Genomic DNA, 70,903 nt, shown 5'->3' with positions numbered 1-70,903 from the left:
AGGCTAGGTGTAATGGTATGATTGATTAAGGTGAAGAATAATGGTATGATTGATTAAGGTTAGGTGTAATGGTATGATTGATTAAGGTGAAGTGTAATGGTGTGATTGATTAAGGTTAAGTGTAATGGTGTGATTGATTAAGGCTAGGTGTAATGGTATGATTGATTAAGGTGAAGAATAATGGTATGATTGATTAAGGTTAGGTGTAATGGTATGATTGATTAAGGTGAAGAATAATGGTATGATTGATTAAGGTTAGGTCTGATGGTATGATTGATTAAGGTTAGGTGTAATGGTATGATTGATTAAGGTTAGGTCTGATGGTATGATTGATTAAGGTTAGGTGTAATGGTATGATTGATTAAGGTTAGGTCTGATGGTATGATTGATTAAGGTTAGGTGTAATGGTATGATTGATTAAGGTTAGGTGTAATGGTATGATTGATTAAGGTGAAGAATAATGGTATGATTGATTAAGGTTAGGTCTGATGGTATGATTGATTAAGGTTAGGTGTAATGGTATGATTGATTAAGGTTAGGTCTGATGGTATGATTGATTAAGGTTAGGTGTAATGGTATGATTGATTAAGGTTAGGTGTAATGGTATGATTGATTAAGGTTAGGTGTAATGGTATGATTGATTAAGGTTAGGTGTAATGGTATGATTGATTAAGGTTAGGTGTAATGGTATGATTGATTAAGGTTAGGTGTAATGGTATGATTGATTAAGGTTAGGTGTAATGGTATGATTGATTAAGGTTAGGTCTGATGGTATTGATCATCTCTAGGTTGCCGTAAAGAGAGGTGATGTTTCAGTGGACCAGGGAACTACAACAGCCTCCACCAACACAGCAGCTTCTTCATATCCTCAAGTCGTAACTGATTGCAATGAAGCGCGAGGAACCACATTGGAAGGGCATGAAAGACGGTCACACGTGATTCAGAATCCAACCGAAAATGAAAAAGGCTGAAGCATATTCTTTTGTTAAATGAATGTGGCTCTTCAAAACGCCAAGTCATTTCATTTGCAAGTTGTAATACAAAAGGGGACTGATAAGCGTGAGCGAGAGATGACGGATATGATCGGATACGTATTATGAGGTGATTGGAGACAATATTAAACGACACAAAGAAAAGCTTCTGTTGGAGAATTCCTGTTGCAGTTCAGCCAATATCGCCTCTCTGCTTTAATTACATTTTTTTATTTTTTATTTGTTACCCTCCCATTGTTGGGCTTTTTAAAAAATGTATTTTATTGAGGTTGTGCCTGGCTACGTTTAGTTATCAGGCCCATCTCTACTCCAAGTGAAGGTCACCAGAGACCAGGACGGGCAGAGTGCCTCAGTTTATTGGCTTTTCATTGAGTCCCTTTCATATGAAGCTGATTTGACTATCTGCCGTTAAGATACTGAGCTCTGTTCGTAGCGTTTGGCGGCGTCGCCATCCGGATATTGTTCGTCCCTGTTTTGAGATATTCCAGGGTGTATTTACACTTGTGGTTGAATTAAATATTCCTCATCACTTTTATAATATCCTCTTCTATATGTGTGGTCTCCTCTCTCTCTCTCTGTGTGTGTGTGTGTGTGTGTGTGTGTGTGTGTGTGTGTGTGTGTGTGTGTGTGTGTGTGTGTGTGTGTGTGTGTGTGTGTGTGTGTGTGTGTGTGTGTGTGTGTGTGTGTGTGTGTGTGTGTGTGTGTGTGTGCGTGCGTGTGTGTGTGTGTGTGTGTGTGTGTGTGTGTGTGTGTGTGTGCGTGTGTACATGGTGTGTATCAGTGTGTGTCAGGGGGTAGTTGGGTGTGTCTGTGTGTGTCAGTGTGTGTGTGTGTGTCGGTGTGTGTGTGTACATGGTGTGTATCAGTGTGTGTCAGGGGGTGGTTGGGTGTGTGTGTGTGTGTGTGTGTGTGTGTATGCGGTGTGTGTATCAGTGTGTATCAGTGTGTATCAGTGTGTGTATCAGTGTGTGTATCAGTGTGTGTCAGTGTGTATCAGTGTGTGTATCAGTGTGTGTCAGTGTGTGTGTCAGTGTGTATCAGTGTGTATCAGTGTGTGTATCAGTGTGTATCAGTGTGTATCAGTGTGTATCAGTGTATCAGTGTGTGTATCAGTGTGTATCAGTGTGTATCAGTGTGTGTATCAGTGTGTATCAGTGTGTATCAGTGTGTGTATCAGTGTGTGTATCAGTGTGTATCAGTGTGTGTATCAGTGTGTGTATCAGTGTGTGTGTCAGTGTGTATCAGTGTGTATCAGTGTGTGTATCAGTGTGTATATCAGTGTGTGTCAGTGTGTGTCAGTGTATCAGTGTGTATCAGTGTGTGTGTCAGTGTGTATCAGTGTGTGTATCAGTGTGTATCAGTGTGTGTCAGTGTGTATCAGTGTGTATCAGTGTGTGTATCAGTGTGTGTATCAGTGTGTGTATCAGTGTGTGTCAGTGTGTGTCAGTGTATCAGTGTGTATCAGTGTGTGTGTCAGTGTGTATCAGTGTGTGTATCAGTGTGTATCAGTGTGTGTCAGTGTGTATATCAGTGTGTGTCAGTGTGTATCAGTGTGTGTATCAGTGTGTATCAGTGTGTGTCAGTGTGTATCAGTGTGTGTATCAGTGTGTATCAGTGTGTATCAGTGTGTGTCAGTGTGTGTCAGTGTGTGTATCAGTGTGTATCAGTGTGTGTATCAGTGTGTATCAGTGTGTGTATCAGTGTGTATCAGTGTGTATCAGTGTGTGTCAGTGTGTATCAGTGTGTGTATCAGTGTGTATCAGTGTGTATCAGTGTGTATCAGTGTGTGTCAGTGTGTGTCAGTGTGTGTCAGTGTGTATCAGTGTGTATCAGTGTGTGTATCAGTGTGTATCAGTGTGTATCAGTGTGTGTCAGTGTGTGTCAGTGTGTGTATCAGTGTGTATCAGTGTGTATCAGTGTGTATCAGTGTGTATCAGTGTGTGTATCAGTGTGTATCAGTGTGTATCAGTGTGTATCAGTGTGTGTATCAGTGTGTATCAGTGTGTGTATCAGTGTGTATCAGTGTGTGTATCAGTGTGTGTATCAGTGTGTGTGTCAGTGTGTATCAGTGTGTATCAGTGTGTGTATCAGTGTGTGTATCAGTGTGTATCAGTGTGTGTGTCAGTGTGTATCAGTGTGTATCAGTGTGTATCAGTGTGTGTATCAGTGTGTATCAGTGTGTATCAGTGTGTGTATCAGTGTGTGTATCAGTGTGTGTATCAGTGTGTGTATCAGTGTGTATCAGTGTGTGTATCAGTGTGTGTGTCAGTGTGTGTGTCAGTGTGTATCAGTGTGTATCAGTGTGTGTATCAGTGTGTGTGTCAGTGTGTGTGTCAGTGTGTGTGTCAGTGTGTATCAGTGTGTATCAGTGTGTGTGTCAGTGTGTATCAGTGTGTATCAGTGTGTGTATCAGTGTGTGTATCAGTGTGTGTGTCAGTGTGTATCAGTGTGTATCAGTGTGTATCAGTGTGTGTGTCAGTGTGTATCAGTGTGTATCAGTGTGTGTATCAGTGTGTGTATCAGTGTGTGTGTCAGTGTGTATCAGTGTGTATCAGTGTGTATCAGTGTGTGTGTCCGTGTGTATCAGTGTGTATCAGTGTGTATCAGTGTGTGTATCAGTGTGTGTGTCAGTGTGTGTGTCAGTGTGTATCAGTGTGTATCAGTGTGTATCAGTGTGTGTGTCAGTGTGTATCAGTGTGTATCAGTGTGTGTATCAGTGTGTGTATCAGTGTGTATCAGTGTGTGTGTCAGTGTGTATCAGTGTGTATCAGTGTGTATCAGTGTGTGTGTCAGTGTGTATCAGTGTGTATCAGTGTGTATCAGTGTGTGTGTCAGTGTGTATCAGTGTGTATCAGTATGTATCAGTGTGTGTATCAGTGTGTGTGTCAGTGTGTGTGTCAGTGTGTGTATCAGTGTGTATCAGTGTGTATCAGTGTTTATCAGTGTGTGTATCAGTGTGTGTATCAGTGTGTGTATCAGTGTGTATCAGTGTGTATCAGTGTGTGTATCAGTGTGTATCAGTGTGTGTATCAGTGTGTATCAGTGTGTATCAGTGTGTGTATCAGTGTGTATCAGTGTGTGTATCAGTGTGTGTATCAGTGTGTATCAGGGTGTATCAGTGTGTGTATCAGTGTGTGTATCAGTGTGTATCAGTGTGTGTCAGTGTGTGTCAGTGTGTGTATCAGTGTGTATCAGTGTGTGTATCAGTGTGTATCAGTGTGTGTCAGTGTGTGTATCAGTGTGTATCAGTGTGTATCAGTGTGTATCAGTGTGTGTATCAGTGTGTATCAGTGTGTGTCAGTGTGTGTCAGTGTATCAGTGTGTATCAGTGTGTGTGTCAGTGTGTATCAGTGTGTGTATCAGTGTGTATCAGTGTGTATCAGTGTGTATCAGTGTGTGTATCAGTGTGTATCAGTGTGTATCAGTGTGTGTATCAGTGTGTATCAGTGTGTATCAGTGTGTATCAGTGTGTATCAGTGTGTGTATCAGTGTGTATCAGTGTGTGTATCAGTGTGTATCAGTGTGTATCAGTGTGTATCAGTGTGTATCAGTGTGTATCAGTGTGTGTATCAGTGTGTGTATCAGTGTGTATCAGTGTATATCAGTGTGTGTATCAGTGTGTATCAGTGTGTATATCCGTGTGTATCAGTGTGTATCAGTGTGTATCAGTGTGTATCAGTGTGTGTCAGTGTGTGTATCAGTGTGTATCAGTGTGTGTATCAGTGTGTATCAGTGTGTATCAGTGTGTATCAGTGTGTGTCAGTGTGTATCAGTGTGTGTATCAGTGTGTATCAGTGTGTGTGTCAGTGTGTATCAGTGTGTATCAGTGTGTGTGTCAGTGTGTATCAGTGTGTGTATCAGTGTGTATCAGTGTGTATCAGTGTGTATCAGTGTGTGTATCAGTGTGTATCAGTGTGTGTGTCAGTGTGTATCAGTGTGTGTATCAGTGTGTATCAGTGTGTATCAGTGTGTGTATCAGTGTGTGTCAGTGTGTATCAGTGTGTATCAGTGTGTATCAGTGTGTGTCAGTGTGTGTATCAGTGTGTATCAGTGTGTATCAGTATGTATCAGTGTGTATCAGTGTGTATCAGTGTGTATCAGTGTGTATCAGTGTGTATCAGTGTGTATCAGTGTGTATCAGTGTGTATCAGTGTGTGTCAGTGTGTGTATCAGTGTGTATCAGTGTGTGTATCAGTGTGTATCAGTGTGTATCAGTGTGTATTAGTGTGTATCAGTGTGTATTAGTGTGTGTCAGTGTGTATCAGTGTGTGTATCAGTGTGTATCAGTGTGTGTGTCAGTGTGTATCAGTGTGTATCAGTGTGTATCAGTGTGTGTGTCAGTGTGTATCACTGTGTATCAGTGTGTGTATCAGTGTGTGTATCAGTGTGTATCAGTGTGTATCAGTGTGTATCAGTGTGTATCAGTGTGTGTGTCAGTGTGTGTATCAGTGTGTATCAGTGTGTATCAGTGTGTATCAGTGTGTGTGTCAGTGTGTGTATCAGTGTGTATCAGTGTGTATCAGTGTGTGTATCAGTGTGTATCAGTGTGTGTGTCAGTGTGTGTCAGTGTGTATCAGTGTGTATCAGTGTGTATCAGTGTGTGTCAGTGTGTATCAGTGTGTATCAGTGTGTGTATCAGTGTGTATCAGTGTGTATCAGTGTGTATCAGTGTGTATCAGTGTGTATCAGTGTGTGTATCAGTGTGTGTGTCAGTGTGTATCAGTGTGTGTGTCAGTGTGTATCAGTGTGTATCAGTGTGTATCAGTGTGTATCAGTGTGTATCAGTGTGTATCAGTGTGTGTATCAGTGTGTGTATCAGTGTGTATCAGTGTGTATCAGTGTGTGTCAGTGTGTATCAGTGTGTGTCAGTGTGTATCAGTGTGTGTCAGTGTGTATCAGTGTGTATCAGTGTGTATCAGTGTGTGTGTCAGTGTGTATCAGTGTGTGTATCAGTGTGTGTATCAGTGTGTATCAGTGTGTATCAGTGTGTGTCAGTGTGTATCAGTGTGTATCAGTGTGTGTGTCAGTGTGTATCAGTGTGTATCAGTGTGTATCAGTGTGTGTGTCAGTGTGTATCAGTGTGTGTATCAGTGTGTATCAGTGTGTATCAGTGTGTATCAGTGTGTATCAGTGTGTATCAGTGTGTGTCAGTGTGTATCAGTGTGTGTCAGTGTGTATCAGTGTGTATCAGTGTGTATCAGTGTGTGTGTCAGTGTGTATCAGTGTGTGTATCAGTGTGTGTATCAGTGTGTATCAGTGTGTGTCAGTGTGTATCAGTGTGTATCAGTGTGTATCAGTGTGTATCAGTGTGTATCAGTGTGTGTATCAGTGTGTGTATCAGTGTGTATCAGTGTGTGTCAGTGTGTATCAGTGTGTATCAGTGTGTATCAGTGTGTATCAGTGTGTATCAGTGTGTGTATCAGTGTGTGTGTCAGTGTGTGTGTATCAGTGTGTATCAGTGTGTATCAGTGTGTATCAGTGTGTATCAGTGTGTGTGTCAGTGTGTGTGTCAGTATGTATCAGTGTGTATCAGTGTGTATCAGTGTGTATCAGTGTGTATCAGTGTGTATCAGTGTGTATCAGTGTATCAGTGTGTATCAGTGTGTGTATCAGTGTGTATCAGTGTGTATCAGTGTGTGTATCAGTGTGTGTCAGTGTGTGTATCAGTGTGTATCAGTGTGTGTATCAGTGTGTATCAGTGTGTGTATCAGTGTGTGTCAGTGTGTGTATCAGTGTGTGTCAGTGTGTGTATCAGTGTGTATCAGTGTGTATCAGTATGTATCAGTGTGTATCTGTGTGTGTATCAGTGTGTATCAGTGTGTGTATCAGTGTGTATCAGTGTGTATCAGTATGTATCAGTGTGTATCAGTGTGTGTGTATCAGTGTGTATCAGTGTGTATCTGTGTGTGTGTGTCAGTGTGTATCAGTGTGTATCAGTGTGTGTGTATCAGTGTGTATCAGTGTGTGTCAGTGTGTATCAATGTGTATCAGTGTGTGTGTATCAGTGTGTATCAGTGTGTGTCAGTGTGTATCAGTGTGTGTCAGTGTGTATCAGTATGTATCAGTGTGTATCAGTGTGTATCAGTGTGTATCAGTGTGTATCAGTGTGTGTCAGTGTGTATCAGTGTGTATCAGTGTGTGTCAGTGTGTATCAGTGTGTGTCAGTGTGTATCAGTATGTATCAGTGTGTATCAGTGTGTATCAGTGTGTATCAGTGTGTATCAGTGTGTGTCAGTGTGTATCAGTATGTATCAGTGTGTATCAGTGTGTATCAGTGTGTATCAGTGTGTGTCAGTGTGTATCAATGTGTATCAGTGTGTGTCAGTGTGTATCAGTGTGTGTCAGTGTGTATCAGTGTGTGTCAGTGTGTATCAGTGTGTATCAGTGTGTATCAGTGTGTATCAGTGTGTGTATCAGTGTGTATCAGTGTGTATCAGTGTGTATCAGTGTGTGTCAGTGTGTATCAGTATGTATCAGTGTGTATCAGTGTGTGTGTATCAGTGTGTATCAGTGTGTGTCAGTGTGTATCAATGTGTATCAGTGTGTGTGTATCAGTGTGTATCAGTGTGTGTCAGTGTGTATCAGTGTGTGTCAGTGTGTATCAGTGTGTATCAGTGTGTATCAGTGTGTATCAGTGTGTGTATCAGTGTGTATCAGTGTGTGTCAGTGTGTATCAGTGTGTGTCAGTGTGTATCAGTGTGTATCAGTGTGTATCAGTGTGTATCAGTGTGTGTATCAGTGTGTATCAGTGTGTGTCAGTGTGTATCCGTGTGTATCAGTGTGTGTGTATCAGTGTGTATCAGTGTGTGTCAGTGTGTATCAGTGTGTATCAGTGTGTATCAGTGTGTGTATCAGTGTGTATCAGTGTGTGTGTCAGTGTGTATCAGTGTGTATCAGTGTGTGTATCAGTGTGTGTCAGTGTGTATCAGTGTGTGTCAGTGTGTGTATCAGTGGGTGGGGTTTATCCACAGGGGGGTGGGGTTTATCCACAGGGGGGTGGGGTTTATCCACAGGTGTGTGGGGTTTATCCACAGAGGGGTGGGGTTTATCCACAGGGGGGTGGGGTTTATCCACTTGAAACTGGGCAGCTCATTAAACCACACAATGCTGAGCCATTTGTACAAAAGGCCCTTTTCCCTCACCTTCTCTCTACTTCAGGTGAAATTACCCTCGGCTATCCTTCCTCCTGCTCCCCTGAGGACTACTTCAGACATTCTGCCTCGCTGACAAAGGCAGAGGCTGAACATCCTAACAAACGTTTGTAGAGAAAATACAGGCTCTCTGATCTTCATTTCACTGTTGTGCTTCTGTACGACAGTCTTCCATATGACAGTCTTCTCTATGACAGTCTTCTCTATGACAGTCTTCTCTATGACAGTCTTCTCTATAACAGTCTTCTGTATGGCAGTCTTCTCTATGACAGTCTTCTCTATGACAGTCTTCTGTATGACAGTCTTCTCTATGACAGTCTTCTCTATGACAGTCTTCTCTATGACAGTCTTCTCTATGACAGTCTTCTGTATGACAGTCTTCTCTATGACAGTCTTCTCTATGACAGTCTTCTGTATGGCATTCTTCTGCACGACAGACTTCTTTATGACAGTCTTCTATACGACAGTCTTCTCTATGACAGTCTTCTCTATGACAGTCTTCTCTATGACAGTCTTCTCTATGAAAGTCTTCTCTATGACAGTCTTCTGTATGACAGTCTTCTCTATGACAGTCTTCTCTATGACAGTCTTCTCTATGACAGTCTTCTATGTGACAGTCTTCTCTATGGCAGTCTTCTGTATGGCATTCTTCTGCACGACAGACTTCTTTATGACAGTCTTCTATACGACAGTCTTCTTTATGACAGTCTTCTATACGACAGTCTTCTCTATGACAGTCTTCTCTATGACAGTCTTCTCTATGACAGTCTTCTGTATGGCATTCTTCTGCACGACAGACTTCTTTATGACAGTCTTCTATACGACAGTCTTCTCTATGACAGTCTTCTCTATGACAGTCTTCTCTATGACAGTCTTCTGTATGACAGTCTTCTCTATGACAGTCTTCTGTATGACAGTCTTCTATACGACAGTCTTCTCTATGACAGTCTTCTATATGACAGTCTTCTATGTGACAGTCTTCTATATGACAGTCTTCTATACGACAGTCTTCTCTATGACAGTCTTCTATGTGACAGTCTTCTATGTGACAGTCTTCTCTATGACAGTCTTCTCTATGACAGTCTTCTCTATGAAAGTCTTCTCTATGACAGTCTTCTGTATGACAGTCTTCTCTATGACAGTCTTCTCTATGACAGTCTTCTATACGACAGTCTTCTCTATGACAGTCTTCTCTATGACAGTCTTCTCTATGACAGTCTTCTCTATGACAGTCTTCTGTATGGCATTCTTCTGCACGACAGACTTCTTTATGACAGTCTTCTATACGACAGTCTTCTCTATGACAGTCTTCTCTATGACAGTCTTCTGTATGACAGTCTTCTCTATGACAGTCTTCTCTATGACAGTCTTCTCTATGACAGTCTTCTCTATGACAGTCTTCTGTATGGCATTCTTCTGCACGACAGACTTCTTTATGACAGTCTTCTATACGACAGTCTTCTCTATGACAGTCTTCTCTATGACAGTCTTCTCTATGACAGTCTTCTGTATGGCATTCTTCTGCACGACAGACTTCTTTATGACAGTCTTCTATACGACAGTCTTCTCTATGACAGTCTTCTCTATGACAGTCTTCTCTATGACAGTCTTCTGTATGACAGTCTTCTCTATGACAGTCTTCTGTATGACAGTCTTCTCTATAACAGTCTTCTGTATGGCAGTCTTCTCTATGACAGTCTTCTATGACAGTCTTCTGTATGACAGTCTTCTCTATGACAGTCTTCTCTATGACAGTCTTCTCTATGACAGTCTTCTGTATGACAGTCTTCTCTATGACAGTCTTCTATGACAGTCTTCTCTATGACAGTCTTCTCTATAACAGTCTTCTGTATGGCAGTCTTCTCTATGACAGTCTTCTCTATGACAGTCTTCTGTATGACAGTCTTCTCTATGACAGTCTTCTCTATGACAGTCTTCTCTATGACAGTCTTCTGTATGACAGTCTTCTCTATGACAGTCTTCTCTATGACAGTCTTCTCTATGACAGTCTTCTGTATGGCATTCTTCTGCACGACAGACTTCTTTATGACAGTCTTCTATACGACAGTCTTCTCTATGACAGTCTTCTATGACAGTCTTCTCTATGACAGTCTTCTCTATGAAAGTCTTCTCTATGACAGTCTTCTGTATGACAGTCTTCTCTATGACAGTCTTCTCTATGACAGTCTTCTCTATGACAGTCTTCTATGTGACAGTCTTCTCTATGGCAGTCTTCTGTATGGCATTCTTCTGCACGACAGACTTCTTTATGACAGTCTTCTATACGACAGTCTTCTCTATGACAGTCTTCTCTATGACAGTCTTCTCTATGACAGTCTTCTCTATGACAGTCTTCTCTATGACAGTCTTCTGTATGGCATTCTTCTGCACGACAGACTTCTTTATGACAGTCTTCTATACGACAGTCTTCTCTATGACAGTCTTCTCTATGACAGTCTTCTATGACAGTCTTCTGTATGACAGTCTTCTATGACAGTCTTCTGTATGACAGTCTTCTATACGACAGTCTTCTCTATGACAGTCTTCTATATGACAGTCTTCTATGTGACAGTCTTCTATATGACAGTCTTCTATACGACAGTCTTCTCTATGACAGTCTTCTATGTGACAGTCTTCTATGTGACAGTCTTCTCTATGACAGTCTTCTATGACAGTCTTCTCTATGAAAGTCTTCTCTATGACAGTCTTCTGTATGACAGTCTTCTCTATGACAGTCTTCTCTATGACAGTCTTCTCTATGACAGTCTTCTCTATGACAGTCTTCTCTGGCATGACAGTCTTCTCTATGACAGTCTTCTCTATGACAGTCTTCTGTATGGCATTCTTCTGCACGACAGACTTCTTTATGACAGTCTTCTATGACAGTCTTCTCAGTCTTCTCTATGACAGTCTTCTCTATGGCATTCTTCTGCATGACAGTCTTCTTTATGACAGTCTTCTATATGACAGTCTTCTCTATGACAGTCTTCTCAGTCTTCTCTATGACAGTCTTCTGTATGGCATTCTTCTGCACGACAGACTTCTTTATGACAGTCTTCTATACGACAGTCTTCTCTATGACAGTCTTCTATGACAGTCTTCTCTATGACAGTCTTCTATGAAAGTCTTCTATGACAGTCTTCTGTATGACAGTCTTCTGACAGTCTTCTATGACAGACTTCTTTATGACAGTCTTCTATCGACAGTCTTCTCTATGACAGTCTTCTCTATGACAGTCTTCTCTATGACAGTCTTCTCTATGAAAGTCTTCTATGACAGTCTTCTATGACAGTCTTCTCTATGACAGTCTTCTCTATGACAGTCTTCTATGACAGTCTTCTATGACAGTCTTCTGTATGACAGTCTTCTATATGACAGTCTTCTATGACAGTCTTCTATATGACAGTCTTCTTTATGACAGTCTTCTATGACAGTCTTCTATGACAGTCTTCTCTATGACAGTCTTCTATGACAGTCTTCTATGAAAGTCTTCTCTATGACAGTCTTCTGTATGACAGTCTTCTCTATGACAGTCTTCTCTATGACAGTCTTCTCTATGACAGACTTCTTTATGACAGTCTTCTGTATGACAGTCTTCTCTATGACAGTCTTCTCTATGACAGTCTTCTATGACAGTCTTCTCTATGACAGTCTTCTCTATGGCATTCTTCTGCTATGACAGTCTTCTTTATGACAGTCTTCTATGACAGTCTTCTCTATGACAGTCTTCTATGACAGTCTTCTCTATGACAGACAGTCTTCTCTATGACAGTCTTCTCTATGACAGTCTTCTGTATGACAGTCTTCTATGACAGTCTTCTATGTGACAGTCGACAGTCTCTATGACAGTCTTCTATGTGACAGTCTTCTATGACAGTCTTCTTCTATGACAGTCTTCTCTATGACAGTCTTCTATGTGACAGTCTTCTATATGACAGTCTTCTCTATGACAGTCTTCTATATGACAGTCTTCTATGTGACAGTCTTCTATGACAGTCTTCTGTATGACAGTCTTCTCTATGACAGTCTTCTCTATGACAGTCTTCTCTATGACAGTCTTCTATATGACAGTCTTCTATACGACAGTCTTCTCTATGACAGTCTTCTATGACAGTCTTCTCTATGACAGTCTTCTTTATGACAGTCTTCTATGACAGTCTTCTCTATGAAAGTCTTCTCTATGACAGTCTTCTGTATGACAGTCTTCTCTATGACAGTCTTCTCTATGACAGTCTTCTATGACAGACTTCTTTATGACAGTCTTCTATATGACAGTCTTCTATGACAGTCTTCTCTATGACAGTCTTCTCTATGACAGTCTTCTCTATGACAGTCTTCTGTATGACATTCTTCTATAGACTTCGACAGTCTTCTCTATGACAGTCTTCTTCTATGACAGTCTTCTATATGACAGTCTTCTCTATGACAGTCTTCTCTATGACAGTCTTCTATGTGACAGTCTTCTATGTGACAGTCTTCTATATGACAGTCTTCTCTATGACAGTCTTCTCTATGACAGTCTTCTATGACAGTCTTCTGACAGTCTTCTATACGACAGTCTTCTCTATGACAGTCTTCTATGTGACAGTCTATGTGACAGTCTTCTATGACAGTCTTCTATGACAGTCTTCTGTATGACAGTCTTCTGTATGGCAGTCTTCTATGACAGTCTTCTCTTCTATGACAGTCTTCTATATGACAGTCTTCTACAGTCTTCTCTATGACAGTCTTCTGTATGGCATTCTTCTGCACGACAGACTTCTTTATGACAGTCTTCTATACGACAGTCTTCTCTATGACAGTCTTCTCTATGACAGTCTTCTCTATGACAGTCTTCTATGTGACAGTCTTCTATATGACAGTCTTCTATACGACAGTCTTCTCTATGACAGTCTTCTATGTGACAGTCTTCTATGTGACAGTCTTCTCTATGACAGTCTTCTCTATGACAGTCTTCTGTATGACAGTCTTCTCTATGAAAGTCTTCTCTATGACAGTCTTCTGTATGACAGTCTTCTCTATGACAGTCTTCTCTATGACAGTCTTCTCTATGACAGTCTTCTCTATGACAGTCTTCTGTATGGCATTCTTCTGCACGACAGACTTCTTTATGACAGTCTTCTATACGACACTCTTCTCTATGACAGTCTTCTCTATGACAGTCTTCTATGTGACAGTCTTCTCTATGACAGTCTTCTCTATGACAGTCTTCTGTATGACAGTCTTCTATGTGACAGTCTTCTATACGACAGTCTTCTCTATGACAGTCTTCTCTGTGACAGTCTTCTCTATGACAGTATTCTGTATGACAGTCTTCTCTATGACAGTCTTCTCTATGACAGTCTTCTGTATGGCATTCTTCTGCACGACAGACTTCTTTATGACAGTCTTCTATACGACAGACTTCTTTATGACAGTCTTCTATATGACAGTCTTCTATGTGACAGTCTTCTATATGACAGTCTTCTATACGACAGTCTTCTCTATGACAGTCTTCTATGTGACAGTCTTCTATGTGACAGTCTTCTCTATGACAGTCTTCTCTATGACAGTCTTCTCTATGACAGTCTTCTCTATGACAGTCTTCTGTATGACAGTCTTCTCTATGACAGTCTTCTCTATGACAGTCTTCTCTATGACAGTCTTCTCTATGACAGTCTTCTGTATGGCATTCTTCTGCACGACAGACTTCTTTATGACAGTCTTCTATACGACACTCTTCTCTATGACAGTCTTCTCTATGACAGTCTTCTATGTGACAGTCTTCTCTATGACAGTCTTCTCTATGACAGTCTTCTGTATGACAGTCTTCTATGTGACAGTCTTCTATACGACAGTCTTCTCTATGACAGTCTTCTCTATGACAGTATTCTGTATGACAGTCTTCTCTATGACAGTCTTCTCTATGACAGTCTTCTGTATGGCATTCTTCTGCACGACAGACTTCTTTATGACAGTCTTCTATACGACAGACTTCTTTATGACAGTCTTCTATATGACAGTCTTCTATGTGACAGTCTTCTATATGACAGTCTTCTATACGACAGTCTTCTCTATGACAGTCTTCTATGTGACAGTCTTCTATGTGACAGTCTTCTCTATGACAGTCTTCTCTATGACAGTCTTCTGTATGACAGTCTTCTGTATGGCAGTCTTCTCTATGACAGTCTTCTCTATGACAGTCTTCTCTATGACAGTCTTCTATATGACAGTCTTCTATGTGACAGTCTTCTCTATGACAGTCTTCTGTATGGCATTCTTCTGCACGACAGACTTCTTTATGACAGTCTTCTATACGACAGTCTTCTCTATGACAGTCTTCTCTATGACAGTCTTCTATGTGACAGTCTTCTATATGACAGTCTTCTCTATGACAGTCTTCTCTATGAAAGTCTTCTCTATGACAGTCTTCTGTATGACAGTCTTCTCTATGACAGTCTTCTCTATGACAGTCTTCTCTATGACAGTCTTCTCTATGACAGTCTTCTATATGACAGTCTTCTCTATGACAGTCTTCTCTATGACAGTCTTCTCTATGAAAGTATTCTCTATGACAGTCTTCTCTATGACAGTCTTCCATATGACAGTCTTGTTGCAGGGTAGCCTAGTGGTTAGAGCGTTGGACTCGTAACCGGAAGGTTGCAAGTTCAAACCCCCAAGCTGACAAGGTACAAATCTGTCGTTCTGCCCCTGAACAGGCAGTTAACCCACTGTTCCTAGGCCGCCATTGAAAATAAGAATTTGTTCTTAACTGACTTGCCTGGTTAAATAAAGATTTAAAAAATGACAGTCTTCTGGGTTTCATTGGGTCTGTCTTTGACTCGCAGTCCACTACTTTTCAATAACAAGAAATAAAGAAATAGCAGTTGCACAGTCTTGTCCTGTGCCCCCTGGTTAGAGGTGGCTCCATAATTAGAGGTCTTGTCCTGTGCCCCCTGGTTAGACAGGTGGCTCCATAATTAGAGGTCTTGTCCTGTGCCCCCTGGTTAGAGAGGTGGCTCCATAATTAGAGGTCTTGTCCTGTGCCCCTGGTTAGAGAGGTGGCTCCATAATTAAAGAGATCTTGTCCTGTGCCCCCTGGTTAGAGAGGTGGCTCCATAATTAGAGGTCTTGTCCTGTGCCCCCTGGTTAGAGATGTGGCTCCATACTTAGAGAGGTCTTGTCCTGTGCCCCCTGGTTAGAGAGGTGGCTCCATAATTAGAGGTCTTGTCCTGTGCCCCCTGGTTAGAGAGGTGGCTCCATAATTAAAGAGATCTTGTCCTGTGCCCCCTGGTTAGAGAGGTGGCTCCATAATTAGAGGTCTTGTCCTGTGCCCCCTGGTTAGAGATGTGGCTCCATACTTAGAGAGGTCTTGTCCTGTGCCCCCTGGTTAGACAGGCGGCTCCATAATTAGAGGTCTTGTCCTGTGCCCCCTGGTTAGAGAGGTGGCTCCATAATTAGAGGTCTTGTCCTGTGCCCCCTGGTTAGAGAGGTGGCTCCATAATTAAAGAGATCTTGTCCTGTGCCCCCTGGTTAGAGAGGTGGCTCCATAATTAGAGGTCTTGTCCTGTGCCCCCTGGTTAGAGATGTGGCTCCATACTTAGAGAGGTCTTGTCCTGTGCCCCCTGGTTAGAGAGGTGGCTCCATAATTAAAGAGATCTTGTGTTGTGCCCCCTGGTTAGAGAGGTGGCTCCACAATTAGAGGTATTGTCCTGTGCCCCCTGGTTAGAGATGTGGCTCCATACTTAGAGAGGTCTTGTCCTGTGCCCCCTGGTTAGAGATGTGGCTCCATACTTAGAGAGGTCTTGTCCTGTGCCCCCTGGTTTGAGAGAGGGCTCCATAATTAGAGGTCTTGTCCTGTGCCCCCTGGTTAGAGATGTGGCTCCATAATTAGAGTTCTTGTCCTGTGCCCCCTGGTTAGAGAGGTGGCTTCATAATTAGAGGTCTTGTCCTGTGCCCCCTGGTTAGAGAGGTGGCTCCATAATTCGAGGTCTTGTCCTGTGCACCCTGGTTAGAGAGGTGGCTTCATAATTAGAGGTCTTGTCCTGTGCCCCCTGGTTAGAGAGGTGGCTCCATAATTAAAGAGATCTTGTCCTGTGCCCCCTGGTTAGAGAGGTGGCTCCATAATTAGAGGTCTTGTCCTGTGCCCCCTGGTTAGAGAGGTGGCTCCATAATTAGAGGTCTTGTCCTGTGCCCCCTGGTTAGAGAGGTGGCTCCATAATTAAAGAGATCTTGTCCTGTGCCCCCTGGTTAGAGAGGTGGCTCCATAATTAAAGAGATATTGTCCTGTGCCCCCTGGTTAGAGAGGTGGCTCCATAATTAGAGGTCTTGTCCTGTGCCCCCTGGTTAGAGATGTGGCTCCATACTTAGAGAGGTCTTGTCCTGTGCCCCCTGGTTAGAGAGGTGGCTCCATAATTAGAGGTCTTGTCCTGTGCCCCCTGGTTAGAGATGTGGCTCCATACTTAGAGAGGTCTTGTCCTGTGCCCCCTGGTTTGAGAGAGGGCTCCATAATTAGAGGTCTTGTCCTGTGCCCCCTGGTTAGAGATGTGGCTCCATAATTAGAGTTCTTGTCCTGTGCCCCCTGGTTAGAGAGGTGGCTCCACAATTAGAGGTCTTGTCCTGTGCCCCCTGGTTAGAGAGGTGGCTCCATAATTAAAGAGATCTTGTCCTGTGCCCCCTGGTTAGAGAGGTGGCTCCATAATTAGAGGTCTTGTCCTGTGCCCCCTGGTTAGAGAGGTGGCTCCATAATTAGAGGTCTTGTCCTGTGCCCCCTGGTTAGAGAGGTGGCTCCATAATTAAAGAGATCTTGTCCTGTGCCCCCTGGTTAGAGAGGTGGCTCCATAATTAGAGGTCTTGTCCTGTGCCCCCTGGTTAGAGAGGTGTCTCCATAATTAGCGGTCTTGTCCTGTGCCCCCTGGTTAGAGAGGTGGCTCCATAATTAGAGGTCTTGTCCTGTGCCCCCTGGTTAGAGAGGTGGCTCCATAATTAAAGAGATCTTGTCCTGTGCCCCCTGGTTAGAGAGGTGGCTCCATAATTAGAGGTCTTGTCCTGTGCCCCCTGGTTAGAGATGTGGCTCCATACTTAGAGAGGTCTTGTCCTGTGCCCCCTGGTTTGAGAGAGGGCTCCATAATTAGAGGTCTTGTCCTGTGCCCCCTGGTTAAGGATGTGGCTCCATACTTAGAGAGGTCTTGTCCTGTGCCCCCTGGTTAGAGAGGTGGCTCCATAATTAGAGGTATTGTCCTGTGCCCCCTGGTTAGAGAGGTGGCTCCATAATTAGAGGCCTTGTCCTGTGCCCCTTGGTTAGAGAGGTGGCTCCATAATTAGAGATCTTGTCCTGTGCCCCCTGGTTAGAGAGGTGGCTCCATAATTAGAGATCTTGTCCTGTGCCCCCTGGTTAGAGAGGTGGCTCCATAATTAGAATTCTTGTCCTGTGCCCCCTGGTTAGAGAGGTGGCTCCATAATTAGAGATCTTGTCCTGTGCCCCCTGGTTAGAGAGGTGGCTCCATAATTAGAGGTCTTGTCCTGTGCCCCCTGGTTAAAGAGGTGGCTCCATAATTAGAGGTCTTGTCCTGTGCGCCCTGGTTAGAGAGGTGGCTCCATAATAAGAGGGGAAGGATGTGGAGGGGGAGACACCATGTTCCTCCTGTAATGTACTTAAGCACACACACACACACACCATAAGATCATATGACTTGTTTGTGCTCGCCATATGTCTATGTTCTACTGGTACAGACCGTAGTGCATCTCCCCACAGTCAATGACCACGGCAATGTGAACTGAATCCACTCTGTGAGAGATTGATTTCCATAGCCTACTGCGCTCTCATAACTCGACGCCCCATACTTTTTATTGTATTTATTTTAAATTGAATGACTTGTTAGTTTGTGTTTTCTCCAGTTGAATGAGAAGACGAAAATGTCCAAAATATATGTATTTTTTTGCTCCCAGATAGCGTGTATAGTGCGGTGAGGTTTTCCTGGTGGAAACCCGACCTCCACGTGGTTGGTTGTTTACGTCTTCCAGGAACGGGCCGCAGCGGAACAGCGCTGATTGGGCAACATCATTCCTGGATACAATTTCATTGCAACAAGTTTGGACGGCTGGTAAATATATCGGCTGCCTCATCCACAAAGAGGTGCTGGAAGAAAAAAAAACACTGACTCCTGTTTTCAACTTTCTCTGTCTTTATTAATGTAAGCGCTCGACGTATGTCTCCGTCTTTTGTTCTAACGCTAGAATTAGTCTCCGTCTTTTGTTCTAACGCTAGAATTAGTCTCCGTCTTTTGTTCTAACGCTAGAATTAGTCTCCGTCTTTTGTTCTAACGCTAGAATTAGTCTCCGTCTTTTCTAACGTTCTAACGCTAGAATTAGTCTAGTCTCCGTCTTTTTGTTCTAACGCTAGAATTAGTCTCCGTCTTTTGTTCTAACGCTAGAATTAGTCTCCGTCTTTTGTTCTAACGCTAGAATTAGTCTCCGTCTTTTGTTCTAACGCTAGAATTAGTCTCCGTCTTTTGTTCTAACGCTGAGTGTTTTTTTGTCGTGAACAAACACGTTTGTTGACATTGGCAATGTAGAAGTTGTAGCTAAATACAGCGAGATAATGTAACGTAAATGATGTGTTGTCCAAATATAGTTTAATTATCTAGGACATGCTGTGCCTGCTTCCCCTCCCAAGTCGCACAGTCAAAAACGGCTGGGAATAAATGTGGAACAGGAATCTATTCCAAAAACGTTGTAAATAACAAGGTTTCCAACATACAACAGAGTTGTTCATCGGCAGAATAAGATACCAGGTAGGGAAGTGGGCTACGTGGTGAGTTGATGCCTTTTCGACAGCTAGTTAACTTGGTTTAACTTGGTGAATTGATCTTGCTACTTTGTATACGTTGTTTTTTCGGCATTCTTGTTATTTACGACGTTTTTGGATTCAGATTCCGGTTGGAACGTAAAAACACAAATGATATCCAGCCGTCAAAAAAAAAACACGTTTTCTAAATGTTATTTTTTTTTGTTCTTTAGCTATATAGTCTTGTTGTTTTAAGATGTTGCTGTCTAAATGAGCTTTTAGTTTCCTGTAGTGTGATGCGGTTTGATGTCAACATATAGCTTACACCTCTCCGCTTCTATAGTTACATAGACAAACCATTAGCAACACCTTCCTGATGTTGAGTCGCTGCACCCCCCGGTTTGCCCTCAGAACAGACTCAGTTCGTCGGGTCATGGACTCGACAAGGTGTCTTAAAGAGTGACACAGGGATGCTGGGCCATGTTGACTCCAATGCTTTCCCAACAGTTGTGTCAAGTTGGCTGGATATTCTTTGGGCGGTGGACCGTTCTTGATACACTCGGGGAAACTGTTGCGCGTGGAAAAACCCAGCAGCGTTGCAGTTCTTGACACACTCAAACCGGTGTGATTGGCACCTAATTACTACCATACCCCTTTCAAAGGCACTTAAATCTTTTTGTCTTTCCCCATTCACCCTCTGAATGAGAAACACAACCACAATACACGTCTCGAGGCTTAATAAATCCCTAATTAACCGGTCTCCTCCCCTTCATTTACATGTCTCCTCCCCTTCATCTACATGTCTCCTCCCCTTCATTTACATGTCTCCTCCCCTTCATTTACACTGATTGAAGTGGATTGAACAGGTGACATCAATTAGGGATCATAGCTTTCACCTGGTCAGTCCTATGTTCCTAATGTTTTATACGCTCGGTGTTGTTCCACTTATTTTCAAGTTTGGTTCTGGTTGTTTCAGATCCACAAGGAGAATGTTTCAGCTTGGAAGCCAGCTGGCCCAGTTTCACTTCTCCACAGGACCCAGTACTGCTATTGCAGGTGCCACAGGAGACAGTACACAGCCTACCCTAACAGTACAGGACTTTATCCAACGTGTCAGGTAGGCCCTAAATTATTGATTTAACACGGAAGGGACTTCTACAAGTGTGTTCTGTACGTATGGTGAGTTCCGTACGTATGGTGTGTTCTGTACGTATGGTGTGTTCTGTACGTATGGTGAGTTCTGTACGTATGGTGTGTTCTGTACGTATGGTGTGTTCTGTACGTATGGTGTGTTCTGTACGTATGGTGTGTTCTGTACGTATGGTGTGTTCTGTACGTATGGTGTGTTCTGTACGTATGGTGTGTTCTGTACGTATGGTGTGTTCTGTACGTATGGTGAGTTCTGTACGTATGGTGTGTTCTGTACGTATGGTGTGTTCTGTACGTATGGTGTTCTGTACGTATGGTGTGTTCTGTACGTATGGTGTGTTCTGTACGTATGGTGTGTTCTGTGTGTTCTGTGTGTTCTGTACGTATGGTGTGTTCTGTACGTATGGTGAGTTCTGTACGTATGGTGAGTTCTGTACGTATGGTGAGTTCTGTACGTATGGTGTGTTCTGTACGTATGGTGTGTTCTGTACGTATGGTGTGTTCTGTACGTATGGTGAGTTCTGTACGTATGGTGAGTTCTGTACGTATGGTGTGTTCTGTACGTATGGTGTGTTCTGTACGTATGGTGAGTTCTGTACGTATGGTGTGTTCTGTACGTATGGTGTGTTCTGTACGTATGGTGTGTTCTGTACGTATGGTGAGTTCTGTACGTATGGTGAGTTCTGTACGTATGGTGTGTTCTGTACGTATGGTGTGTTCTGTACGTATGGTGTGTTCTGTACGTATGGTGTTCTGTACGTATGTGTGTTCTGTGCGTATGGTGTGTTCTGTACGTATGGTGTGTTCTGGGGACGTATGGTGTGTTCTGGGTTCTACGTATGTGTGTTCTGTACGTATGGTGTGTTCTGTACGTATGGTGAGTTCTGTACGTATGGTGAGTTCTGTACGTATGGTGAGTTCTGTACGTATGGTGTGTTCTGTACGTATGGTGTGTTCTGTACGTATGGTGTGTTCTGTACGTATGGTGTGTTCTGGGGGTATGGTGTGTTCTGGGGACGTATGGTGTGTTCTGGGGACGTATGGTGTGTTCTGGGGACGTATGGTGTGTTCTGTACGTATGGTGACGTTCTGTGTTATGGGGATGGTTCTGGTCAGGTGTGTTATGGGGGACGGAGGGGTTTATCCTCGTAGTGGTAGCTAGCTAGTTTGTGTTACGTTGTTATGGGGACAGGGGGGTCAGGTTGTGTTATGGGGACAGGGGGTCAGGTTGTGTTATGGGGACAGGGGGGTCAGGTTGTGTTATGGGGACAGGGGGGGTCAGGTTGTGTTATGGGGACAGGGGGTCAGGTTGTGTTATGGGGACAGGGGGGTCAGGTTGTGTTATGGGGACAGGGGGGTCAGGTTGTGTTATGGGGACGGGACAGGGGGTCAGGTTGTGTTATGGGGACAGGGGGTCAGGTTGTGTCATGGGGACAGGGGGTCAGGTTGTGTCATGGGGACAGGGGGGGTCAGGTTGTGTTATGGGGACAGGGGGGTCAGGTTGTGTTATGGGGACAGGGGGGTCAGGTTGTGTTATGGGGACAGGGGGTCAGGTTGTGTATGGGGACGGGGGGTCAGGGTTATGGGGACAGGGGGGGTCAGGTTGTGTTATGGGGACAGGGGGGTCAGGTTGTGTTATCAGGTTGTGTTATGGGGACGGGGGGTCAGGTTGTGTTATGGGGACAGGGGGTCAGGTTGTGTTATGGGGACAGGGGGTCAGGTTGTGTCATGGGGACAGGGGGTCAGGTTGTGTCATGGGGACAGGGGGGTCAGGTTGTGTTATGGGGACGGGGGTCAGGTTGTGTTATGGGGACAGGTTGTGTTATGGGGACGGGGGTCAGGTTGTGTTATGGGGACAGGGGGGGGGGGGTCAGGTTGTGTTATGGGGACGGGGGGGTCAGGTTGTGTTATGGGGACAGGGGGGTCAGGTTGTGTTATGGGGACAGGGGGTCAGGTTGTGTTATGGGGAGGTCAGGGGTGTTATGGGGACAGGGGGTCAGGTTGTGTTATGGGGGGGGTCAGGGTGTTATGGGGACAGGGGGCAGGTTGTGTTATGGGGACAGGGGGGTCAGGTTGTGTTATGGGGACAGGGGGTGGGGGGGGTCAGGTTGTGTTATGGGGACAGGGGGCAGGTTGTGTTATGGGGACAGGGGGTCAGGTTGTGTTATGGGGGGGGGAGTCAGGTTGTGTTATGGGGACAGGGGTCAGGTTGTGTTATGGGGGACGGGGGGGGACAGGGTTGTGTTATGGGGACAGGGGGCAGGTTGTGTTATGGGGACAGGGGGTCAGGTTGTGTTATGGGGACAGGGGGGGTCAGGTTGTGTTATGGGGACGGGGGTCAGGTTGTGTTATGGGGACAGGGGGGTCAGGGGGTGTTATGGGGGGTTGTGTTATGGGGACAGGGGGTCAGGTTGTGTTATGGGGACGGGGTGTTATGGGGACAGGTTGTGTTATGGGGACGGGGGGTCAGGTTGTGTTATGGGGACGGGGGGGTCAGGTTGTGTTATGGGGATGTGTTATGGGGACAGGGGGTCAGGTTGTGTTATGGGGACGGGGGGGGGTCAGGTTGTGTTATGGGGACCAGGGGGGGACGGGGGGTCAGGTTGTGTTATGGGGAGGTTGTGTTATGGGGACAGGGGGGTCAGGTTGTGTTATGGGGACAGGTTGTGTTATGGGGGGGGGGTCAGGTTGTGTTATGGGGACGGGGGGGGTCAGGTTGTGTTATGGGGACAGGGGGGTCAGGGGTCAGGGGACGGGGGGGTCAGGTTGTGTTATGGGGACGGGGGGGGTCAGGTTGTGTTGTGGGGACGGGGGGTCAGGTTGTGTTATGGGGACCAGGGGGTCAGGTTGTGTTATGGGGACAGGGGGGTCAGGTTGTGTTATGGGGACGGGGGGGTCAGGTTGTGTTATGGGGACCAGGGGGGGTCAGGTTGTGTTATGGGGACGGGGGGTCAGGCTGTGTGTTAGGGGACTACATTATGGGGGGGTCAGGTTGTGTTATGGGGACGGGAGGGGGGGTCAGGTTGTGTTAGCTCAGGTTGTGTTATGGGGACTACATGTTGTGGGGACATCAGGTTGTGTTATGGGGGGAGGGGGTCAGGTTGTGTTATGGGGACAGGGGGTCAGGTTGTGTTATGGGGACAGGGGGGGGGGTCAGGTTGTGTTGTGGGGACAGGGGGTCAGGTTGTGTTATGGGGACGGGGGGGTCAGGTTGTGTTATGGGGACAGGGGGGTCAGGTTGTGTTGTGGGGACGGGGGGTCAGGTTGTGTTATGGGACGGGGGGGTCAGGTTGTGTTATGGGGAGGGGGGGTCAGGTTGTGTTATGGGGGGTCAGGTTTGTTATGGGGGGGGTCAGGCTGTACCTAGCTAGCTAGACTACATTATGGGGGGGTCAGGCTGTATGTAGCTAGCTAGACTACATTACATCAGGTTGTGTTATTGGGGGGGGTCAGGTTGTGTTGTGGGGACAGGGGGTCAGGTTGTGTTGTGGGGACAGGGGGTCAGGTTGTGTTGTGGGGACAGGGGGTCAGGTTGTGTTGTGGGGACAGGGGGTCAGGTTGTGTTGTGGGGGGGTCAGGTTGTGTTGTTGGGACGGGGGGTCAGGTTGTGTTATGGGGGGGGGTCAGGTTGTGTTATGGGGGGTCAGGTTGTGTTATGGGGGGGGGGTCAGGTTGTGTTATGGGGGGGTCAGGTTGTGTTATGGGGATTGGGGGGGTCAGGTTGTGTTATGGGGATGGGGGGGGTCAGGTTGTGTTATGGGGATGGGGGTCAGGTTGTGTTATGGGGATGTGTTATGGGGGTCAGGTTGTGTTATGGGGATGGTTGTGTTATGGGGGGTCAGGTTGTGTTATGGGGATGGGGGTCAGGTTGTGTTATGGGGATGGGGGGGGTCAGGTTGTGTTATGGGGATGGGGTCAGGTTGTGTTATGGGGATCAGGTTGTGTTATGGGGGGGGGGTCAGGTTGTGTTATGGGGATGGTAGGTTGTGTTATGGGGGTCAGGTTGTGTTATGGGGGGTCAGGTTGTGTTATGGGGGGTCAGGTCAGGTTGTGTTATTATGGGGGGTCAGGTTGTGTTATTGGGGGGTCAGGTTGTGTTATGGGGGGGTCAGGTTGTGTTATGGGGGGGCAGGTTGTGTTATGGGGACAGGGGGTCAGGTTGTGTTATGGGGGGTCAGGTTGTGTTATGGGGGGCAGGTTGTGTTATGGGGACAGGGGGGGTCAGGTTGTATCTAGTAAAAAGGGACCTTTGATTATATCCCTCTTTATTTTCTTTAGGAAACTTGGCGGACTGAAAAAAGAGAACATTTTCTGCGACCTACGAGTCCCGACCCAGTTTCAAACCACCAAGGCAGACGACATCGACCTCGTCATCCTCACAGGTGCTCAGTCCAGTATTAAACTATGTACTGTCCAGTATTAAACTAACTTGGCCTATGTACTGTCCAGTATTAAACTAACTAGGCCTATGTACTGTCCAGTATTAAACTAACTAGGCCTATGTACATTACATTTAAGTCATTTAGCAGACGCTCTTATCCAGAGCGACTTACAAATTGGTGCATACACCTTATGACAACCAGTGGAACAGCCACTTGCATCTAAATCTTGTTGGGGGAGAAGGGGGGTGAGAAGGATTACTTACCCTTACTTACCCTATCCTAGGTATTCCTTGAAGAGGTGGGGTTTCAGGTGTCTCCGGAAGGTGGTGATTGACTCCGCTGTCCTGGCGTCGTGAGGGAGTTTGTTCCACCATTGGGGGCCAGAGCAGCGAACAGTTTTGACTGGGCTGAGCGGGAACTGTACTTCCTCAGTGGTAGGGAGGCGAGCAGGCCAGAGGTGGATGAACGCAGTGCCCTTGTTTGGGTGTAGGGCCTGATCAGAGCCTGGAGGTACTGAGGTGCCGTTCCCCTCACAGCTCCGTAGGCGAGCACCATGGTCTTGTAGCGGATGCGAGCTTCAACTGGAAGCCAGTGGAGAGAGCGGAGGAGCGGGGTGACGTGAGAGAACTTGGGAAGGTTGAACACCAGACGGGCTGCGGCGTTCTGGATGAGTTGTAGGGGTTTAATGGCACAGGCAGGGAGCCCAGCCAACAGCGAGTTGCAGTAATCAAGACGGGAGATGACAAGTGCCTGGATTAGGACCTGCGCCGCTTCCTGTGTGAGGCAGGGTCGTACTCTGCGGATGTTGTAGAGCATGAACCTACAGGAACGGGACACCGCCTTGATGTTAGTTGAGAACGCCAGGGTGTTGTCCAGGATCACGCCAAGGTTCTTAGCGCTCTGGGAGGAGGACACAATGGAGTTGTCAACCGTGATGGCGAGATCATGGAACGGGCAGTCCTTCCCCGGGAGGAAGAGGAGCTCCGTCTTGCTGAGGTTCAGCTTGAGGTGGTGATCCGTCATCCACACTGATATGTCTGCCAGACATGCAGAGATGCGATTCGCCACCTGGTCATCAGAAGGGGGAAAGGAGAAGATTAATTGTGTGTCGTCTGCATAGCAATGATAGGAGAGACCATGTGAGGTTATGACAGAGCCAAGTGACTTGGTGTATAGCGAGAATAAGAGAGGGCCTAGAACAGAGCCCTGGGGACACCAGTGGTGAGAGCGCGTGGTGAGGAGACAGATTCTCGCCACGCCACCTGGTAGGAGCGACCTGTCAGGTAGGACGCAATCCAAGCGTGGGCCGCGCCGGAGATGCCCAACTCGGAGAGGGTGGAGAGGAGGATCTGATGGTTCACAGTATCGAAGGCAGCCGATAGGTCTAGAAGGATGAGAGCAGAGGAGAGAGAGTTAGCTTTAGCAGTGCGGAGCGCTCCGTGATACAGAGAAGAGCAGTCTCAGTTGAATGACTAGTCTTGAAACCTGACTGATTTGGATCAAGAAGGTCATTCTGAGAGAGATAGCGGTAGAGCTGGCCAAGGACGGCACGCTCAAGAGTTTTGGAGAGAAAAGAGAGAAGGGATACTGGTCTGTAGTTGTTGACATCGGAGGGATCGAGTGTAGGTTTTTTCAGAAGGGGTGCAACTCTCGCTCTCTTGAAGACGGGAGGGACGTAGCCAGCGGTCAGGGATGAGTTGATGAGCGAGGTAAGGTAAGGGAGAAGGTCTCCGGAAATGGTCTGGAGAAGAGAGGAGGGGATAGGGTCAAGCGGGCAGGTTGTTGGGCGGCCGGCCGTCACAAGACGCGAGATTTCATCTGGAGAGAGAGGGGAGAAAGAGGTCAGAGCATAGGGTAGGGCAGTGTGAGCAGAACCAGCGGTGTCGTTTGACTTAGCAAACGAGGATCGGATGTCATCGACCTTCTTTTCAAAATGGTTGACGAAGTCATCTGCAGAGAGGGAGGAGGGAGGGGGGAGGATTCAGGAGGGAGGAGAAGGTGGCAAAGAGCTTCCTAGGGTTAGAGGCAGATGCTTGGAATTTAGAATGGTAGAAAGTGGCTTTAGCAGCAGAGACAGAGGAGGAAAATGTAGAGAGGAGGGAGTGAAAGGATGCCAGGTCCGCAGGGAGGCGAGTTTTCCTCCATTTCCGCTCGGCTGCCCGGAGCCCTGTTCTGTGAGCTCGCAATGAGTCGTCGAGCCACGGAGCGGGGAGGGGAGGACCGAGCCGGCCTGGAGGATAGGGACATAGGGAGTCAAAGGATGCAGTAAGGGAGGAGAGGAGGGTTGAGGAGGCAGAATCAGGAGATAGGTTGGAGAAAGTTTGAGCAGAGGGAAGAGAAGATAGGATGGAAGAGGAGAGAGTAGCGGGGAGAGAGAGCGAAGATTGGGACGGCGCGATACCATCCGAGTAGGGGCAGTGTGGGAAGTGTTGGATGAGAGCGAGAGGGAAAAGGATACAAGGTAGTGGTCGGAGACTTGGAGGGGAGTTGCAATGAGGTTAGTGGAAGAACAGCATCTAGTAAAGATGAGGTCAAGCGTATTGCCTGCCTTGTGAGTAGGGGGGAGGGTGAGAGGGTGAGGTCAAAAGAGGAGAGGAGTGGAAAGAAGGAGGCAGAGAGGAATGAGTCAAAGGTAGACGTGGGGAGGTTAAAGTCGCCCAGAACTGTGAGAGGTGAGCCGTCCTCAGGAAAGGAGCTTATCAAGGCATCAAGCTCATTGATGAACTCTCCGAGGAACCTGGAGGGCGATAAATGATAAGGATGTTAAGCTTGAAAGGGCTGGTAACTGTGACAGCATGGAATTCAAAGGAGGCAATAGACAGATGGGTAAGGGGAGAAAGAGAGAAAGACCACTTGGGAGAGATGTACTGTCCGGTATTAAACTAACTAGGCCTATGTACTGTCCAGTATTAAACTAACTTGGCCTATGTACTGTCCAGTATTAAACTAACTTGGCCTATGTACTGTCCAGTATTAAACTAACTTGGCCTATGTACTGTCCAGTATTAAACTAACTTGGCCTATGTACTGTCCAGTATTAAACTAACTTGGCCTATGTACTGTCCGGTATTAAACTAACTAGGCCTATGTACTGTCCGGTATTAAACTAACTAGGCCTATGTACTGTGTGGTATTAAACTAACTAGGCCTATGTACTGTGTGGTATTAAACTAACTAGGCCTATGTACTGTGTGGTATTAAACTAACGAGGCCTATGTACTGTCCGGTATTAAACTAACGAGGCCTATGTACTGTCCGGTATTAAACTAACGAGGCCTATGTACTGTCCGGTATTAAACTAACGAGGCCTATGTACTGTCCGGTATTTAACTAACGAGGCCTATGTACTGTCCGGTATTTAACTAACTAGGCCTATGTACTGTCCGGTATTTAACTAACTAGGCCTATGTAGTGTCCGGTATTAAACTAACTAGGCCTATGTAGTGTCCGGTATTAAACTAACTAGGCCTATGTAGTGTCCGGTATTTAACTAACTAGGCCTATGTACTGTCCGGTATTTAACTAACTAGGCCTATGTACTGTCCGGTATTAAACTAACTAGGCCTATGTACTGTCCAGTATTAAACTAACTAGGCCTATGTACTGTCCAGTATTTAACTAACTAGGCCTATGTACTGTCCAGTATTTAACTAACTAGGCCTATGTACTGTCCAGTATTTAACTAACTAGGCCTATGTACTGTCCAGTATTTAACTAACTAGGCCTATGTACTGTCCAGTATTTAACTAACTAGGCCTATGTACTGTCCAGTATTTAACTAACTAGGCCTATGTACTGTCCAGTATTTAACTAACTAGGCCTATGTACTGTCCAGTATTAAACTAACTAGGCCTATGTACTGTCCAGTATTAAACTAACTAGGCCTATGTACTGTGTGGTATTAAACTAACTAGGCCTATGTACTGTGTGGTTGACTCGACTCCTAACCAATGTTCCTTCTCTTTTTTTTGAGCACTGAGCAAATTTCACTTCTGCTGAGCGCAAACTTGAAAATTCTGTGCAGCTTCCAGCTCTCGTTTACTGTGAACACTGAGGCTGTACCTGCTTTAAGTTACAGTTTTACTGTGAACACTGAGGCTGTCCCCTCGTTAAGTTACAGTTTTACTGTGAACACTGAGGCTGTACCCACTTTAAGTTACAGTTTTACTATGAACACTGAGGCTGTACCCACTTTAAGTTACAGTTTTACTGTGAACACTGAGGCTGTACCCACTTTAAGTTACAGTTTTACTGTGAACACTGAGGCTGTCCCCTCGTTAAGTTACAGTTTTACTGTGAACACTGAGGCTGTACCCACTTTAAGTTACAGTTTTACTGTGAACACTGAGGCTGTCCCCTCTTTAAGTTACAGTTTTACTGTGAACACTGAGGCTGTACCCACTTTAAGTTACAGTTTTACTGTGAACACTGAGGCTGTACCCGCTTTAAGTTACAGTTTTACTGTGAACACTGAGGCTGTACCCACTAAGTTACAGTTTTACTGTGAACACTGAGGCTGTCCCCTCTTTATGTTACAGTTTTACTGTGAACACTGAGGCTGTCCCCTCTTTATGTTACAGTTTTACTGTGAACACTGAGGCTGTACCCACTTTAAGTTAGTTTTAATAGTGGCCAAGTAGGCTACTGTGGCTATGTGATCATAATGTAGGTCTACCAGAGTGGCCTGCCATCAAAAACAATGGAGAAAAACCTGTAGGTGTTCACTCCAAGGACCGTAGCTCTCCAGGAACAGGGTCGGAGTGCTACTGTCCTCGAGGTGTTCACTCCAAGGACCGTAGCTCTCCAGGAACAGGGTTGGAGTGAACACCTAGAGGACAGTAGCTCTCCAGGAACAGGGTTGGAGTGAACACCTAGTGGACATCAGCTCTCCAGGAACAGGGTTGGAGTGAACACCTAGAGGACAGTAGCTCTCCAGGAACAGGGTCGGAGTGCTACTGTCCTCGAGGTGTTCACTCCAAGGACAGTAGCTCTCCAGGAACAGGGTCGGAGTGCTACTGTCCTCGAGGTGTTCACTCCAAGGACAGTAGCTCTCCAGGAACAGGGTCGGAGTGCTACTGTCCTCGAGGTGTTCACTCCAAGGACAGTAGCTCTCCAGGAACAGGGTCGGAGTGCTACTGTCCTCGAGGTGTTCACTCCAAGGACCATAGCTCTCCAGGAACAGGGTTGGAGTGAACACCTAGAGGACAGTAGCTCTCCAGGAACAGGGTTGGAGTGAACACCTAGAGGACAGTAGCTCTCCAGGAACAGGGTTGGAGTGAACACCTAGAGGACAGTAGCTCTCCAGGAACAGGGTTGGAGTGAACACCTAGAGGACAGTAGCTCTCCAGGAACAGGGTTGGAGTGAACACCTAGAGGACAGTAGCTCTCCAGGAACAGGGTTGGAGTGAACACCTAGAGGACAGTAGCTCTCCAGGAACAGGGTTGGAGTGAACACCTAGAGGACAGTAGCTCTCCAGGAACAGGGTTGGAGTGAACACCTAGAGGACAGTAGCTCTCCAGGAACAGGGTCTGAGTGAACACCTAGAGGACAGTAGCTCTCCAGGAACAGGGTTGAAGTGAACACCTAGAGGACAGTAGCTCTCCAGGAACAGGGTTGGGAGTGAACACCTAGAGGACAGTAGCTCTCCAGGAACAGGGTTGGAGTGAACACCTCGAGGACAGTAGCTCTCCAGGAACAGGGTTGGAGTGAACACCTAGAGGACAGTAGCTCTCCAGGAACAGGGTTGGAGTGAACACCTAGAGGACAGTAGCTCTCCAGGAACAGGGTTGGAGTGAACACCTAGAGGACAGTAGCTCTCCAGGAACAGGGTTGGAGTGAACACCTAGAGGACAGTAGCTCTCCAGGAACAGGGTTGGAGTGAACACCTAGAGGACAGTAGCTCTCCAGGAACAGGGTTGGAGTGAACACCTAGAGGACAGTAGCTCTCCAGGAACAGGGTTGGAGTGAACACCTAGAGGACAGTAGCTCTCCAGGAACAGGGTTGGAGTGAACACCTAGAGGACAGTAGCTCTCCAGGAACAGGGTTGGAGTGAACACCTAGAGGACAGTAGCTCTCCAGGAACAGGGTTGGAGTGAACACCTCGAGGACAGTAGCTCTCCAGGAACAGGGTTGGAGTGAACACCGAGAGGACAGTAGCTCTCCAGGAACAGGGTTGGAGTGAACACCTAGAGGACAGTAGCTCTCCAGGAACAGGGTTGGAGTGAACACCTAGAGGACAGTAGCTCTCCAGGAACAGGGTTGGAGTGAACACCTAGAGGACAGTAGCTCTCCAGGAACAGGGTTGGAGTGAACACCGAGAGGACAGTAGCTCTCCAGGAACAGGGTTGGAGTGAACACCTAGAGGACAGTAGCTCTCCAGGAACAGGGTTGGAGTGAACACCTAGAGGACAGTAGCTCTCCAGGAACAGGGTTGGAGTGAACACCGAGAGGACAGTAGCTCTCCAGGAACAGGGTTGGAGTGAACACCTAGAGGACAGTAGCTCTCCAGGAACAGGGTCTGAGTGAACACCTAGAGGACAGTAGCTCTCCAGGAACAGGGTTGAAGTGAACACCTAGAGGACAGTAGCTCTCCAGGAACAGGGTTGGGAGTGAACACCTAGAGGACAGTAGCTCTCCAGGAACAGGGTTGGAGTGAACACCTCGAGGACAGTAGCTCTCCAGGAACAGGGTTGGAGTGAACACCTAGAGGACAGTAGCTCTCCAGGAACAGGGTTGGAGTGAACACCTAGAGGACAGTAGCTCTCCAGGAACAGGGTTGGAGTGAACACCTAGAGGACAGTAGCTCTCCAGGAACAGGGTTGGAGTGAACACCTAGAGGACAGTAGCTCTCCAGGAACAGGGTTGGAGTGAACACCTAGAGGACAGTAGCTCTCCAGGAACAGGGTTGGAGTGAACACCTAGAGGACAGTAGCTCTCCAGGAACAGGGTTGGAGTGAACACCTAGAGGACAGTAGCTCTCCAGGAACAGGGTTGGAGTGAACACCTAGAGGACAGTAGCTCTCCAGGAACAGGGTTGGAGTGAACACCTAGAGGACAGTAGCTCTCCAGGAACAGGGTTGGAGTGAACACCTCGAGGACAGTAGCTCTCCAGGAACAGGGTTGGAGTGAACACCGAGAGGACAGTAGCTCTCCAGGAACAGGGTTGGAGTGAACACCTAGAGGACAGTAGCTCTCCAGGAACAGGGTTGGAGTGAACACCTAGAGGACAGTAGCTCTCCAGGAACAGGGTTGGAGTGAACACCTAGTGGACATCAGCTCTCCAGGAACAGGGTTGGAGAGCCCTGTTCTAACTCAAACCTCCTCTCACAACTCAAACCTCCTCTCACAACTCAAACCTCCTCTCACAACTCAAACCTCCTCTCACAACTCAAACCTCCTCTCACAACTCAAACCTCCTCTCACAACTCAAACCTCCTCTCACAACTCAAACCTCCTCTCACAACTCAAACCTCCTCTCACAACTCAAACCTCCTCTCACAACTCAAACCTCCTCTCACAACTCAAACCTCTTCTCACAACTCAACCCTCTTCTCTCTGGCTTCTAAGGTCACGGGGTGTTCTGCATCGACGTGAAGCCCTGGAGAGGAACGGTGTCTTCCCAGCGGCAGCAATGGCACGTCCAGCTCAAAGAACAGCACCGCAACTTTACCAACACCTCCATCGAACAGGTGGCTGACCCCATTGAGGCCGTCATGGTAAATATGTCAGAACATCTTTTTAGTTAATAAAATAAATTACATATCAAATGTAGCCAAGTCTTTCACATAGACTAGTGGTCCAAAAGACTACAGTATGAAGTCTAGGTCAGGGGGGTTATCACTTAATGAGGGGGGCAATAACTTGATTGAGATAATAAATGGCCTATAGTTTTACTATGACTGTGGCAGGGCATGGTCGGACAAGTCTAGTTGTCAGATTGGGCTGAGTGGTAGCCTAGTTGTCAGATTGGGCTGAGTGGTAGCCTAGTTGTCAGTTTGGGCTGAGTGGTAGCCTAGTTGTCAGTTTGGGCTGAGTGGTAGCCTAGTTGTCAGTTTGGGCTGAGTGGTAGCCTAGTTGTCAGTTTGGGCTGAGTGGTAGCCTAGTTGTCAGTTTGGGCTGAGTGGTAGCCTAGTTGTCAGTTTGGGCTGAGTGGTAGCCTAGTTGTCAGTTTGGGCTGAGTGGTAGCCTAGTTGTCAGTTTGGGCTGAGTGGTAGCCTAGTTGTCAGTTTGGGCTGAGTGTTAGCGTAGCCTAGTTGTCAGTTTGGGCTGAGTGTTAGCGTAGCCTAGTTGTCAGTTTGGGCTGAGTGTTAGCGTAGCCTAGTTGTCAGTTTGGGCTGAGTGTTAGCGTAGCCTAGTTGTCAGATTGGGCTGAGTGGTAGCCTAGTTGTCAGTTTGGGCTGAGTGGTAGCCTAGTTGTCAGTTTGGGCTGAGTGGTAGCCTAGTTGTCAGTTTAGGCTGAGTGGTAGCCTAGATGTCAGTTTGGGCTGAGTGGTAGCCTAGTTGTCAGTGTGGGCTGAGTGGTAGCCTAGTTGTCAGATTGGGCTGAGTGGTAGCCTAGTTGTCAGTTTGGGCTGAGTGGTAGCCTAGTTGTCAGTTTGGGCTGAGTGGTAGCCTAGTTGTCAGTTTGGGCTGAGTGGTAGCCTAGTTGTCAGTTTGGGCTGAGTGGTAGCCTAGTTGTCAGTTTGGGCTGAGTGGTAGCCTAGTTGTCAGTTTGGGCTGAGTGGTAGCCTAGATGTCAGTTTGGGCTGAGTGGTAGCCTAGTTGTCAGATTGGGCTGAGTGGTAGCCTAGTTGTCAGATTGGGCTGAGTGGTAGCCTAGTTGTCAGATTGGGCTGAGTGGTAGCCTAGTTGTCAGTTTGGGCTGAGTGTCGCCTAGTTGTCAGTTTAGGCTGAGTGGTAGCCTAGATGTCAGTTTAGGCTGAGTGGTAGCCTAGATGTCAGTTTGGGCTGAGTGGTAGCCTAGATGTCAGTTTAGGCTGAGTGGTAGCCTAGTTGTCAGATTGGGCTGAGTGGTAGCCTAGTTGTCAGATTGGGCTGAGTGGTAGCCTAGTTGTCAGATTGGGCTGAGTGGTAGCCTAGTTGTCAGATTGGGCTGAGTGGTAGCCTAGTTGTCAGTTTGGGCTGAGTGGTAGCCTAGTTGTCAGTTTGGGCTGAGTGGTAGCCTAGTTGTCAGTTTGGGCTGAGTGGTAGCCTAGTTGTCAGTTTGGGCTGAGTGGTAGCCTAGTTGTCAGTTTGGGCTGAGTGGTAGCCTAGTTGTCAGTTTGGGCTGAGTGTTAGCGTAGCCTAGTTGTCAGTTTGGGCTGAGTGTTAGCCTAGTTGTCAGTTTGGGCTGAGTGGTAGCCTAGTTGTCAGTGTGGGCTGAGTGGTAGCCTAGTTGTCAGTTTGGGCTGAGTGGTAGCCTAGTTGTCAGTTTGGGCTGAGTGTTAGCGTAGCCTAGTTGTCAGTTTGGGCTGAGTGTTAGCGTAGCCTAGTTGTCAGTTTGGGCTGAGTGTTAGCGTAGCCTAGTTGTCAGTGTGGGCTGAGTGTTAGCGTAGCCTAGTTGTCAGTGTGGGCTGAGTGTTAGCGTAGCCTAGTTGTCAGTGTGGGCTGAGTGTTAGCGTAGCCTAGTTGTCAGTGTGGGCTGAGTGTTAGCGTAGCCTAGTTGTCAGTGTGGGCTGAGTGTTAGCGTAGCCTAGTTGTCAGTGTGGGCTGAGTGTTAGCGTAGCCTAGTTGTCAGTGTGGGCTGAGTGTTAGCGTAGCCTAGTTGTCAGTGTGGGCTGAGTGTTAGCGTAGCCTAGTTGTCAGTTTGGGCTGAGTGTTAGCGTAGCCTAGTTGTCAGTTTGGGCTGAGTGTTAGCGTAGCCTAGTTGTCAGTTTGGGCTGAGTGTTAGCGTAGCCTAGTTGTCAGTTTGGGCTGAGTGTTAGCGTAGCCTAGTTGTCAGTTTGGGCTGAGTGTTAGCGTAGCCTAGTTGTCAGTTTGGGCTGAGTGTTAGCGTAGCCTAGTTGTCAGTTTGGGCTGAGTGTTAGCGTAGCCTAGTTGTCAGTTTGGGCTGAGTGTTAGCGTAGCCTAGTTGTCAGTTTGGGCTGAGTGTTAGCGTAGCCTAGTTGTCAGTTTGGGCTGAGTGTTAGCGTAGCCTAGTTGTCAGTTTGGGCTGAGTGTTAGCGTAGCCTAGTTGTCAGTTTGGGCTGAGTGTTAGCGTAGCCTAGTTGTCAGTGTGGGCTGAGTGTTAGCGTAGCCTAGTTGTCAGTGTGGGCTGAGTGTTAGCGTAGCCTAGTTGTCAGTGTGGGCTGAGTGTTAGCGTAGCCTAGTTGTCAGTGTGGGCTGAGTGTTAGCGTAGCCTAGTTGTCAGTGTGGGCTGAGTGTTAGCGTAGCCTAGTTGTCAGTGTGGGCTGAGTGGTAGCCTAGTTGTCAGTTTGGGCTGAGTGTAGCCTGGTACTTCAGTCTGCCAGCCAAGCTCCCTCTTATCCAACCTCTGCCCCAACATAGCATCTACAGCAGGGTTGCTCATTTTGCCCCCGCGGCCCGTCTACGGTCTTCACCGAGGTCCGGAGGGCCGCACTTAAAATGGATTGTTATTTACTCTATCCATAGCTTCTGGAATCAGCTATGCTCCCTGACTGTCTCGCTTTCCTTTAGATGACTGTTAGTAAGCTGGACAGTGAAGACTATAAATGTAGGTCTGTTATTTCTACAGAGATTGAGTTTTATTTTGGTAACCTCAATCTCAATGTTGATTGAGATTGTGTGTCCCCCCCCTCCCAGATTGAAGGGGTTCGCAGGCCAGATCTGGCCCATATGTTTGACATCCCTGAGGCTCTTGCTCTATACAGTGAATGTAAATGAGTGCCTCCTGTCCTGCCCTGGTAGACAGGGTGACAGCTGTGTTGAGGCACCTGTTTTCCCCTCTATAAACATAATTACAGCTGTTAAAAATCAAGAGGCCCCACTTTGTGGAAGGGACTTTACCGAACCCTGCTCCCGCTGTAGTGTTCATCAACTCATTTACATATAAATGTACTACTCTGACTCAGTCAAGATCCAGGATAAAGCAGACAGTTTGGTTTAGAATCCAAAACTACAGTTTGGTTTAGAATCCAAAACTACAGTTTGGTTTAGAATCCAAAACTACAGTTTGGTTTAGAATCCAAAACTACAGAGTGGTTTAGAATCCAAAACTAGAGTGGTTTAGAATCCAAAACTACAGAGTGGTTTAGAATCCAAAACTACAGTTTGGTTTAGAATCCAAAACTACAGTTTGGTTTAGAATCCAAAACTACAGAGTGGTTTAGAATCCAAAACTACAGAGTGGTTTAGAATCCAAAACTACAGAGTGGTTTAGAATCCAAAACTACAGAGTGGTTTAGAATCCAAAACTACAGAGTGGTTTAGAATCCAAAACTACAGAGTGGTTTAGAATCCAAAACTACAGAGTGGTTTAGAATCCAAAACTACAGAGTGGTTTAGAATCCAAAACTACAGAGTGGTTTAGAATCCAAAACTACAGAGTGGTTTAGAATCCAAAACTACAGAGTGGTTTAGAATCCAAAACTACAGAGTGGTTTAGAATCCAAAACTACAGAGTGGTTTAGAATCCAAAACTACAGAGTGGTTTAGAATCCAAAACTACAGAGTGGTTTAGAATGCAAAGCTACAGAGTGGTTTAGAAGGATATTTTATCATCAAATCCTTCCAATGGTGATTTTTGGGGGTAACACCATTTTTCCTAAACTGTGCTTTGCATTTCCATAGTGTGTCAGAAGAACATTTCCCACCAAAAACATACATTATGAGTTATTATTTGTGGTTGTTAAAATGATGCTTGGTGAATAATGATATACTATACTTGACAGACTTGCTAATGATTAGGTCTCTGATTATTAGCTAATGATTTATATCTATACACTTAGATTTTACATTCACTTTTTAGTTATTTAGGGGGTGGTGGGGTAGTTGCGTGTCATCCGCATAGCAGCAATAGGAGAGACCATGTGAGGATATGACAGAGCTGTGTGACTTGGTGTAATGTGAGAAGAGGGCCTAGAACCGAGCCCTGGGGGACACCAGTAGTGAGAGTATGTGGTGCAGATACAGACCATCTCCATGTGACCTGGTAAGAGCGGAGGATCTGATAGAGACTGAGAGGGTGGAGAGGGGGATCTGATGGAGCCTGAGACTCCCAGCCCTGAGAGGGTGGAGAGGAGGATCTGACAGAGCCTGAGACTCCCAGCCCTGAGAGGGTGGAGAGGGGGATCTGACAGAGCAACTCTGGACATTTTGAGGTTAGAGGGTCAGCCAAGGGTCAGGTATGAGTTGCTGGGGGAGGTGAAGGTCTGGGGAGAAGAGGATGGGGTCGGGCAGGCAGGCAGGTTGTCGGGGTGGCCGGACCTCACTAGTTGCTGGATGTCATCTGGAGAGGGAGAAAGAGGTCAAGGCGAGGGGTAGTTCTGGGTGAGTGAGACCAGTGGACTCAATAGGCTAGAGTGGATGTTGTCAAACTTCTTGGAAGGGAAGGTGGGAAAAGTGTTTCCTAGGTTTAGAGGCAGAACCTTGACATTATAGATTGATAAAGTGTACCTATACTAGCATACTGTGTACTCATTGTCGCGTACTATTTAACATGTCCCATTTAGTAGAAATTATGCAGTATGCCTCGGCCGCAATGCAAGAGTGGATCCTGAGTAGGTGGGGTGGGGGTTGAGTGTGGGCGCATTTTTTTTTTCTCTCCCAAATTCAACAGACAGTGCATCACATTAACCAGCCTGATAATAGCTAATTTCCTATACGATCAATTTGTCTAAACTCTGAATATAAAATGAATCGGATTATAGGCCTCCTCAGGCTGGTTATAACCAAGACTATCACATTCCAACTTATACCACAGCCCGTCTATCCTATTTTAGAAAAGACTGAAGACAGAAACTGATCATTTGGTCCCATTTCAACATGTTTATTAGTGAAACCAAAGTGTACACACACTTTCTCATGTTCAAATCAAAGGGCTATTTCACAGGAAAACGTGGCCGGCCGGGCGCATCGCGAGTTCAGTACCGTTGCATAGCAACATAGACCATATCACTGATCATTGGGAACGAGATCAGAATGACTACGAAGGCTTGATCCATCAATTCAGTTATTAAATAGGTAGGCCAGCCTTCAGAACTGGTTAACATGACCTCAATAACAGCCCAGTCCATCAATTCAGTTATTAAATAGGTAGGCCAGCCTTCAGAACCGGTTTAACATGACCTCAATAACAGCCCAGTCCATCAATTCAGTTATTAAATAGGTAGGCCAGCCTTCAGAACTGGGTTAACATGACCTCAATAGCAGCCCAGTCCATCAATTCAGTTGTTAAATAGGTAGGCCAGCCTTCAGAACCGGTTTAACATGACCTCAATAACAGCCCAGTCCATCAATTCAGTTGTTAAATAGGTAGGCCAGCCTTCAGAACTGGGTTAACATTACATTTACATTTAAGTCCATTTAGCAGACGCTCTTATCCAGAGGCCAGCCTTCAAATTGGTTAATACACCTTATGACAACCAGTGGAACAATTCACTTGCATCTAAATCTTGTTGGGGGTGAGAACTGGGTGAGAAGGATTACTTACCCTTACCCCTATCCTAGGTATTCCTTGAAGAGGTGGGGTTTCAGGTGTCTCCGGAAGGTGGTGATTGACTCCGCTGTCCTGGCGTCAAGGGAGTTTGTTCCACCATTGGGGGCCAGAGCAGCAGAACAGTTTTGACTGGGCTGAGCGGGAACTGTACTTCCTCAGTGGTAGGGAGGCGAGCAGGCCAGAGGTGGATGAACGCAGTGTCCTTGTTTGGGTGTAGGGCCTGATCAGAGCCTGGAGGTACTGAGGTGCCGTTCCCCTCACAGCTCCGTTAGGCGAGCACCATGGTCTTGTAACGGATGCGAGTCCATCTGGAAGCCAGTGGAGAGAGCGGAGGAGCGGGGTGACGTGAGAGAACTTGGGAAGGTTGAACACCAGAACGGGCTGCCGTTCTGGATGAGTTGTAGGGTTAATGGCACAGGCAGGGAGCCCAGCCAACAGCGAGTTGCAGTAATCAAGACGGGAGATGACAAGTGCCTGGATTAGGACCTGCGCCGCTTCCTGTGTGAGGCAGCCTTCAGAATGTTGTAGAGCATGAACCTCAGGAACGGGACACCGCCTTGATGTTAGTTGAGAACGTCAGGGTGTTGTCCAGGATCACGCCAAGGTTCTTAGCGCTCTGGGAGGAGGACACAATGGAGTTGTCAACCGTGATGGCGAGATCATGGAACGGGCAGTCCTTCCCCGGGAGGAAGAGGAGCTCCGTCTTGCTGAGGTTCAGCAATTCAGGTGGTGATCCGTAACACTGATATGTCTGCCAGACATGCAGAGATGCGATTAACCACCTGGTCAATCAGAAGGGGGAAAGGAGAAGATTAATTGTGTGTCGGCCAGCATAGCAATGATAGGAGAGACCATGAGGTTATGACAGAGCCAAGTGACTTGGTGTATAGCGAGAATAAGAGAGGCCAGAACAGAGCCCTGGGGGACACCAGTGGTGAGAGCGCGTGGTGAGGAGACAGATTCTCGCCACGCCACCTGGTAGGAGCGACCTGTCAGGTAGGACGCAATCAGCGTGGGCAGCGCCAGATGCCCAACTCAGAGGGTGGAATAGGAGGATCTGATGGTTCACAGTATCAAAGGCAGCCCATAGGTCTAGAAGGATGAGAGCAGAGGAGAGAGAGTTAGCTTTAGCAGTGCGGAGCGCCTCCGTGATACAGAGAAGAGCAGTCTCAGTTGAATGACTAGTCTTGAAACCTGACTGATTTGGATCAAGAAGGTCATTCTGAGAGAGATAGCATAGAGCTGGCCAAGGACGGCACGCCATCAAGAGTTTTGGAGAAAAAGAGAGAAGGGATACTGGTCTGTAGTTGTTGACATGGAGGGATCGATAACAGGTTTTTCAGAAGGGGTGCAACTCTCGCTTCTTGAAGACGGGAGGGAGGCCAGCCTTCAGGGATGAGTTGATGAGCAGGTGAGGTCAAGGGAGAAGGTCTCCGGAAATGGTCTGGAGAAGAGAGGAGGGGATAGGGTCAGCCTTCAGGTTGTTGGGCGGCCGACCGTCACAAGACGCCCAGATTTCATCTGGAGAGAGAGGTAGAAAGAGGTCAGAGCATAGGGTAACAGTGTGGGCAGAACCAGCAGTGTCGTTTGACTTAGCAAACGAGGATCGGATGTCATCGACCTTCTTTTCAAAATGGTTGACGAAGTCATCTGCAGAGAGGGAGGAGGGAGGGGGGAGGATTCAGGAGGGAGGAGAAGGTGGCAAAGAGCTTCCTAGGGTTAGAGGCAGATGCTTGGAATTTAGAGTGGTAGAAAGTGGCTTTAGCAGCAGAGACAGAGGAGGAAAATGTAGAGAGGAGGGAGTAAAGGATGCCAGGTCCGCAGGGGAGGCAGTTTTTCCATTTCCGCTAGGCTGCCCGGAGCCCTGTTCTGTGAGCTCGCAATGAGTCCCAGCCACGGAGCGGGAGGGGAGGACCGAGCCGGCCTGGAGGATAGGGGACATAGGGAGTCAAAGATGCAGTAAGGGAGGAGATGAGGGTTGAGGAGGCAGAATCAGGAGATAGGTTGGAGAAAGTTTGAGCAGAGGGAAGAGAAGATAGGATGGAAGAGGAGAGAGTAGCGGGGAGAGAGAAAGGTTGGGACGGCGCATACCATCCGAGTAGGGGCAGTGTGGTTAACATGACCTCAATAACAGCCCAGTCCATCAATTCAGTTATTAAATAGGTAGGCCAGCCTTCAGAACCGGTTTAACATGACCTCAATAACAGCCCAGTCCATCAATTCAGTTGTTAAATAGGTAGGCCAGCCTTCAGAACTGGGTTAACATGACCTCAATAACAGCCCAGTCCATCAATTCAGTTATTAAATAGGTAGGCCAGCCTTCAGAACCGGTTTAACATGACCTCAATAACAGCCCAGTCCATCAATTCAGTTGTTAAATAGGTAGGCCAGCCTTCAGAACCGGTTAACATGACCTCAATAACAGCCCAGTCCATCAATTCAGTTGTTAAATAGGTAGGCCAGCCTTCAGAACCGGTTTAACATGACCTCAATAACAGCCCAGTCCATCAATTCAGTTATTAAATAGGTAGGCCAGCCTTCAGAACTGGGTTAACATGACCTCAATAACAGCCCAGTCCATCAATTCAGTTGTTAAATAGGTAGGCCAGCCTTCAGAACTGGGTTAACATGACCTCAATAACAGCCCAGTCCATCAATTCAGTTATTAAATAGGTAGGCCAGCCTTCAGAACCGGTTAACATGACCTCAATAACAGCCCAGTCCATCAATTCAGTTATTAAATAGGTAGGCCAGCCTTCAGAACTGGGTTAACATGACCTCAATAACAGCCCAGTCCATCAATTCAGTTATTAAATAGGTAGGCCAGCCTTCAGAACTGGTTAACATGACCTCAATAACAGCCCAGTCCATCAATTCAGTTATTAAATAGGTAGGCCAGCCTTCAGAACTGGGTTAACATGACCTCAATAACAGCCCAGTCCATCAATTCAGTTATTAAATAGGTAGGCCAGCCTTCAGAACTGGGTTAACATGACCTCAATAACAGCCCAGTCCATCAATTCAGTTATTAAATAGGTAGGCCAGCCTTCAGAACTGGGTTAACATGACCTCAATAACAGCCCAGTCCATCAATTCAGTTATTAAATAGGTAGGCCAGCCTTCAGAACTGGGTTAACATGACCTCAATAACAGCCCAGTCCATCAATTCAGTTATTAAATAGGTAGGCCAGCCTTCAGAACCGGTTAACATGACCTCAATAACAGCCCAGTCCATCAATTCAGTTATTAAATAGGTAGGCCAGCCTTCAGAACTGGGTTAACATGACCTCAATAACAGCCCAGTCCATCAATTCAGTTATTAAATAGGTAGGCCAGCCTTCAGAACTGGGTTAACATGACCTCAATAACAGCCCAGTCCATCAATTCAGTTATTAAATAGGTAGGCCAGCCTTCAGAACTGGGTTAACATGACCTCAATAACAGCCCAGTCCATCAATTCAGTTATTAAATAGGTAGGCCAGCCTTCAGAACTGGGTTAACATGACCTCAATAACAGCCCAGTCCATCAATTCAGTTGTTAAATAGGTAGGCCAGCCTTCAGAACTGGGTTAACATGACCTCAATAACAGCCCAGTCCATCAATTCAGTTATTAAATAGGTAGGCCAGCCTTCAGAACTGGTTAACATGACCTCAATAACAGCCCAGTCCATCAATTCAGTTATTAAATAGGTAGGCCAGCCTTCAGAACCGGTTAACATGACCTCAATAACAGCCCAGTCCATCAATTCAGTTGTTAAATAGGTAGGCCAGCCTTCAGAACTGGGTTAACATGACCTCAATAACAGCCCAGTCCATCAATTCAGTTATTAAATAGGTAGGCCAGCCTTCAGAACCGGGTTAACATGACCTCAATAACAGCCCAGTCCATCAATTCAGTTATTAAATAGGTAGGCCAGCCTTCAGAACTGGTTAACATGACCTCAATAACAGCCCAGTCCATCAATTCAGTTGTTAAATAGGTAGGCCAGCCTTCAGAACTGGGTTAACATGACCTCAATAACAGCCCAGTCCATCAATTCAGTTATTAAATAGGTAGGCCAGCCTTCAGAACTGGGTTAACATGACCTCAATAACAGCCCAGTCCATCAATTCAGTTGTTAAATAGGTAGGCCAGCCTTCAGAACCGGTTAACATGACCTCAATAACAGCCCAGTCCATCAATTCAGTTATTAAATAGGTAGGCCAGCCTTCAGAACTGGGTTAACATGACCTCAATAACAGCCCAGTCCATCAATTCAGTTATTAAATAGGTAGGCCAGCCTTCAGAACTGGGTTAACATGACCTCAATAACAGCCCAGTCCATCAATTCAGTTGTTAAATAGGTAGGCCAGCCTTCAGAACCGGTTAACATGACCTCAATAACAGCCCAGTCCATCAATTCAGTTATTAAATAGGTAGGCCAGCCTTCAGAACTGGGTTAACATGACCTCAATAACAGCCCAGTCCATCAATTCAGTTATTAAATAGGTAGGCCAGCCTTCAGAACTGGGTTAACATGACCTCAATAACAGCCCAGTCCATCAATTCAGTTATTAAATAGGTAGGCCAGCCTTCAGAACTGGGTTAACATGACCTCAATAACAGCCCAGTCCATCAATTCAGTTGTTAAATAGGTAGGCCAGCCTTCAGAACTGGGTTAACATGACCTCAATAACAGCCCAGTCCATCAATTCAGTTATTAAATAGGTAGGCCAGCCTTCAGAACTGGGTTAACATGACCTCAATAACAGCCCAGTCCATCAATTCAGTTGTTAAATAGGTAGGCCAGCCTTCAGAACTGGGTTAACATGACCTCAATAACAGCCCAGTCCATCAATTCAGTTATTAAATAGGTAGGCCAGCCTTCAGAACCGGTTAACATGACCTCAATAACAGCCCAGTCCATCAATTCAGTTGTTAAATAGGTAGGCCAGCCTTCAGAACTGGTTAACATGACCTCAATAACAGCCCAGTCCATCAATTCAGTTATTAAATAGGTAGGCCAGCCTTCAGAACTGGGTTAACATGACCTCAATAACAGCCCAGTCCATCAATTCAGTTGTTAAATAGGTAGGCCAGCCTTCAGAACCGGTTAACATGACCTCAATAACAGCCCAGTCCATCAATTCAGTTATTAAATAGGTAGGCCAGCCTTCAGAACCGGTTTACATGACCTCAATAACAGCCCAGTCCATCAATTCAGTTGTTAAATAGGTAGGCCAGCCTTCAGAACCGGTTAACATGACCTCAATAACAGCCCAGTCCATCAATTCAGTTATTAAATAGGTAGGCCAGCCTTCAGAACTGGGTTAACATGACCTCAATAACAGCCCAGTCCATCAATTCAGTTATTAAATAGGTAGGCCAGCCTTCAGAACCGGTTAACATGACCTCAATAACAGCCCAGTCCATCAATTCAGTTATTAAATAGGTAGGCCAGCCTTCAGAACCGGGTTAACATGACCTCAATAACAGCCCAGTCCATCAATTCAGTTGTTAAATAGGTAGGCCAGCCTTCAGAACTGGTTAACATGACCTCAATAACAGCCCAGTCCATCAATTCAGTTATTAAATAGGTAGGCCAGCCTTCAGAACCGGTTAACATGACCTCAATAACAGCCCAGTCCATCAATTCAGTTATTAAATAGGTAGGCCAGCCTTCAGAACCGGTTAACATGACCTCAATAACAGCCCAGTCCATCAATTCAGTTATTAAATAGGTAGGCCAGCCTTCAGAACCGGTTAACATGACCTCAATAACAGCCCAGTCCATCAATTCAGTTATTAAATAGGTAGGCCAGCCTTCAGAACCGGTTAACATGACCTCAATAACAGCCCAGTCCATCAATTCAGTTGTTAAATAGGTAGGCCAGCCTTCAGAACCGGTTAACATGACCTCAATAACAGCCCAGTCCATCAATTCAGTTATTAAATAGGTAGGCCAGCCTTCAGAACCGGTTAACATGACCTCAATAACAGCCCAGTCCATCAATTCAGTTGTTAAATAGGTAGGCCAGCCTTCAGAACTGGGTTAACATGACCTCAATAACAGCCCAGTCCATCAATTCAGTTATTAAATAGGTAGGCCAGCCTTCAGAACTGGTTAACATGACCTCAATAACAGCCCAGTCCATCAATTCAGTTGTTAAATAGGTAGGCCAGCCTTCAGAACTGGGTTAACATGACCTCAATAACAGCCCAGTCCATCAATTCAGTTATTAAATAGGTAGGCCAGCCTTCAGAACTGGGTTAACATGACCTCAATAACAGCCCAGTCCATCAATTCAGTTATTAAATAGGTAGGCCAGCCTTCAGAACCGGTTAACATGACCTCAATAACAGCCCAGTCCATCAATTCAGTTATTAAATAGGTAGGCCAGCCTTCAGAACTGGGTTAACATGACCTCAATAACAGCCCAGTCCATCAATTCAGTTGTTAAATAGGTAGGCCAGCCTTCAGAACCGGTTAACATGACCTCAATAACAGCCCAGTCCATCAATTCAGTTATTAAATAGGTAGGCCAGCCTTCAGAACTGGGTTAACATGACCTCAATAACAGCCCAGTCCATCAATTCAGTTGTTAAATAGGTAGGCCAGCCTTCAGAACCGGTTAACATGACCTCAATAACAGCCCAGTCCATCAATTCAGTTATTAAATAGGTAGGCCAGCCTTCAGAACTGGGTTAACATGACCTCAATAACAGCCCAGTCCATCAATTCAGTTATTAAATAGGTAGGCCAGCCTTCAGAACCGGTTAACATGACCTCAATAACAGCCCAGTCCATCAATTCAGTTATTAAATAGGTAGGCCAGCCTTCAGAACTGGGTTAACATGACCTCAATAACAGCCCAGTCCATCAATTCAGTTATTAAATAGGTAGGCCAGCCTTCAGAACTGGTTAACATGACCTCAATAACAGCCCAGTCCATCAATTCAGTTATTAAATAGGTAGGCCAGCCTTCAGAACCGGGTTAACATGACCTCAATAACAGCCCAGTCCATCAATTCAGTTGTTAAATAGGTAGGCCAGCCTTCAGAACCGGTTAACATGACCTCAATAACAGCCCAGTCCATCAATTCAGTTATTAAATAGGTAGGCCAGCCTTCAGAACTGGGTTAACATGACCTCAATAACAGCCCAGTCCATCAATTCAGTTATTAAATAGGTAGGCCAGCCTTCAGAACCGGTTAACATGACCTCAATAACAGCCCAGTCCATCAATTCAGTTATTAAATAGGTAGGCCAGCCTTCAGAACCGGTTAACATGACCTCAATAACAGCCCAGTCCATCAATTCAGTTATTAAATAGGTAGGCCAGCCTTCAGAACCGGTTAACATGACCTCAATAACAGCCCAGTCCATCAATTCAGTTATTAAATAGGTAGGCCAGCCTTCAGAACCGGTTAACATGACCTCAATAACAGCCCAGTCCATCAATTCAGTTATTAAATAGGTAGGCCAGCCTTCAGAACTGGGTTAACATGACCTCAATAACAGCCCAGTCCATCAATTCAGTTATTAAATAGGTAGGCCAGCCTTCAGAACTGGGTTAACATGACCTCAATAACAGCCCAGTCCATCAATTCAGTTATTAAATAGGTAGGCCAGCCTTCAGAACCGGTTAACATGACCTCAATAACAGCCCAGTCCATCAATTCAGTTATTAAATAGGTAGGCCAGCCTTCAGAACCGGTTAACATGACCTCAATAACAGCCCAGTCCATCAATTCAGTTGTTAAATAGGTAGGCCAGCCTTCAGAACTGGTTAACATGACCTCAATAACAGCCCAGTCCATCAATTCAGTTATTAAATAGGTAGGCCAGCCTTCAGAACCGGTTAACATCATGACCTCAATAACAGCCCAGTCCATCAATTCAGTTATTAAATAGGTAGGCTAGCCTTCAGAACTGGGTTAACATGACCTCAATAACAGCCCAGTCCATCAATTCAGTTATTAAATAGGTAGGCCAGCCTTCAGAACTGGTTAACATGACCTCAATAACAGCCCAGTCCATCAATTCAGTTATTAAATAGGTAGGCCAGCCTTCAGAACCGGTTAACATGACCTCAATAACAGCCCAGTCCATCAATTCAGTTATTAAATAGGTAGGCCAGCCTTCAGAACCGGTTAACATGACCTCAATAACAGCCCAGTCCATCAATTCAGTTATTAAATAGGTAGGCCAGCCTTCAGAACTGGGTTAACATGACCTCAATAACAGCCCAGTCCATCAATTCAGTTATTAAATAGGTAGGCCAGCCTTCAGAACCGGTTAACATGACCTCAATAACAGCCCAGTCCATCAATTCAGTTGTTAAATAGGTAGGCCAGCCTTCAGAACTGGGTTAACATGACCTCAATAACAGCCCAGTCCATCAATTCAGTTATTAAATAGGTAGGCCATCCTTCAGAACTGGTTAACATGACCTCAATAACAGCCCAGTCCCCTCCGGTGCCGACACATTCAGAAATCAAAAGATCGTTTGGTATTCTAGTTTAAATACTCTGACGAAGGCCACGAGAACAGGAAACGGTTTTCAATGAGAAAACAGAAATCCTCTTTGGTCAAATTTTTTATTTTACCTTTATTTAACCAGGCAAGTCAGTTAAGAACAAATTCTTATTTTCAATGGCGGCCGAGGAACAGTGGTTTTAACTGCCTTGATCAGGGGCAGAACGACAGATTTGTACCTTGTCAGCTCGGGGATTTGAACTTGTAACCTACTAGTCAAACGCTCTAACCACTAGGCTACCCTGCCGCCCCATTTAAAGTGATCGATTTTCAAAATGTTGCATACTATTTAAAACAAAAAAAACTAAAAATATGTATACTCAATCGGACCACTATTTAGGACGCTGGGTATTTGGTCGTTGGCTTTAACAGCAGATACAGAGGAAGAGAAGGTAGAGAGGAGGGAGTGGAAGGATGACAGAACGTGACTTTAACAGCAGATACAGAGGAAGAGAAGGTAGAGAGGAGGGAGTGGAAGGATGACAGAACGTGACTTTAACAGCAGATACAGAGGAAGAGAAGGTAGAGAGGAGGGAGTGGAAGGATGATAGAACGTGACTTTAACAGCAGATACAGAGGAAGAGAAGGTAGAGAGGAGGGAGTGGAAGGATGATAGAACGTGACTTTAACAGCAGATACAGAGGAAGAGGAGGGAGTGGAAGGATGACAGAACGTGACTTTAACAGCAGATACAGAGGAAGAGAAGGTAGAGAGGAGGGAGTGGAAGGATGATAGAACGTGACTTTAACAGCAGATACAGAGGAAGAGGGAGTGGAAGGATGATAGAACGTGACTATAACAGCAGATACAGAGGAAGAGGAGGGAGTGGAAGGATGATAGAACGTGACTATAACAGCAGATACAGAGGAAGAGGAGGGAGTGGAAGGATGACAGAACGTGACTATAACAGCAGATACAGAGGAAGGAAGAGGAGGGAGTGGAAGGATGATAGAATGTGACTTTAACAGCAGATACAGAGGAAGAGAAGGTAGAGAGGAGGGAGTGGAAGGATGACAGAACGTGACTTTAACAGCAGATACAGAGGAAGAGGGGGAGTGGAAGGATGATAGAACATGACTTTAACAGCAGATACAGAGGAAGAGGAGGGAGTGGAAGGATGATAGAACGTGACTTTAACAGCAGATACAGAGGAAGAGAAGGTAGAGAGGAGGGAGTGGAAGGATGACAGAACATGACTTTATCAGCAGATACAGAGGAAGAGAAGGGAGTGGAAGGATGACAGAACGTGACTTTAACAGCAGATACAGAGGAAGAGGAGGGAGTGGAAGGATGATAGAATGTGACTTTAACAGCAGATACAGAGGAAGGTAGAGAGGAGGGAGTGGAAGGATGATAGGTTCATTTTCACTCAGCTGCCCACCGCCCTGTTCTGTAAGCTATACCCCCTCCAGACCAAGACGGGTAACCTGTGATCTCTATATATATATATATATATCCTCCAGACCAAGACAACTAACCTGTGATCTCTATATATATATCCTCTAGACCAAGACGGCTAACCTGTGATCTCTATATATATCCTCCAGACCAAGACAACTAACCTGTGATCTCTATATATATCCTCCAGACCAAGACAACTAACCTGTGATATATATATATATATATATCCTCCAGACCAAGACAACTAACCTGTGATCTCTCTATATATATATATATATCCTCCAGACCAAGACAACTAACCTGTGATCTCTATATATATATATATATATATATATATATATATATATATATATATATATCCTCCAGACCAAGACAACTAACCTGTGATCTCTATATATATCCTCCAGACCAAGACAACTAACCTGTGATCTCTATATATATCCTCCAGACCAAGACAACTAACCTGTGATCTCTATATATATCCTCCAGACCAAGACAACTAACCTGTGATCTCTATATATATATCCTCCAGACCAAGACAACTAACCTGTGATCTCTATATATATATCCTCCAGACCAAGACAACTAACCTGTGATCTCTATATATATATCCTCCAGACCAAGACAACTAACCTGTGATCTCTCTATATATATCCTCCAGACCAAGACAACTAACCTGTGATCTCTATATATATCCTCCAGACCAAGACAACTAACCTGTGATCTCTCTATATATATCCTCCAGACCAAGAAGGCTAACCTGTGATCTCTATATATATCCTCCAGACCAAGACAACTAACCTGTGATCTCTATATATATATCCTCCAGACCAAGACAACTAACCTGTGATCTCTCTATATATCCTCCAGACCAAGACAACTAACCTGTGATCTCTATATATATCCTCCAGACCAAGACAACTAACCTGTGGTCTCTATATATATATATATATATATATCCTCCAGACCAAGACAACTAACCTGTGATCTCTATATATATCCTCCAGACCAAGACAACTAACCTGTGATCTCTATATATATATCCTCCAGACCAAGACAACTAACCTGTGATCTATATATATATATATATATATATCCTCCAGACCAAGACAACTAACCTGTGATCTCTATATATATCCTCCAGACCAAGACAACTAACCTGTGATCTCTATATATATCCTCCAGACCAAGACAACTAACCTGTGATCTCTCTATATATATCCTCCAGACCAAGACAACTAACCTGTGATCTCTATATATATCCTCCAGACCAAGACAACTAACCTGTGATCTCTATATATATATATATATATATCCTCCAGACCAAGACAACTAACCTGTGATCTCTATATATATCCTCCAGACCAAGACAACTAACCTGTGATCTCTATATATATATATATATATCCTCCAGACCAAGACAACTAACCTGTGATCTCTATATATATCCTCCAGACCAAGACAACTAACCTGTGATCTCTATATATATCCTCCAGACCAAGACAACTAACCTGTGATCTATATATATATCCTCCAGACCAAGACAACTAACCTGTGATCTCTATATATATCCTCCAGACCAAGAAGGCTAACCTGTGATCTCTATATATATCCTCCAGACCAAGACAACTAACCTGTGGTCTCTATATATATCCTCCAGACCAAGACAACTAACCTGTGGTCTCTATATATATCCTCCAGACCAAGACAACTAACCTGTGATCTCTATATATATCCTCTAGACCAAGACAACTAACCTGTGATCTATATATATATCCTCTAGACCAAGACAACTAACCTGTGATCTCTATATATATCCTCCAGACCAAGACAACTAACCTGTGATCTCTATATATATCCTCTAGACCAAGACAACTAACCTGTGGTCTCTATATATATCCTCCAGACCAAGACAACTAACCTGTGATCTCTATATATATCCTCCAGACCAAGACAACTAACCTGTGATATATATATATATCCTCTAGACCAAGACAACTAACCTGTGATCTCTATATATATATATATATATATATATATATATATATATATATATCCTCCAGACCAAGACAACTAACCTGTGATATATATATATATATCCTCCAGACCAAGACAACTAACCTGTGATCTCTATATATATCCTCCAAGACAACTAACCTGTGATCTCTATATATATCCTCCAGACCAAGACAACTAACCTGTGATCTCTCTATATATCCTCCTCCAGACCAAGACAACTAACCTGTGATCTCTATATATATCCTCCAAGACAACTAACCTGTGATCTCTATATATATCCTCCAAGACAACTAACCTGTGATCTCTATATATATCCTCCAGACCAAGACAACTAACCTGTGATCTCTATATATATCCTCCAAGACAACTAACCTGTGATCTCTATATATATCCTCCAGACCAAGACAACTAACCTGTGATCTCTCTATATATCCTCCAGACCAAGACAACTAACCTGTGATCTCTATATATATCCTCCAGACCAAGACAACTAACCTGTGATCTCTATATATATCCTCCAGACCAAGACAACTAACCTGTGATATATATATATATCCTCCAGACCAAGACAACTAACCTGTGGTCTCTATATATATCCTCCAGACCAAGACAACTAACCTGTGGTCTCTATATATATCCTCCAGACCAAGACAACTAACCTGTGGTCTCTATATATATATCCTCCAGACCAAGACAACTAACCTGTGGTCTCTATATATATCCTCCAGACCAAGACAACTAACCTGTGGTCTCTATATATATCCTCCAGACCAAGACAACTAACCTGTGATCTCTATATATATCCTCCAGACCAAGACAACTAACCTGTGATCTATATATATATCCTCCAGACCAAGACAACTAACCTGTGATCTCTATATATATCCTCCAAGACAACTAACCTGTGATCTCTATATATATCCTCCAGACCAAGACAACTAACCTGTGGTCTCTATATATATCTCCAGACCAAGACAACTAACCTGTGATCTCTATATATATCCTCCAGACCAAGACAACTAACCTGTGATCTCTATATATATCCTCCAGACCAAGACAACTAACCTGTGATCTCTATATATATCCTCTAGACCAAGACAACTAACCTGTGATCTATATATATATATCCTCCAGACCAAGACAACTAACCTGTGATCTCTATATATATCCTCCAGACCAAGACAACTAACCTGTGATCTCTCTATATATCCTCCAGACCAAGACAACTAACCTGTGGCAGTACCTGAGGAGGAGCGGCCTGTCGGTGCGTCAGGAGCTCTTCCTACCCAGGCTAGTCTTCCTCGCCCCAGACTGCCAGCTGGATGAAGAGTTGAGGAAGAGGAGGGAGCTGGTCTCCCACAGTCAAATAGATGAGTTCCTCCGCTCCTTCAGAGAGGACTATGTAGCCTGGATATCAGACGCCCTGACTCCTGCCTGGCTGTCTGGTGAGTGGAGGAGGCGTTGTGGGTTTTTGGGTCACAAATACTTTTTTTTTTCTACTATTTTGTAAATAAGAATGGATGTGTTGGATAAGAAAATACTTTAAACTGTCATATTTCCCCAAAATATAGTGAAATAAGGGAGATTTTCAATATTTCTAAGCTAATCAATATTTACTACTGTTAGCCTCGTCTGCCATTCATTGCTTGCTGTACTGCTGAAGGTAGACAGAGATGCACATTTGCGTGTGTTTTAAGCGTTTTGTAAATCCTGTTTTCTTTTTGTTTCCTCCGTGTCCTGCAGGTCACCTGTCGTACCGTCAGATAGGGGAGCTGAAACAAGTGGTGAGGAAAATGGGGACCTGGGACCTGGTCAGACTACAGGGAGGAGAGCAGCTCAAGGTGGCTTTTACAACTTAATGGATATTAATACCTGCCATTTTGCAGACTCTTTTATCCTGTGTGTGTGTGTGTGTGTGTGTGTGTGTGTGTGTGTGTGTGTGTGTGTGTGTGTGTGTGTGATAAATATGGGTGGCCCCGGGAATCGAACCCACATTCCGCGAGGTACCTGCGCTGTGCTCTACCAACTGAGTCACTCAGGACTCCCATAGCCTTGTATTTCTACATTTTAATAAATCATTATAAAGTAGGCTTCTTTCTAGTGCTGTACTGAAACCAAAAGACACTTTTTGTTTTACTGTGAAGTGCGTGTCATTAATTGTTTTAATTAAAGTTTGTCTGTACTTGGTTTGAAGGGAGACTTCCGGAGCTGTCCTTACATCGCTCTGAACCGCCAGGAGACTGACACCATGGAGTTCTTTAAGATCAAAACCCTGTCTGCTAATTCGCTGTGGGCTCTGCTGGGACACGCCCCTCAGGTTAGTGCACCCCGCCCCGCCGCAGTCGTCGTGACAACCAGCGCACAGTATTGAGCTGTGATTGGTTAATACGGTTGTGATTCTGCCCACTGACTGAAAGACCAAACACAAGGGCTTAGAAAGAGGAGTGGCTTGCCTCTACAACGCCTTGGCCAGACGAGGATCTGAAATCGGGGGCAGAGAAGAGTGAAAACCCTGTGTTAGGGATGGGGGTTTTAGGGTTCCCGAGTGACTCAGCGGTCTAAGGCACTGCATCTCAGCGCTAGAGGCTTCACCGGGCTGTATCACAACCGGCCATGATCGGGAATCCCATAGGGCGGCGCACAATTGGCTCAGCGTCGTCCGTGGATTTCCGGCTGCTCCAGTTGGCCTTTGTCCAAACCTGATAGCCACTCTGACCGAGTGCTCAGGAACCCTTACTGCTGTACTGAGATGGAACAGGAATTCAATTACACTTCGACTGTGGAATTCAGTTACACTTCGACTGTGGAATTCAGTTACACTTCGACTGTGGAATTCAGTTACACTTCGACTGTGGAATTCAGTTACACTTCGACTGTGGAATTCAGTTACACTTCGACTGTGGAATTCAGTTACACTTCGACTGTGGAATTCAGTTACACTTCGACTGTGGAATTCAGTTACACTTCGACTGTGGAATTCAGTTACACTTCGACTGTGGAATTCAGTTACACTTCGATCAATCAATCAATCCAATTGTATTTATATAGCCCTTCGTACATCAGCTGATATCTCAAAGTGCTGTACAGAAACCCAGCCTAAAACCTCAAACAGCAAGCAATGCAGGTGTAGAAGCACGGTGGCTAGGAAAAACTCCCTAGAAAGGCCAGAACTCTAGGAAGAAACCTAGAGAGGAACCAGGCTATGAGGGGTGGCCAGTCCTCTTCTGGCTGTGCAGGGTGGAGATTATAAACCTAGAACATGGAACCAAGATGTTCAAATGTTCTAAATGACCAGCAGGAGATTATAAACCTAGTACCAGTCAAATGTTTGGACACCTTTCTCATTCAAGGGTTTTATAAACTTTATTTTTACTATTTTCTGGCTGTGCCATTATAAATAATAGTGAACCCTTCATTTTTCAGGCACCTGATTGGCTGTGCTTGGAAATTATAATAGAACAAGGTAAGATGTTCAAATGTTCATAAATGACCAGCATGATAATATATTATATAAAGTACCAGTCAAAAGCTGACTAGATTTTCTCATTTGGGTTTTCCCATTTTTACTATTTTTAATTATAGAATAAGTATCTTCATTTTTCAGGCACATGATTGGCCAAATATAATGTCAACAAGGTAGAGCATTGGGCTCTTGATAATAAATTATATAAATTACTAGTATCTTTCCATTTTGTCAACCTCCCAGCTCTTAAATTTAATTATACAGTCAGTATCTTCAGGCCCGTTTGTCAACAGGCAGCACAGCTCTTAAATCTAATTATACAGTCAGTATCTTCAGGCCCATTTGTCAACAGGCAGCACAGCTCTTAAATCTAATTATACAGTCAGTATCTTCAGGCCCGTTTGTCAACAGGCAGCACAGCTCTTAAATCTAATTATACAGTCAGTATCTTCAGGCCCATTTGTCAACAGGCAGCACAGCTCTTAAATCTAATTATACAGTCAGTATCTTCAGGCCCATTTTTCAACAGGCAGCACAGCTCTTAAATCTAATTATACAGTCAGTATCTTCAGGCCCATTTGTCAACAGGCAGCACAGCTCTTAAATCTAATTATACAGTCAGTATCTTCAGGCCCATTTGTCAACAGGCAGCACAGCTCTTAAATCTTATCTGGTTTGGACCCGAAACTCAGACACGTTTGTCAGACCCTCTAAGGCCGGCAGGTCTTTGATTTGTTACCAGTACTGTAACTACATGGGCTCCGATACGACGCCACCTGCCACCTAATTACGCTGCTGTTTGGGTAGAAGGAATAGACGGCGCCAGGTTTGTTTATTAGATCAGATCCGTAGCAAAACATTTTAAATGTTGGGCTCAAAGGCTAGGGCCCTAAAATCTGGGGAGGATAATGCCTCGGGCCCTTGACAACTTACCTGGGCTCTTGGGCTAAGGGATTCTGTGTCTTTTCTATGGGTTCTGGTGAGGACATTGGAGAAGGCAGGGAACCATCAGACTCCAGTATGATGGAGTGCAGCGGGCTGTAATGGACTAAATGATGGTTTATATTCGTAGCCCGCTGTTCTCGGGTCGTGTGTGTCCTCTCACTCAGAGTTGTACTGGTCGGGGCTAGTGTAACAGTATAACTTTAGACCGTCCCCTCGCCCCATACCCGGGCGCGAACCAGGGACCCTCTGCACACACCAACAACAGTCACCCACGAAGCATCGTTACCCATCGCTCCACAAAAGCCACGGCCCTTGTAGAGCAAAGGGGGAACCACCACTTCAAGGTCTCAGAGCAAGTGACGTCACGATTTGAAACCCTATTTAGCGCCGCACCGCGAACTAAGCTAGCCGTTTCACATCCGTTACAAAATAGTTTTTGAAGGCAGTGCTTCTTGTCTTCGCCTCTAGTTAAAAGTGCGATGGTGCATCTCTGCTTCCAGCTCCTAAGCAACTTTGCAGTTTTTTTGTGTGTTTTATTTCTACAAGCATTTCGCTACACCTGCAATAGCAAAAAATATGTATGTAACCAATAGCATTTGATTATGGCACATCTAGGTCTGCAATTAGTCATTTAGCAGACTCTCCAATTCAGAGCCACACAGTAGTTAGCTAGGTGGGACGACCACGTGTCACTGTAGTTAGCTAGGTGAGACGACCACGTATCACTGTAGTTAGCTAGGTGGGGCGACCACGCGTCACTGTAGTTAGCTAGGTGGGACGACCACGCGTCACTGTAGTTAGCTAGGTGGGCGACCACGTATCACTGTAGTTAGCTAGGTGGGGCGACCACGCGTCACTGTAGTTAGCTAGGTGGGGCGACCACGCGTCACTGTAGTTAGCTAGGTGGGACGACCACGCGTCACTGTAGTTAGCTAGGTGGGGCGACCACGCTTCACTGTAGTTAGCTAGGTGGGGCGACCACGCGTCACTGTAGTTAGCTAGGTGGGGCGACCACGCGTCACTGTTGTTAGCTAGGTGGGGCGACCACGCGTCACTGTAGTTAGCTAGGTGGGGCGACCACGCGTCACTGTAGTTAGCTAGGTGGGGCGACCACGCGTCACTGTAGTTAGCTAGGTGGGGCGACCACGCGTCACTGTAGTTAGCTAGGTGGGGCGACCACGCGTCACTGTAGTTAGCTGGGTGGGGCGACCACGCGTCACTGTAGTTAGCTGGGTGGGGCGACCACGCGTCACTGTAGTTAGCTAGGTGGGGCGACCACGCGTCACTGTAGTTAGCTAGGTGGGGCGACCACGCGTCACTGTAGTTAGCTAGGTGGGGCGACCACGCGTCACTGTAGTTAGCTAGGTGGGGCGACCACGCGTCACTGTAGTTAGCTAGGTGGGACGACCACGCGTCACTGTAGTTAGCTAGGTGGGGCGACCACGCGTCACTGTAGTTAGCTAGGTGGGGCGACCACGCGTCACTGTAGTTAGCTAGGTGGGACGACCACGCGTCACTGTAGTTAGCTAGGTGGGGCGACCACGCGTCACTGTAGTTAGCTAGGTGGGGCGACCACGCGTCACTGTAGTTAGCTAGGTGGGACGACCACGCGTCACTGTAGTTAGCTAGGTGGGACGACCACGCGTCACTGTAGTTAGCTAGGTGGGGCGACCACGCGTCACTGTAGTTAGCTAGGTGGGGCGACCACGCGTCACTGTAGTTAGCTAGGTGGGGCGACCACGCGTCACTGTAGTTAGCTAGGTGGGACGACCACGCGTCACTGTAGTTAGCTAGGTGGGGCGACCACGCCTCACTGTAGTTAGCTAGGTGGGACGACCACGCCTCACTGTAGTTAGCTAGGTGGGACGACCACGCCTCACTGTAGTTAGCTAGGTGGGACGACCACGCCTCACTGTAGTTAGCTAGGTGGGGCGACCACGCCTCACTGTAGTTAGCTAGGTGGGGCGACCACGCCTCACTGTAGTTAGCTAGGTGGGACGACCACGCCTCACTGTAGTTAGCTAGGTGGGACGACCACGCCTCACTGTAGTTAGCTAGGTGGGACGACCACGCCTCACTGTAGTTAGCTAGGTGGGACGACCACGCCTCACTGTAGTTTGCTAGGTGGGACTGCGTGACTATATTTAGCTAGGTGGGGCGACCACGTGTCCTGACCTTGCTCTAGAGTATTTGTTCTTCATAGAATACATTGCCTACCTACTCCTTCCTGTCCTTCTATTGGCCAGGTCCTACTGTGTTCTCCCATCATGAGCATCCCAAGGGGAGACTTTGGCTCCGGGAGCTCCAGACAGAGATTCGGTAGGGTCAGTGACGTAGCGGTAGGTTCGGTGGTCAGTGACGTAGCGGTAGGTTCGGTGGTCAGGGTCGGTGGCGGTAGGTTCGGTGGTCAGGGTCTGTGGCGGTAGGTTCGGTGGTCAGGGTCTGTGGCGGTAGGTTCGGTGGTCAGGGTCTGTGGCGGTAGGTTCGGTGGTCAGTGACGGTGGCGGTAGGTTCGGTGGTCAGTGACGTAGCGGTGGTTCGGTGGTCAGTGACGTGGCGGTAGGTTCGGTGGTCAGGGTCTGTGGCGGTAGGTTCGGTGGTCAGGGTCTGTGGCGGTGGTTCGGTGGTCAGGGTCTGTGGCGGTAGGTTCGGTGGTCAGGGTCGGTGGCGGTAGGTTCGGTGGTCAGGGTCGGTGGCGGTAGGTTCGGTGGTCAGGGTCGGTGGCGGTAGGTTCGGTGGTCAGGGTCTGTGGCGGTAGGTTCGGTGGTCAGGGTCTGTGGCGGTAGGTTCGGTGGTCAGGGTCGGTGGCGGTAGGTTCGGTGGTCAGGGTCGGTGGCGGTAGGTTCGGTGGTCAGGGTCGGTGGCGGTAGGTTCGGTGGTCAGGGTCGGTGGCGGTAGGTTCGGTGGTCAGGGTAGGTTCGGTGGTCACGGCCGGTGGCGGTAGGTTTGTCATCTCACTGGGGTCGTTACCTCAGGTCCTGGAGATTACAGCTGTCCTGTGGCCGTTACCTCAGGTCCTGGAGATTATAGTCCTGGGGCCATTATCTCACTGGGGCCGTTATCTCACTGGGGCCGTTATCTCAGGTCCTGGAGATTACATTTGTCCTGGGGCCGTTATCTCACTGAGGCCGTTATCTCAGGTCCTGGAGATTACAGCTGCTCTCACTGAGGCCGTTACCTCAGGTCCTGGAGATTACAGCTGCTCTCACTGAGGCCGTTATCTCAGGTCCTGGAGATTACAGCTGCTCTCACTGAGGCCGTTACCTCAGGTCCTGGAGATTACAGCTGCTCTCACTGAGGCCGTTCGTTACCTCAGGTCCTGGAGATTACAGCTGTCCTGTGGTTGTCTTCTGTATTAAGTTTGATAGCAGCACAATTTTCTTTTGCACTTTCCTCATTTGGAAAAGTTTTCTGCAGAATGTGTTTGGTCCAGTAATAAAACACAAAGCATTTTTAATTTTTTTCAACAGATGAAAACTGTGGTGGAAATTACCATCGGTTTCAGATTTATTTTCTTCCCATAATTGGAAAAAAGCTCTTCAAAGAAGAGCCAGTGATTTTTGAAATGATTATCTCCAGTGCAGAGTGTGTAGGAGTCCTCTGAGCTTGGGCAATTACACAAAGACAAGTGCTGCGGAGTCCCAGGTGTCTGTTCTTCGCTATAGCAGTGTAGCACAGCGGCGCTGTACCCACTCACAGAGCACCAGACCGGCGATGAACGCTACCCTTTTTTTATGTAACTGTGGCTAATTAAACTCTGTCGTTCTATTATCTCTGTCGTTCTATTATCTCTGCTGAGCGCCGAGCCACGGTGAAGAGTAACGGCGGAGAGATCCCGTGTCCGTCTGTATTGAAGATAACTCAATAGTCCATCCAGGCCCCCTTCTCCTCCTTGTAGGACGATGCCATCATTCTCAAGCCCTCTTTTTGTTCATTGGGTGAAACATTAACATGTGGAAATCCATGTTTTAGATCTAACACAATGGTTAGAAGATGAGGACGTCTGCAGTTGTAGTCAGAATTGACTATTAATATATTTGAATGTTTTTTTTATTTTAAATGCCGTCAATTCTCTTTTTTTTTACCTTTTTATTTAACTAGGCAAGTCTGTTAAGAACAAATTATTATTTACAATGACGGCCTATCTGGGAACAGTGGGTTAACTGCCTTGTTCAGGTGCAGAAACCACTAGGCTACCTCCTACCCACTGTCTAGGGGCCACAGTGTGACGGCCCTGAATTTTTCTGAACCGTCTCAGTGCAGCTCCTTCCAATAGGGCGCTTTCCCTTTAATTCCCAATTAAATAGCCAGCATCAGCTGCACGAAAGTGGGGTTGTGATGGAGACGTGCATGAGGATGTGTTCAACCCTCAGTTCCGAAGCTTCTCTATTCCGTTTGTTTTGTTGCCGTTAAACGTGTGTTTTGTAGCTTAAGAGAGTTTACCCAGGATCGGATCCACTCTTTGCGTCCCTGGACTACACCTCTCCGTCCTTTCTCCGCTGGAGATCTATTGGCGGATTGGATTGTCTGACTGACCGACTGACTACCACCGTTTTGTATACGGTATTTCATTTGTTTGGATGTGATGTATACTGTGATTTATGTAGTTAGTTGTAGTTGAGGACTTAATTAAGAGTTGATCCGCTTTAAAGTTCTGTGGTAAAGTAATTGTTATATTGATTGTATGTTTAGTACTGGGTTTACGCTACACGGAATGAACGGACAAACATCGCGTGACAAAAGTCACTTGAGTTCACTGAACTCCTTTACCGGGCTGGACTCTTTTTAGGCCCGAGGTACAGGACATTTCTGTAGGAACCAGAACTCATTGTGATATTATTATGTGTGTGTGTAATCATTGTTGTTGCTAATACAACCCACGCAACAGAATATAGTTGTTTTTGAAGTTCTTTTCAATGTTTTAAGGGTTTATGAAAAGTTTATTTCATTTACATTTACATTTAAGTCATTTAGCAGACGCTCTTATCCAGAGCGACTTACAAATTGGTGCATACACCTTATGACAACCAGTGGAACAGCCACTTGCATCTAAATCTTGTTGGGGGAGAAGGGGGTGAGAAGGATTACTTACCCTTACTTACCCTATCCTAGGTATTCCTTGAAGAGGTGGGGTTTCAGGTGTCTCCGGAAGGTGGTGATTGACTCCGCTGTCCTAGCGTCGTGAGGGAGTTTGTTCCACCATTGGGGGCCAGAGCAGCGAACAGTTTTGACTGGGCTGAGCGGGAACTGTACTTCCTCAGTGGTAGGGAGGCGAGCAGGCCAGAGGTGGATGAACGCAGTGCCCTTGTTTGGGTGTAGGGCCTGATCAGAGCCTGGAGGTACTGAGGTGCCGTTCCCCTCACAGCTCCGTGGCGAGCACCATGGTCTTGTAGCGGATGCGAGCTTCAACTGGAAGCCAGTGGAGAGAGCGGAGGAGCGGGGTGACGTGAGAGAACTTGGGAAGGTTGAACACCAGACGGGCTGCGGCGTTCTGGATGAGTTGTAGGGGTTTAATGGCACAGGCAGGGAGCCCAGCCAACAGCGAGTTGCAGTAATCAAGACGGGAGATGACAAGTGCCTGGATTAGGACCTGCGCCGCTTCCTGTGTGAGGCAGGGTCGTACTCTGCGGATGTTGTAGAGCATGAACCTACAGGAACGGGACACCGCCTTGATGTTAGTTGAGAACGTCAGGGTGTTGTCCAGGATCACGCCAAGGTTCTTAGCGCTCTGGGAGGAGGACACAATGGAGTTGTCAACCGTGATGGCGAGATCATGGAACGGGCAGTCCTTCCCCGGGAGGAAGAGGAGCTCCGTCTTGCTGAGGTTCAGCTTGAGGTGGTGATCCGTCATCCACACTGATATGTCTGCCAGACATGCAGAGATGCGATTCGCCACCTGGTCATCAGAAGGGGAAAGGAGAAGATTAATTGTGTGTCGTCTGCATAGCAATGATAGGAGAGACCATGTGAGGTTATGACAGAGCCAAGTGACTTGGTGTATAGCGAGAATAAGAGAGGGCCTAGAACAGAGCCCTGGGGGACACCAGTGGTGAGAGCGCGTGGTGAGGAGACAGATTCTCGCCACGCCACCTGGTAGGAGCGACCTGTCAGGTAGGACGCAATCCAAGCGTGGGCCGCGCCGGAGATGCCCAACTCGGAGAGGGTGGAGAGGAGGATCTGATGGTTCACAGTATCGAAGGCAGCCGATAGGTCTAGAAGGATGAGAGCAGAGGAGAGAGAGTTAGCTTTAGCAGTGCGGAGCGCCTCCGTGATACAGAGAAGAGCAGTCTCAGTTGAATGACTAGTCTTGAAACCTGACTGATTTGGATCAAGAAGGTCATTCTGAGAGAGATAGCGGTAGAGCTGGCCAAGGACGGCACGCTCAAGAGTTTTGGAGAGAAAAGAGAGAAGGGATACTGGTCTGTAGTTGTTGACATCGGAGGGATCGAGTGTAGGTTTTTTCAGAAGGGGTGCAACTCTCGCTCTCTTGAAGACGGGAGGGACGTAGCCAGCGGTCAGGGATGAGTTGATGAGCGAGGTGAGGTAAGGGAGAAGGTCTCCGGAAATGGTCTGGAGAAGAGAGGAGGGGATAGGGTCAAGCGGGCAGGTTGTTGGGCGGCCGGCCGTCACAAGACGCGAGATTTCATCTGGAGAGAGAGGGGAGAAAGAGGTCAGAGCATAGGGTAGGGCAGTGTGAGCAGAACCAGCGGTGTCGTTTGACTTAGCAAACGAGGATCGGATGTCATCGACCTTCTTTTCAAAATGGTTGACGAAGTCATCTGCAGAGAGGGAGGAGGGAGGGGGATTCAGGAGGGAGGAGAAGGTGGCAAAGAGCTTCCCTAGGGTTAGAGGCAGATGCTTGGAATTTAGAATGGTAGAAAGTGGCTTTAGCAGCAGAGACAGAGGAGGAAAATGTAGAGAGGAGGGAGTGAAAGGATGCCAGGTCCGCAGGGAGGCGAGTTTTCCTCCATTTCCGCTCGGCTGCCCGGAGCCCTGTTCTGTGAGCTCGCAATGAGTCGTCGAGCCACGGAGCGGGAGGGGAGGACCGAGCCGGCCTGGAGGATAGGGGACATAGGGAGTCAAAGGATGCAGTAAGGGAGGAGAGGAGGGTTGAGGAGGCAGAATCAGGAGATAGGTTGGAGAAAGTTTGAGCAGAGGGAAGAGAAGATAGGATGGAAGAGGAGAGAGTAGCGGGGGAGAGAGCGAAGATTGGGACGGCGCGATACCATCCGAGTAGGGGCAGTGTGGGAAGTGTTGGATGAGAGCGAGAGGGAAAAGGATACAAGGTAGTGGTCGGAGACTTGGAGGGGAGTTGCAATGAGGTTAGTGGAAGAACAGCATCTAGTAAAGATGAGGTCAAGCGTATTGCCTGCCTTGTGAGTAGGGGGAGGGTGAGAGGGTGAGGTCAAAAGAGGAGAGGAGTGGAAAGAAGGAGGCAGAGAGGAATGAGTCAAAGGTAGACGTGGGGAGGTTAAAGTCGCCCAGAACTGTGAGAGGTGAGCCGTCCTCAGGAAAGGAGCTTATCAAGGCATCAAGCTCATTGATGAACTCTCCGAGGAACCTGGAGGGCGATAAATGATAAGGATGTTAAGCTTGAAAGGGCTGGTAACTGTGACAGCATGGAATTCAAAGGAGGCAATAGACAGATGGGTAAGGGGAGAAAGAGAGAAAGACCACTTGGGAGAGATGAGGATCCCGGTGCCACCACCCCGCTGACCAGAAGCTCTCGGGGTGTGCGAGAACACGTGGGCGGACGAGGAGAGAGCAGTAGGAGTAGCAGTGTTATCTGTGGTGATCCATGTTTCCGTCAGTGCCAAGAAGTCAAGGGACTGGAGGGAGGCATAGGCTGAGATGAACTCTGCCTTGTTGGCCACAGATTGGCAGTTCCAGAGGCTACCAGAGACCTGGAACTCCACGTGGGTCGTACGCGCTGGGACCACCAGGTTAGGGTGGTCGCGGCCACGCGGTGTGGAGCGTTTGTATGGTCTGTGCAGAGAGGAGAGAACAGGGATAGACAGACACATAGTTGACAGGCTACAGAAAAGGCTACGCTAATGCAAGGAAATTGGAATGACAAGCGGACTACACGTCTCGAATGTTCAGAAAGTTAAGCTTACGTAGCAAGAATCTTATTGACTAAAATGATTAAAATGATACAGTACTGCTGAAGTAGGCTAGCTGGCAGTAGCTGCGTTGTTGACACTACACTAATCAAGTCGTTCCGTTGAGTGTAATAATTCTACAGTGCTGCTATTCGGGGCTAGCTGGCTAGCTAGCAGTGTTGTTTACGTTACGTTGAGTTAAAAGAACGACAATAGCTGGCTAGCTAACCTAGGAAATCGGTCTAGACTACACAATTATCTTTGAAACAAAGACGGCTATGCAGCTAGCCACGATCAAACAAATCAAACCGCTGCACTGCAATGAAACGAAACGAAAATGTGAAACCACCTGACCGGGTTGTTGAATTCAAAACAGCAGACGTTGGCTAGCTGTTAGCAGTTAGCTGTTGGCTAGCTAGCAGAGTCTCCTACGTTAAGGACGACAAATAGCTGGCTAGCGAACCTCAGTGAATTAAGATAATCACTCCAAGGCTACACACACTAAACTACACAATTATCTTGGAAACAAAGACAGCTATGTAGCTAGCTAACACTGAACTAATCAAGTCGTACAGTTGAGTGAATAGCACTACAGTGATGCTAATCTGTGTGCGTTAGCTAGCTCCTGGGCGAATAGCAGTGAAGGCTACGTTAGGGCGACGAAATACGATAATTATGCAATTATCTCTGATACAATTTCCATCCTGACTTTTACATACGTTACATTTACATTACATTTAAGTCATTTAGCAGACGCTCTTATCCAGAGCGACTTACAAATTGGTGCATACACCTTATGACAACCAGTGGAACAGCCACTTGCATCTAAATCTTGTTGGGGGAGAAGGGGGGTGAGAAGGATTACTTACCCTTACTTACCCTATCCTAGGTATTCCTTGAAGACGTCCTTTGTATTGGTGTAGACTTGACGGACCAGATGGGACTCATTCCCACCCAAACTAAAAGGAGAAACCAATGTTTTCTCTGGTAGGCACAACCTACCTGGCACCCCTATAAATAATAACCTCAAGTCAAAACCGTTACAACAGGTCTATATCATATCCACTGTCCAGGGGCCCCAGGTCTGTATCACATCCTACCCACTGTCTAGGGGCCCCAGGTCTGTATCACATACTACCCACTGTCCAGGGGCTACGGCTCTGAGATCACATCCTACCCACTGTTTAGGGGCCCCAGGTCTGTATCACATCCTACCCACTGTCCAGGGGCCCCAGGTCTGTATCACATCCTACCCACTGTCCAGGGGCCCCAGGTCTGTATCACATCCTACCCACTGTCCAGGGGCCACAGGTCTGTATCACATCCTACCCACTGTCCAGGGGCTACGGGTCTGTATCACATCCTACCCACTGTCTAGGGGCCACAGGTCTGTATCACATCCTACCCACTGTCTAGGGGCCACAGGTCTGTATCATATAACCACTAGGTATCACATCCTACCCACTGTCTAGAGGCCACAGGTCTGTATCACATCCTACCCACTGTCCAGGGGCTACGGGTCTGTATCACATCCTACCCACTGTCTAGAGGCCACAGGTCTGTATCACATCCTACCCACTGTCCAGGGGCCACAGTCACTAAAGCACTCGGTGTATTGTAACGTTCTGTTATTGCTCTGAGTTGATGATGTCATCCCCGCAGTTGATTTCTCCATTGTTTGTCTATGCGATCTAGTAGTGCCAGGTTACGACTGGCTCCCCAAAATGCCACCCTAATACCTAATGGGTCCTGGTCAGAAGTAGTGCATTGAATAGGGTGCGGTTTGGGACACACGGCGTAGATTCTAATTCAGAACCCCAGTTCCCATCTGTTATGTTGAATCCCCACATAAACCAGTTAACAGACACTTTGGCCCATTTCTTTTTTGTGTGTGTCTGTTGTCTCGATAATCAGCCGTTAATAATGCTCAGCATCAATATGCTCTTTTTAAACCCCATTCTGCTTTAGTTAATGGAGTCACAGAGAGGCGGTCAGTGAATGCTCTGGGGGTTAATGGCATTAAGACATGTTTGTAAAGGGCTAAATTAAATCACTCGTAGATTGTAGCTCCGTCAAGTCATGCCAGACAACCAGACAACCCCATTGAAGAAAGAGAGCGGGGGAGAGAGGGAGAGAGGGAGAGGGAGAGGGGGGGAGATTCCTACTCTAACCTCCTCGCAGCAAATGCACTTATGTTGTAGGGACATAAAGTAAGTGGGTCTGGGACGTGAATGGAGCTAAATGGTTATTGGTGCTAGCTGGGTCTCTACTGGCTTCCGGCTGGTCCTGTTATCCCTGTTGCTTCCTCGTTTTACGCTGCTGCTGCTACTCTCATATCCATCACTACAGTATCCCCGTCTCCTTACCCCTATACATATCTACCTCCATCACTACAGTATCCCTGTCTCCTTACCCCTATACATATCTACCACTACAGTGTCCCTGTCTCCTTCCCCCTATACATATCCATCACTACAGTATCCCTGTCTCCTTCCCCCTATACATATCCATCACTACAGTATCCCTGTCTCCTTACCCCTATATATATCCATCACTACAGTATCCCTGTCTCCTTCCCCCTATACATATCTACCTCCATCACTACAGTATCCCTGTCTCCTTACCCCTATACATATCTACCTCCATCACTACAGTATCCCTGTCTCCTTAACCCTATGCATATCCATTACTACAGTATCCCTGTCTCCTTACCCCTGTACATTGTTAATATGGTACTGACCCTGTATATAGTCACCTTCCCCCTATACATATCCATCACTACAGTATCCCTGTACATTGTTGATATAAACTGGGGTTCAGGCTGGAAGACGGTGCAAATAGAAACTGGGGTTCAGGTTGGGAGACGGACGGTGCAGTTAGAAACTGGGGTTCAGGTTGGAAGACGGACGGTGCAGTTAGAAACTGGGGTTCAGGTTGGGAGACGGACGGTGCAGTTAGAAACTGGGGTTCGGGTTGGAAGACGGACGGTGCAGTTAGAAACTGGGGTTCAGGTTGGGAGACGGACGGTGCAGTTAGAAACTGGGGTTCAGGTTGGAAGACGGACGGTGCAGATAGAAACTGGGGTTCAGGCTGGAAGACGGACGGTGCAGTTAGAAACTGGGGTTCAGGTTGGAAGAGGGACGGTGCAGATAGAAACTGGGGTTCAGGTTGGGAGACGGACGGTGCAGATAGAAACTGGGGTTCAGGTTGGGAGACGGACGGTGCAGATAGAAACTGGGGTTCAGGTTGGGAGACGGACGGTGCAGATAGAAACTGGGGTTCAGGTTGGGAGACGGACGGTGCAGATAGAAACTGGGGTTCAGGTTGGGAGACGGACGGTGCAGATAGAAACTGGGGTTCAGGTTGGGAGACGGACGGTGCAGATAGAAACTGGGGTTCAGGTTGGAAGACGGACGGTGCAGATAGAAACTGGGGTTCAGGTTGGAAGACGGACGGTGCAGATAGAAACTGGGGTTCAGGTTGGAAGACGGACGGTGCAGATAGAAACTGGGGTTCAGGCTGGAAGACGGTGCAAATAGAAACTGGGGTTCAGGTTGGAAGACGGACGGTGCAGATAGAAACTGGGGTTCAGGTTGGAAGACGGACGGTGCAGATAGAAACTGGGGTTCAGGCTGGAAGATGGTGCAGATAGAAACTGGGGTTCAGGTTGGGAGACGGACGGTGCAGTTAGAAACTGGGGTTCAGGTTGGGAGACGGACGGTGCAGTTAGAAACTGGGGTTCAGGTTGGAAGACAGACGGTGCAGATAGAAACTGGGGTTCAGGCTGGAAGACGGACGGTGCAGTTAGAAACTGGGGTTCAGGTTGGAAGAGGGACGGTGCAGATAGAAACTGGGGTTCAGGTTGGAAGAGGGACGGTGCAGATAGAAACTGGGGTTCAGGTTGGGAGACGGACGGTGCAGATAGAAACTGGGGTTCAGGTTGGGAGATGGACGGTGCAGATAGAAACTGGGGTTCAGGCTGGGAGACGGATGGTGCAGATAGAAACTGGGGTTCAGGTTGGGAGACGGTGCAGATAGAAACTGGGGTTCAGGTTGGAAGACGGACGGTGCAGATAGAAACTGGGGTTCAGGTTGGGAGACGGTGCAGATAGAAACTGGGGTTCAGGTTGGATGACTGTGCAGTTAGAAACTGGGGTTCAGGTTGGGAGACGGACGGTGCAGATAGAAACTGGGGTTCAGGTTGGGAGACGGACGGTGCAGATAGAAACTGGGGTTCAGGTTGGGAGACGGTGCAGATAGAAACTGGGGTTCAGGTTGGGAGATGGACGGTGCAGATAGAAACTGGGGTTCAGGTTGGGAGGCCTTGGATTTTTCTGATTGAGCTGACATTTGCAGCGTTTAGCGTGAATGATCAAAATGATGTCAAAGCCATAATGTCAATCTACCATCTGATTGAGTCCCGGACCAGTGATTTTGTTTCATCCTCCTTTTCTCTGCTTCCTGCCCCCCAGACAGGAAGCAACAGCTTGTCAGTATAGCTTGAGGTCAGAGGTGTCTGTAGAGGTATAGACCCGAGGTCACAGTCCCCACTGACCCTTGAGAGAGAGGTTGCAGACTGTCAGAGACACCTCCAAGCCAGACTGACCACCATAACTTTAAAACAAACAATAATTTTTTTTTTTTCTATTTTTTTTTTTACAAAAATGTTTTTGTTTGTGAAATGTGATGGAGCTTTACACGTGGAGGACCACTGTTTTGTATGTACATTTAAAAAAATACAACAAATAAGATTTCTCTCCTAAACTAACGGTGACTACTCACATCTCCTCTGTCCTCCCCTGTAGGTGACGGTGAAGATGTATAAACGCGGAGCTCCAGGCTGGCTGGGGAAGCCCCTGACGTCCACCAGCACCATCCCCCACAACACACAGGTCATCTTCCGGATCAACGGAGAGGGAACGGACGCCAGGATCTCCGCCAGCACCATCCAAAGCATCACACTCAGCATATGACTCTTTTTACCCTTGGTTACGGCCCAAATGTCACCCTAAATGGTACACTACTTTTAATGTCGCCCTATATAGTACACTACTTTAGTGTCGCCCTATATAGTACACTACTTTTAATGTCGCCCTATATAGTACACTACTTTTAGTGTCGCCCTATATAGTACACTACTTTTAATGTCGCCCTATATAGTACACTACTTTAGTGTCGCCCTATATAGTACACTACTTTTAGTGTCGCCCTATATAGTACACTACTTTTAATGTCGCCCTAAATAGTACACTACTTTTAGTGTCGCCCTATATAGTACACTACTTTTAGTGTCGCCCTATATAGTACACTACTTTTAGTGTCGCCCTATATAGTACACTACTTTTAGTGTCGCCCTATATAGTACACTACTTTTAGTGTCGCCCTATATAGTACACTACTTTTAGTGTCGCCCTATATAGTACACTACTTTTAGTGTCGCCCTATATAGTACACTACTTTTAGTGCCGCCCTATATAGTACACTACTTTTAGTGCCGCCCTATATAGTACACTACTTTTAGTGTCGCCCTATATAGTACACTACTTTTAGTGTCGCCCTATATAGTACACTACTTTTAGTGTCGCCCTATATAGTACACTACTTTTAGTGTCGCCCTATGTAGTACACTACTTTTAGTGTCGCCCTATGTAGTACACTACTTTTAGTGTCGCCCTATGTAGTACACTACTTTTAGTGTCGCCCTATGTAGTACACTACTTTTAGTGTCGCCCTATGTAGTACACTACTTTTAGTGTCGCCCTATATAGTACACTACTTTTAGTGTCGCCCTATGTAGTACACTACTTTTAGTGTCGCCCTATGTAGTACACTACTTTTAGTGTCGCCCTATGTAGTACACTACTTTTAGTGTCGCCCTATGTAGTACACTACTTTTAGTGTCGCCCTATGTAGTACACTACTTTTAGTGTCGCCCTATGTAGTACACTACTTTTAGTGTCGCCCTATGTAGTACACTACTTTTAGTGTCGCCCTATGTAGTACACTACTTTTAGTGTCACCCTAAGTAGTACACTACTTTTAGTGTCGCCCTAAATAGTACACTACTTTTAGTGTCGCCCTATATAGTACACTACTTTTAATGTCGCCCTATATAGTACACTACTTTTAGTGTCGCCCTATATAGTACACTACTTTTAGTGTCGCCCTATATAGTACACTACTTTTAGTGTCGCCCTATATAGTACACTACTTTTAGTGTCGCCCTATATAGTACACTACTTTTAGTGTCTCCCTAAATAGTACACTACTTTTAATGTCGCCCTATATAGTACACTACTTTTAATGTCGCCCTATATAGTACACTACTTTTAATGTCGCCCTATATAGTACACTACTTTTAGTGTCGCCCTATATAGTACACTACTTTTAGTGTCGCCCTATATAGTACACTACTTTTAGTGTCGCCCTATATAGTACACTACTTTTAGTGTCGCCCTATATAGTACACTACTTTTAGTGTCGCCCTATATAGTACACTACTTTTAGTGTCGCCCTAAATAGTACACTACTTTTAATGTCGCCCTATATAGTACACTACTTAATGTCACCCTAAATAGTACACTACTTTTAGTGTCGCCCTATATAGTACACTAATTTTAGTGTCGCCCTATATAGTACACTACTTTTAGTGTCGCCCTATATAGTACACTAATTTTAGTGTCGCCCTATATAGTACACTACTTTTAGTGTCGCCCTATATAGTACACTACTTTTAGTGTCGCCCTAAATAGTACACTACTTTTAATGTCGCCCTATATAGTACACTACTTTTAGTGTCGCCCTATATAGTACACTACTTTTAGTGTCGCCCTATATAGTACACTACTTTTAGTGTCGCCCTATATAGTACACTACTTTTAGTGTCGCCCTATATAGTACACTACTTTTAGTGTCGCCCTATATAGTACACTACTTTTAGTGTCGCCCTATATAGTACACTACTTTTAGTGTCGCCCTATATAGTACACTACTTTTAGTGCCGCCCTATATAGTACACTACTTTTAGTGCCGCCCTATATAGTACACTACTTTTAGTGTCGCCCTATATAGTACACTACTTTTAGTGCCGCCCTATATAGTACACTACTTTTAGTGTCGCCCTATATAGTACACTACTTTTAGTGTCGCCCTATATAGTACACTACTTTTAGTGTCGCCCTATATAGTACACTACTTTTAATGTCTCCCTATATAGTACACTACTTTTAGTGTCGCCCTATGTAGTACACTACTTTTAGTGTCGCCCTATGTAGTACACTACTTTTAGTGTCGCCCTATGTAGTACACTACTTTTAGTGTCGCCCTATGTAGGACACTACTTTTAGTGCGCTGGTATATGGACTAGGGTGCCATTTTGGGATCCATCACAGACAGTGGATCTGTATGAGAAACGAGCCTGTTCTCCACGGTCTGCAGGTTTTAAGTGTGTGTGTGTGTGTGTGCAGTTTTCTAAACTACCAGGTTAGGTATCTGTTGAATCAGACTCTATATTTAAACTAATTTACCAAACTAGATTTTTGGGCCCTTAAGACCAGAAGGGCGAAAGGAGTGAAAGGGATTGTTGGTAACTGAAGGAGCCTGTAGTCCGGCTTCAGGGACCTCCTTCTATGCTAGCTCACACACAACAATGACAATATCTACCTGCTGTTTTTAATTATGTATTAGAGTACCTTTTTATCACATGGATCACTTAGTTGTGGTCCACAGCCTCCTGCAGGCCAGCAAACATCCCTTACCCACAGCATCCTACAGGCCACCAAACATCCCTTACCCACAGCATCCTACAGGCCACCAAACATCCCTTACCCACAGCATCCTACAGGCCACCAAACATCCCTTACCCACAGCATCCTACAGGCCACCAAACATCCCTTACCCACAGCATCCTACAGGCCACCAAACATCCCTTACCCACAGCCTCCTACAGGCCACCAAACATCCCTCAACCACAGCATCCTACAGGCCACCAAACATCCCTCAACCACAGCATCCTACAGGCCACCAAACATCCCTGAACCACAGCATCCTACAGGCCACCAAACATCCCTCAACCACAGCATCCTACAGGCCACCAAACATCCCTGAACCACAGCATCCTACAGGCCACCAAACATCCCTGAACCACAGCATCCTACAGGCCACCAAACATCTCTCAACCACAGCATCCTACAGGCCACCAAACATCCCTCAACCACAGCTCCACAGCCTCCTACAGGCCACCAAACATCCCTTACCCACAGCATCCTACAGGCTACCAAACATCTCTCAACCACAGCATCCTACAGGCCACCAAACATCCCTGAACCACAGCATCCTACAGGCCACCAAACATCTCTCAACCACAGCATCCTACAGGCCACCAAACATCCCTCAACCACAGCTCCACTTGTCACCCTG

General features: G+C 46.4%; 1 protein-coding gene and 3 long non-coding RNA genes across 10 annotated transcripts; 2 read left to right on the top strand and 2 right to left on the bottom strand.

Moving 5' to 3' along the window:
• The first annotated feature begins 18,073 nt into the window (after positions 1-18,073).
• LOC127927605 (uncharacterized) lies at positions 18,074-68,883 on the top strand. 3 transcript variants are annotated; one of them, XM_052514230.1, is made up of 8 exons: positions 18,074-18,225; positions 19,885-20,025; positions 24,336-24,439; positions 32,008-32,156; positions 51,192-51,420; positions 51,719-51,816; positions 52,170-52,292; positions 67,291-68,883. In XM_052514230.1, exons 2-8 carry the CDS (start codon positions 19,898-19,900, stop codon positions 67,456-67,458), a joined length of 999 nt encoding a protein of 332 aa, XP_052370190.1. In that variant the 5' UTR covers positions 18,074-18,225; positions 19,885-19,897; the 3' UTR covers positions 67,459-68,883. The 3 variants fall into 3 exon arrangements, with proteins under 3 accessions (XP_052370190.1, XP_052370189.1, XP_052370188.1); XM_052514229.1 differs by having other exon boundaries at positions 18,220-18,315; XM_052514228.1 differs by lacking the exon at positions 18,074-18,225 and adding an exon at positions 18,566-18,915.
• On the bottom strand, positions 42,056-45,129 carry LOC127927610 (uncharacterized). 4 transcript variants are annotated; one of them, XR_008128196.1, is made up of 4 exons: positions 45,022-45,129; positions 44,151-44,296; positions 43,862-43,933; positions 42,056-42,194 (listed from the first exon to the last, which is right to left on the bottom strand). It is a non-coding gene; the product is annotated as an uncharacterized LOC127927610 (long non-coding RNA). The 4 variants fall into 4 exon arrangements; XR_008128194.1 differs by lacking the exon at positions 42,056-42,194 and adding an exon at positions 42,213-42,412; XR_008128195.1 differs by lacking the exon at positions 42,056-42,194 and adding an exon at positions 42,930-43,139.
• Positions 43,475-45,717, top strand: LOC127927609 (uncharacterized). 2 transcript variants are annotated; one of them, XR_008128192.1, is made up of 3 exons: positions 43,475-43,757; positions 45,134-45,278; positions 45,568-45,717. It is a non-coding gene; the product is annotated as an uncharacterized LOC127927609 (long non-coding RNA). The 2 variants fall into 2 exon arrangements; XR_008128191.1 differs by having other exon boundaries at positions 43,475-43,829.
• LOC127927608 (uncharacterized) lies at positions 49,419-51,209 on the bottom strand. The gene is made up of 4 exons (XR_008128190.1): positions 51,125-51,209; positions 51,000-51,081; positions 50,235-50,311; positions 49,419-49,467 (listed from the first exon to the last, which is right to left on the bottom strand). It is a non-coding gene; the product is annotated as an uncharacterized LOC127927608 (long non-coding RNA).
• Positions 68,884-70,903: the final 2,020 nt, after the last annotated feature.

The sequence above is a fragment of the Oncorhynchus keta genome, unplaced genomic scaffold, assembly GCF_023373465.1.
Source record: "Oncorhynchus keta strain PuntledgeMale-10-30-2019 unplaced genomic scaffold, Oket_V2 Un_scaffold_15791_pilon_pilon, whole genome shotgun sequence".
NCBI classification, from domain to species: Eukaryota; Metazoa; Chordata; class Actinopteri; order Salmoniformes; family Salmonidae; genus Oncorhynchus; species Oncorhynchus keta.
The sequence above is the reverse complement of the archived record's forward strand: the minus strand, read 5'-3'. Positions and strand labels throughout refer to the sequence as shown.

Coding starts and splice junctions, on each gene's coding strand:
- LOC127927605 (XM_052514230.1), top strand. CDS start 19,898: ATGTTTCAGCTTGGAAGCCAGCTGGCCCAGTTTCACTTCTCCACAGGA. Junction 32,157..51,191: donor ACCCCATTGAGGCCGTCATG/GTAAATATGTCA, acceptor TATATCCTCCAG/ACCAAGACAACTAACCTGTG. Junction 52,293..67,290: donor TGCTGGGACACGCCCCTCAG/GTTAGTGCACCC, acceptor CCTCCCCTGTAG/GTGACGGTGAAGATGTATAA.